Consider the following 67,651-nt stretch of genomic DNA (forward strand, 5'->3'; position numbering starts at 1 on the left):
GAGACAAAGCCTCCCCACGTTTACTTCCAAGGAGCACCTGGCTGTCCTTTTTCCAGGATAAATGTGTTTGCTCTTCTGGCAGTCCACGGTATCTTCGATATTCTGCGCCAGCACCATGATTCAAATGCGTTGATTCTTCTCCAGGCTTACTCATCATCTAGCTTTCACACATATATGAGGTGATTGAAAACATCGTGCCTTGAGTTAGATGCACCTTAGTCTTCAAGGTGCCATCTTTTGCTTTTTCACTTTGAGGAGGCCTTTTGCAGTCGGTTTGCCCAAGGCAATATAGAATTTGATTTCTTGACTGCTGCTTCCATGGGCATTGATTGTGGATCCAAGTTAAATGAAATGCTTGACAGCCTCAGTCTTTTCTCGGCTTATCATGATGTTGCTTATTAGGCTAGCTGTGGGGACTCTTGTTTTCTTCATGTTGAGATGTGATCCATACTGAAGGATGTAGTCTTTGATCTTCGTGAATAAGTGCTGCCAGTCCTGTTCTTTTACAGCAAGCAAGGATATCATTTGTATATGATAACTGAATGTTAACGAGTCTTCCCCCAATCCTGATGCCATGTTCCTTTTCGCATAATCCGGTTTCTTGGATTATTGGAATAGGATGGTGACAGGATATAACCTCGATGTCACCACTCCTGATTTTTAAACCATACAGATCAGCACTTTTAATTAATCATATAATGAAGCCAAGATAATGATGTCCACTTTAACTCAAGGAAGGTATTTTTGTATTTTTTAGTATTATGCACTGAACTCTTATCTGTCTGTGCTTTTAATTGCGATGAATAACTCTAGTTATTATTGTAATTACTGTGGCCACCAATGGTGGCTTTAACAGTAAACCAAAAGAAACAGAGGAAACATTTTGCCAGGAGATTGAAATATTCAAGCATTTTATTTTGATATCTTTGAATTCAATAAACACCTCCAGAGCCAACAAGAGGCCAAATTTATCAATTTTAACAAATGTATAAAGAAACAACTTAGGCCTCCTTAAGTCATTTGCTACACGGACAATCCATTTGTATCGGAAAATCAGAAGCCGTGATGTGTGGCCATAAGAGAAAGGATTGTCAACCTTGACCATGCTTTGGTTTCTCAAAATTAAAACCATGGGTCAATTCTACATTGCTGAACAAGGAGAAGAATTCCCCTATTGTTTCCATGGGTCTCCTCAGCTTGTTTGCATTGCTCACAGTAGCTTCCTGGAAAAGGGCTCATTCTCTTCCTTTCAAAGGTCCATGGAAGTTCTTCATCTCATCTTCACCAACCAGCCATCATTCCTACTACTCCTGCTGCACATCCTCACCGAGAGCCAAAAGTCCCTCGTTCCCAACATAAAACCGGGAGTGTTTGTCTAAATTGTTCCATCTAAATTGTCCAGAATACTTTAAAGGGATAACCTGAATCGTTAAAAAAAAAAAGCAACTATTAAAATATTATCTATGGGCCATTTTTAAAAAGCATTACCTGAATTAAAATAGATGGAAAACAATTGAAAAACCATTTATTCAAACTATGTCTTATGAGATGTCATAAACCACTGTGGAAGGGCCCATCATAATGTGTGTCCCTAAAAATACAGCAGAGGCGTGGCTTCTTTTCCACCTTTGTGAAATAAAAATGGACGGGTTGATGAAAGCTTCTTTTGGTTCTACTATTACATGATTGAATTCTAGTGCAGAAGTGTAATAATTGAGATTTATTCATTCAATCAATAAATGCTGATGTCAATATATGTCTGCTTGGAACCTCAGAATGTGCCCTTATTTGGACTAAGGTCTTTGCAGATATAATTGAGTTACGTGCATCACACCTTCTACATGATCATCATGCCATCTGAGTAAAGACAAGGTACTTGCAGGTAGTAGATGATGAGCCCACACTATATCATGTTACTTAACACCATGTGTGGAAATGAGCAGAGCCCTAATCTCCGCTGACTGCATTGTGACATGTGCCAGTGCGTAGTGGAATATTTGACACACAGCCTTTGCTCCAAACCCATCTGGTGAGTAACAAAAGAGCTCTTCACATGGGAAATTGACTATTCCGGCATGAGAACCGGAATGAGAATTATGAAGCATAATGTCAAAATGCAATAAGATTTCACGGAAACCATCACAGTGGATTCTGCCTTGGGATTTCTGAGTCAACGGTAGCCTGATTGCACCAAATTCAGTCCCAGCTAGTTGAGAATACAAACCTGTGCCTGGAACCTGCTGAGTTTCCAATGTGACAGGTTGAACCCCCTGCACTGGATGTCTCTGGCTGCCTTCTAGATATGCCCTTCACCTCTCCAACCCCCTCACTTGGTGACCCGGGTGGCAGACCAATCAGGACTTGCTCTCGCACGCTCTCCTTGCCCTCTCCCCATTCTATTGCCTTCTCCCTAAAACGGGGCTATTACAGATTGAATCATGACATGCAAAACACTGGCCCACTGGGAACCTCAGAATGTGGCCTCATTTGGAATAAGGTCTTTTCAGACATAATTGAGTTAATGATCTAGCGATCAGTATCCTCAATTTAGTGGATTTAATTTAGTCCACAAATCGAATAGCAAATGGCTTTATAATACAAAAGAAAGGAGAAGGAGATTTGAGACACACTATGCAGAGAAAGAGAAAGGCAGGGGGGAAGGCTGTGTGAAGATAGAGGTAGAGATTGAAGTGATGATGCTACAAATAAGGAATGCCAAGGATTGCCCTCAGCCACCAGAAGATAGGAGAGAGGAATTGAGAGCCTCCCTCTGGAGGTGTGGTGGTATGCTGGGTAACATGTTGAACTGCAAACTACAAGGACAGCAGTTCAAGACCACCAGCTGCTCTGTGAGAGAAAGATGAGGCTTTCTACTCCCATAAAGAATTACAGTGAGGACACCCAGAGGGGCAGTTCTGTCCTGTCGTATAGGGTCACTATGAGCTGGCAATGATAGCAATGAGTGAGTGAGTTCAGAACCTCTAGATGTCACCAACTTTTCCCACACCTTGATTTTGGACTTCTGTCCTACAGAACTGAGAAAATCTATTTCTGTTGTCTTGTGCCCCTGTTGTTGTTCAGTGCTGTTGAGTTGGCTCCAACTCATAGCAACTCTGTTTACAACAGACCGACACACTGCCCCATCCTCACAATGATTATGATGGACCCCATTGTGGCAGCTACTGTCCCAATCAATCTCATCAAGGGGCTTTTTTTCACTGATCTTCCTAGTAGCATCGTGGGTTATGAGTTTGACTGCTAACCACAAGGTCCATAGTTTGAAACCCTGGGCCGTTCCATGGGAAAAAGACAAGACTTTTTACTTCCCTGAAGATTTAAAGTCTTAGAAACACATGGGCAATTCTACTCTGTGCTACAGGGACTATGAGTCATAATCGATTCAATGGCAGTGAGTCTTGTTCACACCATTTAGTTGGTGGTTTGTTTAGGCAGCCCTGGGAGACTACTGAAGGCCTGGGAGTTGTGCCCCACGGTTGATAGGCCCAAAGCACTACATGTTCCCTTTTGGATTTTCTCAAAAACTCATTGTCATCACTCAATGCCAACTGACTTCTTGCCTCTTTGAAATTCTCAAATTATCAATTAGGGTAACCCATAAAGTTCCCACGAGGATCTTTATTGATAATAATGCATATTGTCAATATTATGAATTATACTGTTTAGCAAATATCAGGAAGCTTAAATGATATAGCCCATCACTACCAAGCATAAGAGGGCATTCATAAATGCTAGTTTCTCTCCTTTCCTCTGTTATAATTTTTATATCCTCTTTTGAAGCCACAAAATTGTGCCTTAATTATAATAGCTGTTTAATATATAAATAAATTTTCTAAGATGCTTCTGATCACAGTTTTGGATTCACATGCATGGACATTAAGGTACACTAAGCTAGATTTTAAAGTAAACATAATCTAGATTTTTGGACAAATATTGCCCCCCAGTTGATTCTAACTCAGGCGACTCCACGTTTTACAGAACAGAACAGAGTTCCAGAGCTTTTCCTTGCTGAAATTCTGCTGGAGGTGGATCACCAGGCCTTTCTCCCAAAGCATCCCTGGTGAGGATGAACTGCCAATCTTTGGGTACATAGCTGAGCACAAAGTGTGTGGGCTGCCCAGGGACCATCAGCTGTAAAATTTAGGCAGAGGTTTTGTATCCTATGAATTATCAGCTGTAAAATTTAGGTAGAGGTTTAGTGTCAATAATTTGGAGAGATGTTCTGCTTGAGACAGAAAAAAAAACAAAACTCGCTGTCATGGAGTTGATTCCAACTCATAGTGACCCCATAGAACAGATTAGAACTACCCCTGTGGGTTTTCAAGACTGTAATTCAGTATGGAAACAGAAAGCTTTGTCTTTTTCCTGCACCATTGGCTGATGGTTTTGAACTGCTAACCTTGAGGTTAGAAGCCCAATGCATAACCCAATATGCCACCAGATGACTAAAATGACATAACCTAGCTAGATGGCATGATTGCGTATGACAATGCTAACTCCCTTCTTTGTAGTATTTCCTTTTAGCAGTTCTGGGAGGGAATAGGAGCCAGGGTGGGATAGTTGTTCCGCATTTGGCTGCTAACTGCAAGGTCAGCAATTTGGAAGCACCAGCCACTCAGTGAGGGTGGTGGGCTTTGGGTGGGGTGGACTGGGCTTTCTACTCTCGTAAACAGTTAGTCTCAGAAAACCACAGGGGCAGTTCCACTCTGTCCTACAGGGTCACTATGAGTCTGCATAGACTTGATGGCAGTAAATTTGGTTTGGGTTTTGGAGGTAGCCTATAGGAAGAAAGAAACCAGAGACTGGGGGAGAAAACAGGTTTCAACCAGATCAACCAGCTTGCGAATGCTCTGATGGGGCCAGCTTGTCTTTTTGATGAACAATCCATCACCAACACGAGGGGGAAAGGCAGATGCTGCCATTTTGTCCTCCTGGCAGCCATATTTGGCCCATAAAAATCCTGAGAGCATATGCAGACCAGGAGCGGGGCCCAAATCATCCAATTTGCTGTATCCCAGCAGTTCTCAGCCTGTGGGTCGCGACCCCTTTGGGGATCGAACAACCCTTTCACAGGAGTAACCCAATTCACAACAGTAACAAAATGACAGTGATGAAGTAGCAACGAAAATAATTTTATGGTTCAGGGGGTCACCACAATATGAGGAACTGTATTAAAGGGTCGTGGCATTAGGAATGTTGGGAACCACTGCTTTATCCAATCAGCCCCAGGGTCCTTCACCTGATTAAGACCCTTCTTCAAGTTTCCCAACCCATCTTGGTTGACACAAGTGCCAAGGTGGTCCTTTCCTTGGTCAACCAAATAGAACTTCTTTTGTGGTCAGCCATCTCTGTAAACTATGTCAAGTGTGACCTGAAGGAGTCTAGTGACAGTCTGTGCCCATTGCATGCATGTATTTCCTTCCCTCCCACTCTGACTGATGCAACGATTAGCCTGCTGGGATTGTGGATCAGCCTCAGATGCCAACAGGTGAACTGACATCACAGGAGCACATGAAATTTAGCAGACTAAGATCCGTCTTGGACCTTGGAGGAAATGGTGATTTGGGCTCAAGTCATCTCATTGATGTGAAATTATTGTTTTTCTAGCTATACAATTTGGGGACATGTTATATCTTCTTGAATTAACCCACATTTATAGTAGGCAAAAAGTTGAATCACCAATAAAGCAAAATCGTCACTCACTGTGTAAGTTGATCTCACTGGTGGATTGTGGACACAACTTCCAATTCTGGTATTGGAGCGAGCACCACGTGGACCTGAGCTGAGGGCAGGCTCTGTGTGGTCTCTGCTGCTTTAAGAAAGAAAGTGGCTTTAGTCTATATTTAGTAAATAACCGACAACATACAATGCGTATATAATAAAACTATAATGTCATGGACTAAATGCTGTCCCCTTCCCTAGTAAAAATATGTGTTAGAGTCCTAGCCCCTACACCTATGGATGTAATCTTATTTGGAAATAGGTTTCCTTGGTTGTGTTAAATAGAACATACCAGGTACGATGGGTCCTAAATCTAATCACTTCTCAGTAATAAAAAGAGCACATTAGACACAGAGATATGAATTCACAGGGGAAGAGAGATTCCAGGTGAGGCTCTCAAAGAAATAAAGGAATACCTGTGGCTGCTGGCAAGATCAAAGTGGGGTTCAGAAGACACTCTGAAACTTGCACTTAATCATCAAGTAGCTTAGGCACATGAAAGAAAGGATGAAGTAAAATAGATGAACAGAAAATTTCAAAGGTCAGCTCAAGAAGACAAAGTAAAATATAATGAAACATGCGAAGACCTAGAGTTAGAAACATGAAAAGGAAGAACATGCTCCGCATACCTTAAACTGAAAGAGCTAAAGAAAAAATAACCCAAGCCTCGAGTTGCAATATTGAAAGATTCTGTGAGGAAAATATCAAGGAATGCAAGAAGGATCCAAAGAAGATGGAAGGAAAACAATCACTGTATCAAAAATAACTATAGATATTTAACCATTTTAAGAGGTAGCATATAAGCAAGAACCAATGGTTCTGAAGGAAGAAATCCAAGCTGTACTGAAGGCATTAGTCAAAAAACAAGGCTCCAGGAATTGACAGACTATTGAATGAAATATTTCGACAAGCTGATGAGGAACTGGAAGCACTCCCTCACCTATGCCAAGAGATATAGAACATCCCTGGAATGGGTTCATATTTATACCCAGGCCAAAGAAAGCTGGTCCAACAGAATGCACAAATTATCAAACAATATAATTAATATCATATGTAAGTATTTTTTTCTGAAGATCACTCAACAACAGCTACAGTAATACATCAATAGGGAGCTACCCAAAATTCAAGCTGGATTCAGAAGAGGACATGGAACAAGAGCTATCATTGCTGCTGTGAGATGGACCTTACCCGAAAGCAGAGACTATCAGGGAAAAAATGTTTATTTGTGCTCTCTTGCCTCAGTCAAGACATTAAACTGTGTGGATCATAACCAATTGTGGATAGCATTGAGAAGAATGGGAATACCAGAACACCTTTTTGTGCTCATGCAGAATCTGTACATGAACCAAGAGTCAGTTGTTTGAATAAAATAAGAGCACACTGCATGGTTTAAAATCATGAAAGGTGTGTGTCAGGGTTGTATCCTCTCACCACACTCACTCAGTCTGTACACTCAGAAAACCATCAAAGAAGCTGGCTTACGTGAAGAAGAACACAGCACTGGATGGGGGGAAGGGGCATTAACAACCTAGCCTTGCTGAAAGTGAGGGGGACAGGAAGAGTTTGCTGATGAATATCAAGGGTTGCAGCCCTTAATATGAGTTACAATTTAATATACGGAGAACCAAAATCCTCACAACTTGCCCAAAAGGTAACATCATGATGAGTGGAGAAAAGATTTAAGTTGGCAAGATCAAATGACTCATTGAATTGGGTAAATCTGCTGCATAAGACCTCTTTAAAGTATGGAAGACCAAGGCTGTCACTTGGAGGACTAAGGTGCACCTGACCCAACTCATGGTATTTTCAATCACTTCATATACATTGACCAAGGACCAAAGGAGAAGCAATGCATTTGAATTATGGCACACTGGTGAGAAATACTGTAAGCACCTTGAGCTGCCAAAAGAACAAACCAATCTATTTTAGAAGAGGTGCAGCCAGAATGCTCCTTAGAAGTGAGGGTAGGGGACCTTCAATGTCTCAAGCACTTTGAACATGTTGTCAGGAGAGACCAGTCCCTAGAACAGGACATCAAGCTTGGTAAAGTGGATAAAGGGCAATGGAAAAGAGGAAGACCTACAATGAGATGGATTGACACAGTGGTTGCAACAATGGACTCAAACATAAGAGCGATTGGGAGGACGGCACAGGACTGGGCAGTATTTTGTTTTGTTGGGTCGACATAGCATCTCTGGGAGTCGGAAACAACTGGGTGGCATCTGACAGCAACACCAAACAAGATAGGAATCAACAGGAGACACTTATTTGGGCTTTTAGCCTCCAGAACTGTAAGAAAATAATTTTTTGTTTAGTAAGGTCATCCACTTGAGGTATTTCTGTTACAACAGCACTAGGAATTTAAAGCATGGCCAAGTGTTGTGTTAGGCAGAGTTCTCTAGAGAAACAAAACCAGGACACTGATGATAGATAGATAGATAGATAGATAGATAGATAGATAGATAGATAGATAGATAGATAGATAGATAGATAGATAGATATTTTTATACAGCGAGAAGGAATATAACAGGTAATTAGTCCACACAGCAGTACAGTGGGTTAAGTTCAACTCACTTCCATGGAACAGTTACCCTGTTTCCCCGAAAGTAAGACATTCCCCCAAAATAAGACCTACTTACAGTTTTGCCTCTCGCTGAAATATAAGGCACCCCCTTGAAAATAAGACCTCCCCCAAAATAAGGCCCCCCCATACTACTGTTAACTCTGGACTCTGGACCATAGCGGTGGGTGCCACCGTGCAGCTCACTGTTGGCTACAACGCAGCCGGAGCAGACAGGAAGTGCAAGGTCTCTTTTAATAAAACAATAAACAATAAATGTGTACTGTATTCTTCTTCATGAAAAAATAAGACATCCCCTGAAAATAAGACCTAGCACATCTTTGGGAGCAAAAATTCATATAAGACACTGTCTTATTTTCGGGGAAACAGGGTAATCTATTGGAAGTCCTTCAACTCACATAGGCTGCTGGGTCCAAGGTCAAGGAAGCAGACAGAGGAGTCCTCCCTCTGGCAAGGCAGGCAGAGTCTGCCCCCAGGCAACAAACAGCAGGGTGGGTCAGCAGCAGTCAGTAGCTCAGGAGCTTAGCCAGGCAGGCCCAGATGGGATACCGAGCGCAAGAAATGCAAGGCAACAGGATCCACCAGCCTCAAGCTCAAGCGATGTACACACTAGCAGCATCGCAAAGCAGGTCTCGAAGGAGCCTCAAGCTCTAGCAACATGACCCACAGGTTGGTTTGGCCCACAGGTAGTATAGCTCACAGGTTGGGGCAGAGAACTAGCTAAAGCAGCAGCATGCCCCAGCTTGCTCTGATCGCCAGAGAGCAAGAGAGAGGGGGGAGGGCCTTGAAGAGCCATTTATCCTTTTGACCTCCAATCAAACTGTGACCTGATTAGTCCCACATGTTCTTATTGGCCAGGTCGCCACAATAAACCTACCTATCACAAGTGTCTTCCTCTTTTCCCCTGCCCCTCGACTTTGCCTTTACTTTGGTTAATCCAAGGTCAGCCTGGCTTAGTGAAGTGAATGCCCTTAAAATGGTGACTGGGTCCAAGGGACTCTTGTTGGACTGTAGCAAAGGAACTGCCCTGTTGAGCACTGACTACAGGGAGGACCACGTGGGAGGGAGCTGTAAGTGACCTTTACAACCTGAGCACCAAGGTGAAGCCCAGACACCCGGTTTTCTCCATCAAATATCCAAAGGGGAATGAGCTCAGCCAACGACACAAGTGAGCTTGGAAGCAGCGCCTCCGGGATGAGATAGCAGTCCAGATTCCAGTCCTGCGAAGAAGAGGATCCGGCGAGGCTGCTCCTGGGCTCTTGACCCAGAGAAAATGTGAGATGATAAGTATGTTCAGGCCGAAGCAATCTGTTTCTGGTCATTCATTTCACAGCAACAGAAAACGGAGAGATCAACAGACTCTTGAACTGAAAGTCGTCAGCGGTACTCATGTACACTGCAGGCTCTTGGACTCTGTCCCAGATCTACTGAATTAGAGCCTTCCTTCACAGAGGCCCAGGAGCCTGAATGCTGACATACGTCCAAATTGATTCTCGGGCACATTAAAGCTTGAGAACGAATTTATTTGCAAATGATTGCACAGTCTTTGATGAAGTATATGGTAACTTCCGGAATTTGAGACTTGGAGACAGATTTTTTTAAGGCTAAAAATCACAATATTCATGAAACCAAATCATGATCAAAGAAACAAACCGAGTTCTTTTGCTTGAAAAGCCATGCGGTTGGTCATTCATTCAGTTTCTGATGTTTTGCTGCCTGTTCACATCATAATTCACTATAGGTGTCAGCATGATTGTGAATCCACAGTAACTCTCAGGTGCTGCACGCTCTTTGGGTTTTGCTAGTATCCAAGTCATATAACTTACAGGTGAAGGCAAAGATTCTAAAAGTTGTTAAAAGGCCAAAAGGCAGGATCTATGTCATTTTAATAGCTTCTTCGGAGAAACTAAAGTGAGTGATATTTTTCTCTAGGTCTTCACTGAAAAATAGTTTCTTTCAAATTATATTAATTCACTAGCATTACTTAAGGCAGCAGAAGCAGCCAGAGTATTTTAAAACTTCACAAAAGTCTTTTCATGAATTTGTCAAATCCCTGAACAAAACATTTCTTTGACCTTTTTTTTTCTGGAGGATTTAAAAAAAAAAAAAAAAAAGAATCAAACGGATCTCAGCCTGAATTTTGACCTGGCTGAATTTAGAGAACAAATGGATTTTCAGCAATAGAAACTTTGATTTTTAAAAATAAAACCCCAGGCCTTAAGTATTCAAACAAAATTCCAATGCAAAGTCCCCAGGAACATCCAGGTTGTCCTCCTCTTCTCACTCCTTTCTAGAGATTTCTGTCACCTTTTCAAAAGTGCTTTGTCTCTGGGGCATCCGGCACCTAGGCTCAATTCATCTTTCCAAAGTGAATGTCAAATTCCACTGAGTAACAAAAAGTCACTTTGTTCCTCGTGGCTTCCCTGTCAAATACCAGATACATATTCCACCATCAAAGCAGATCCTAGTCAACCTCTCTTGGCTCCTGCTGTCATTTGCCCCATTAATTTTTTCAGACTTATCTCCAAAACTACTTGCTCAGCTAAAGTTTGCTGGGTTATGAAAGTAGAAAACCAAAACCAGCTCAAAACATAAACAGGAAGTGTAAATAAAGTTAGCTGTCTAAGCGGTATTCAACCCCTGGTGTCCACTACTTCTCTTATCACTGCTTATTTGTCTGCTTCTGTGACTGCAAGAAGTTAAGGGAGCAGCAGCAAATACTAATAAATACACAATCCTGAAACATTGGTGAGCTACGAGTAGATGTTTAGATATATAGGCTGAATAGGTGTGAGAGAGAATGTAGGAGTACATCCATAAGTAAAGATTTTTAAAAAGATAGTTGTATTTGTCTATTTACCTCTGCTGCAAACATATACATAAATGTGGTGGAAGATACAAGAAGCAAATTAGGAATCCTTCTTAGACTTAACCAAACAAGGCAATGAGTTGCTGGGCCTTGGGGATCTGGGCACCATTGTCCTGGAGGACAACAAGTTCTATTGGCATAGCCTAGTGCACAAAGACAGTATTCTACATCCCACTTCCGTGAGTAGCAATTAGGGTTGTAGAAGTTCGTGAGCAGCCATCCAAAGTGCAGACATTGGTCTCTCTCTGTCCAGAGGAAAGAAGAGTAATGAAAATTGAAAGACACATGGAGACAATTAACCCAGTGATTAATGAGACATGCAAAACCCAAGACTAGAATGACTAGATAGTGCCCAACTACCATTACAAACTGCTCTGGAAAGGATCACATTAAAGGTCCTGGATAGAGGAGGGAGTAAAATGTGGAACAAAACTCAAAATCATAAAAGAGACCAGGTTTGCTGGCTGGAAAGAGATAGGTGGGCCCTCCAATATGATGACCCTTACCCTTTGGAACCGAACCTCCCCTAGAGGAGAATAACGACCATTGAAGAGCAAAGGACAGCATTTCCTCAAGGACCAAGTTCAGAGGGTTAGGAAAGAAGGAAGAAAGGAAACAGGCAACATCGAGAGGAAATAGGACACGTGATGGGACACTGAAGAGACTGCCCTTAAGTGCCCATAATTGTATGAATGGTTGGATGTAAAACATGATTTCCTCTGTAAACTTTTACCTAATCCACAATACTTTTTTTACTTAAAAAAAATGGAGTCTCGCATGGGAAAGTGTTAAACACTGAAATACTGTGTGAAGTGAGACCTAAACAAGCTTCTCCTGAAAAAAAAAAAAAGCTACTCCTAAAATGGGGAAGAAGTCGTCAAGTTATCTTGGCTAAGGAATCCAAATTAGAAGACTATCAAATATTCTCGTGTCTGTGATTTGACTTCTATATTGTTTAATTTTATGTGTCACCTTGACTAAGCGAAGGTTCCCAGTTGTCGGGGCAAACACACGCTTATTCATTGTCATGTAGTGGTTACATGTGACTGATCAGTTAGCCTTGGGTAGAGGGGATTACCTTTCATTACATAATAGAATGCATTTACTTTACATCTAATTCTAATGTAATACAAGATAATCACTTTACAAAATGAAATCACTCACGAATCTGCTGAGCTCTGCAAATCCCCCAACTTGCAGAATAAACCAATCCTCACGATATAAGAGATGTTTGTTGTTGTAAGAGATTAAACTATATATGCCTCATGATTTGAATGGTGGTGCTGGAGAACCATATTGAAAACACCTTGAACTACTAAAAGGACAAACCAATCTGTGTTGGAAGACGTGCAGCCCGAATGCTTCGTCTGACACGTTGTCCGGAGAGAGCAATCCCCGGGGCCAGACATCATGCTTGATAAAGTGGAGAGGCCGAGAAAAAGAGGTAGGCCCTCAATGAGACGGAGTGGTGTCGCGGCACCAACAATGGACTCAGGCATCACATTGTGAGGCAGGCATGGGACCAGGCAGTGTCTTGTTCCAGTGTGCATAGGGTTGCTATGAGTCGGAACAGACTCATTGGCACCTACCAACAACAACGGATATCGCACTTAATTAGCCTCGTCTTTCCTTCCTGATAAGCCTGTTTCTTCGGAGCCCTCCCCTTCCAGGAAGGTATCCCACCACAGCAAGCGAGTGTCGGTTTTAACTAGACCTGGCCCATCAAACCTGCACAGAAACAACAGCCAGCACCTACAGGTCACCCCGGAAGGAAAGCACTCTGACCAAGGAACAAAATGTGGCTGGAAGGATGACACCAGACAGACAGGGGCAACATTTGAAATCAAGCTTTCTACAAGCCATTTCCTGATCAAGAATCATAACCCCACCCTCATGTATATTCATGACCATTCCTCGGGAAATCGGTTACATGTTCATCACCCCCTCATTTACTTCCTGCTGTATGCGCATAAACTGCATACCCCCCTTTTTGGGAAGCCTGCTTTGATGACTCGAGTCTGACTTGCTCGTTGCTCCATCAACCTACGTAAAGCCTCTGCCGCTCACTTTCATCCAACCTCAGCCTTCATTTCTCAGCCACGCTGAGTAAGAACTGGGTTGGTAACAATACCAAAAAAAACTCCAAACTCACTGCCATAGAGTTGATTCCAATTCATAGGAGCACTGGTGGTGTACTGGGTTACTCACTGGGCTGCTAACCTCGGCGTCAGCAGTTCAAAACCATCAACCGGTCCATAGGAGAAAGATGAGGCTTTCTACTCCCGCCAAGAACTCAGAAACCCACAGGGGCAATTCTACTATGACTATAGGATTGTTATGAATCAGAATTGACACGATGGTGATACATTTGGTTTGGTCTTGGAATCAGGCTTTTAGTTTTAATTCGTTTCTTCTTATTGCCATGGGAACATAGATCTTCCAGTTAGCTATGCTTCATCCTGACCTTTCTGTCACATCAAAAAACCATGGATGCCCTTTGTCCAAGTCCAAGATCTCTGGGGGCTCACAGAACCAATCATGATAGCTTAAGACAAATTTTCAGTATCCAAGGTAGCAGGTCCCTGCTGTCTTCAAAGCTCCATCTGTTATTATTCTCAGTAGTCCTTAAACTACTCTTCAGCTCCAAATGAGAATGAGAAAATAAATGAGAATTAGGGAAAAATTAAAATTATCTACTAAAATCAACAACCAAAAAGAAAAAGGGGGGGGGGCGGGGAGAGAGAATGAAAGCAAACCTCCTTTAATTTACTCAAAAAACAAACGAAAATCGCCCCCTCATCGCGACCCCATAGGACAGGGTAGAACTGCTCCTGTGGGTTTCCAAGGCTGTCACTGTATGGGAGTACAAAGCCTTGCCTGTCTCCCTCAGGGTGACTGGTGGACTGGTGGTTTTGAACTGCTGATTTTACAGTTAACAGCCAAGGCTTACCCACTACTCCACCAGGGTGCCACTCCTTTAACTGATAGCTGTCAATATTCTGAGCTATTGACTCAGTTCACATTGCAGGTCTTCTTAATACTCCAAGGAATGAAACTGATGAAGTGTTGAATCATTGTCCTGGTATTAGTTTGGATAGGCATTATCAAAAGTTATCATTTGGAAGAAAAACAAATCTTGGAAAGAGCTTTCTAAGGCATCAGTTGCTGTCTTTTCAACATAGTCACTGTAGAGCCATGTTAATTTGTCAAATATGGAACGGGTCTCACCTATGTACCAGGAGGGGTCTCAGTGGCACAACACAACGGGTTAAGCTCTTACCTGCTGATGGTGGTTTGAAACTACCCAGCAGCTTCATGGATGAGAGAGCTGGCCACGGGCTCCCATAAGCGTGTTGTTGTTGCTAGGTGCCATCCAGTCCCCGTTCCAACTCATAGCCACCATATGTACAACAGAACGAAACATCACTTCAGCCTGCGCCAGCCTCACGATCGTTCTCATGTTTGAGCCCATTGCTACAGCCATTGTGCCAACCATCTCCTCAAGAGCCTCCCCATAGAGATTACACCCCGGAACATCCTATGGGACAGTTCTACTCTGTCCCTCTGAGTCAGTGCCAGCTGACTCGACTCTCAGGATGGCACCTGACCACAGCATTGCGCTGGTGTCCCAGAGGCACGAGCAGTTAGCACTGTTTGAAAGAGCCCTGGTGGTGTAAGGGTTAAAGGACTCAGCTTCTAACTTAAAGACTGGGAGTTCAAAACCAGCAGGTGCTCACGTCACTTGATTTCTTGACGGCTGCTTCCACAAGCGGCGAGAAGCACAGAGGGGGATAAACTCCACACTCCCTGCCATCAGGGCAATTCTGACTCATGGGGTCCTTAGAGGACAGGATAGAACTGTCCCCGTGAAACACCAGAGTAGAAAGCTTCAACTTTCCCCCATGGAGCAGCTGGTGGTTTCGAACTGCTGGCCTTGCGGTTAGTAGACCAGTGAATAACCACTAAGCCACCAGGGTTCCTCTCAAAGGGCCTACATGTTAGCTCTAATTCTAGAAACTTGGCTTCTAGGGATACATTTCTGAGTTACATTTTCGGAATTCTGAAAATCGCTTCTTCAAGAAATGTAGTTGTCAGCTGTCCAGCATTTTAACACCCTTACTCAAACTCACTGCTGTTGAGTGGAAGCTGACTTATAATCTCAAATTTATGGAAGCAGATTCTCTGCACCCTGCTTCCTGACCCCTGGAGTACCACTCTGTGGCCTAGTACCACTGACTAACCCAGCTACTCCTCCCTGGGGCTTGAATCCCTGGGCCATTGTACAAAGCTGCATAGCTCTCAACCAATATTCCCGGCCAGGCAACAGCAGCGCCTATGGGTTTGAACACCACAGGAATAGCCTTAGCAGAAGAAGATCTACGTTTCCAAGGCTGTCACTCTTTATGGGAGTACAAAGCCTTGTAGGGCAGCTTTAGCTGGGCTTTTGGCTGCCTGGCTTTGGTGTCCCAGCCTCCTTCATCATTAGTTGATATCTACTTGCTCCACAACCCATGTCCCCCGCATTGTCCACTCCTTCGCCATCCCCATGATGCCCGGCGATCAGACTGTTGTGATCCAGAGGGTTTCCTGGCTTGTTTTTTCAGACATAGGCTGTCAGCCCTTTCTCCCTAGTCTGTCTCAGTCTGGGAGTGCCTGTGAAACCTGCTCGGCATCACCGCAACCAACAAGCCTCTGCTGGCGGGCCGGTGGTGACTGTACATGGAGTGAATTGGCAAGGATTCCAACCCGGGTCTCGTGGAATGAAGGCAAGAATTCCATCACAAAACCACCATTGCCCCTGCCCTCTCTCAGTTCCTCTCTCTTTCTAAGCTCAGAGCCCCTAACCTTGCTGTGGCTCCTAAAGACGATCTACTAGTTTTCCAATGTGTTTTTTCTCTTTCAAGCCAGTCACCTTTGTTTCTAGTGTTTGCGTCCAGTGATTCAGGTCCTAGTTCCCCGTTGCTGCTCCTGGTCCTTTGCATCACCCCAGGAAACATGATTTCTAGGGACACATTTCCAAGTTACATTTTCAGAATTCGGAAAACCGCTTCTCCAAGATGGTCAAGGTTTTCCACTGTTCTTTGACGCCCTTAACGACTCTATAAAAATGCGTGAGATGCTTTTTAACAACGCTAAATTACCTTCCCGCTCCCATGCTTTGTCTCCTCCATCCTTCTCATTTTTTCCCAACCGATCACGTGCCTTTCTGGCTCATCTACTCTTTTTATTCGATCTTCATTTTCCCCTTAGGGCGTGTGTGATTTAATAACCCTTTATTGTAGATGAGCTCCATGCTGGATATGGTACTAAGGACAAGCCTATGACGATGAATAAGATAAAGCCATGTCCTGTGTAAAGGCAATCGCTGGATGAATAAAATGTAGAATAGATGGATGCCAAGACAAGCAACATAAACTGCCACATTTTCAAAGCTTGGAGGAAAATATTACAGGCATAAAAGTTGGGACTTGATTCTGTGCGACAGCTGACATCTCTTTCTGTAGGGATGATAGGCATCCCCTGTCTGGTTTTCTGGTGCTACCAGGACATGCTAGGGTCTCGGGTTCCTCATTTCTCTCTTGTAGGGGGAATAAGCTTCCTTCTGTATCTGTGAGACCATCTCTGTGTGTGTACGCATAGCAGACGCATGAACGACTGTCAGGACATTCTCGAAGGTACAGAGCTAGAGTTGACAGCATGCTGTTCTGCTGAATGTCACCCACAGTCACGGCTTTCTTTGAACCACATTCCTTCCCCCCACACACACACTCCTGTTACTGCTCCCCCAGAGAGCCATGCTGGCACCTTTTCTTCCCTTACAGTCTCACTGCTGCTACAATCCATCATTACAAAGAGAGGCCTTACAAACGGCACTCAGGGGAAATGCTCTTTCCTTTCCATTTCTCTCTCCGAAAGAGCAACTTCTGATGGGCAAGGGACAAATGGCATTTAGGTTAAAGGAATATAAATAACAAGAGAGAGTATATCTGCTTCTTCCTCCTTTAAGATGGGGAGCCCGCAAAACACCCTTGTTTTTTGAGCCGTGGTTTGTTTTGTTTTTGAACGCTGCCACCCTTTTGGCCAGCACTGGCCATAATGCTGTATAGCTAGTAATCAAGCCAGAGGCATTTTAGTGAGAGCAATGGAAGAGGAAGGAGGGCTGAGACAGGCCCTTTGGTGACCGAAAATCACAAGCTCATAAATACAAACTTGCAAGGCTAGTCCTGTGGTTAGCTAGTACTTTAAATTTGTGGCTCCCCTGACTATACGGGGTTGACAGGGGAGCGATTGACTTTTTCTCAGACACGACAGCAGTGCTCAAAATTATGACTATAGAAGAAAGAACCAGAATTTCCAGGGCAACCAAAAAGCCCAGCAGAGCTGGGTTAGAGAGAGAAAAGGAGAGAAGCGTGGCTGCCTCCTTTTGTGTTTTCATTTTGCCGGGTCTGCCGCGGGCTGCTAACTACAGTTCAGGTCAGCAGTTCAAACCCACCATCTGCTCTGCAGGAGACAGAGAAGGCATCCAAGACTGACAATCTCGGACAGTCAAAGGGTCAGTTCTCCTCCGTCCCCCAGGTTCCACGAGTCGGAATCGACTGGACAGCAGTGCGTTTGGTTTCAGGTGTCTTTATTCCCTGAATCAAATAGCATATGCACGGAGCCCACAGAATGGCCACAGCCTCCACACGCTGTGAGCTGCCACCGAGTCACCCCAGCTCCTGGGGACCCCACGTGCAACAGAACAAAGTGCTGCCTGGGTCTGTCGCACGCCGAGATCAGTTGTGGAGTGGACTGTGGTGATCCAAGGGATCCACTGTCTGGTTTTCAGAACTAGACTCCCAGGCCTTCCTTCTTGGGCCGTTGCTTTCTGCTCAGCCACACAGCCGCACACAGGCCTCCATTGACAGATGGGGACTATACAGCAGCGGGTCTCAACCTGTGGCTCGAGACCCCATTGGGAGCCAAACGACCATTTCACAGGGGTCACTCGGTTCATCACAGTAGCAAAATGACAGTGATGAAGTAGCAACGAAAATAATTTTCTGGTTGGGGAACTGTATGAAAGGGGCACAGCATTAGGTTGAGAACCACTGGTATACAGGAAGGAGCCCTAGCTGGGAGTCACACCTGGGTCACCTGCATGGAAGGCGAGAATTCTACCTCGGACCCACCACTCTCCCCGATCGCCCACTTCATGGGTCTCAAGAGACTATGTAGCTGATGCTTAGTGCTCTCCCTGCCGCGATCCTGATTCCAACTCACAACGACCCTACAGGAGCCCCTGTCGGGCAGGTGAGAACTGTTCCTGTGGGTCTCTGAGGCTGGAACACTTTCCCAGAGCAGAGAACCCCATCTTCCTCCGGAGAGTTTCAATCTACTCACCTTGTGGTCAGCAGCCCAAAATGTAACCCACGATGCCACCAGGGCTCCTATCGCTTATTGCTCCTCACACCTTAATGACTTCACTGCTAGGGCTGAGAGCAGATGCTACGTTTTGTTTAAAACTGGGGTTCCTCGAGTTCACCCACTCTCATTCACCCCACCCCACCCCCCTCAGCCAAGCCAAGTCCCTAACTCATAAGCTAGCCAAGGCCTTGCAAGCTCTCCAGGGATGGGTGGTGCCATCCCTATATCACCACAGCTGCAGTTGCAGTGGTACAGCCCAGGGCTTGTTGACTTTCCGGCTCTTCAGTTTTGAAGGCAACCCTGATGCCTCCTTTTCCCATTTCCCACCAAGCTCAAAGGGGCTGCATCTGCGCGGCTTCGGTCAGCTCACGCACCCTCTGTGGTTTTCCGAGAGTCAACAATATTATTTCTCCCCGACACAGAAAAAACTTTTGCCCGTGTCATGTTCATGTTCTCTCTCTCTCTCTCTCTCTCTCTCTCTCTCTCTCTCTCTCTCTCTCTCAACACTTTTCAATGTGATCTGACAGCTTGAGTTCAGAAGGAAGCTTCACAATTAGAAGGAGTTGGAGCCACAGCATCTGTGCTCACAGCCCCCCTGAGCTGCTCTAATTAGGATTCCCTCTTTCCCCGTCTTTTGCTCAGGAGAGGACAAGGGGGCTTTTTAATTGAGGCTATTAGGAGTTCTCTTTACACAGTGACACCCTCCGCTAAGGGAAGACTCCGCCAAAGCCAGGCCCACTCTGCAATTACTCCTCGCAATGCTGAGGAATAATGGTATCTTGTCTCATTTAAAACTAAATCTGAGGCTTATTCCTTATTGCTTTCTCGGCTCTGCCTACTCACATGAATTTCTTCTTGCCAATTAAACACACTTTCCATTATTTAAGGAGCTAGTTTTGATCGTAACTGTCCCCTGATAATAAGACAAAAGAAACTGGATTTCACTTGCCCACAGAGCCTTTCTTCCAGATACAGAGCTCATTTAAATAAGCTCCTGTCTCCGCATCCTGAGGGGACTTCTGGGGCGGAACTGTGAAGCTCAGGAAGTTCCTAAGCCATGTTCTCTCTGCTTGCCCCAGCCACCCACCTAGGAGGACCTGCAAGTTCAACGCTCTCTGCTTCTCAGAGTTGCTCCCTCTTAAGAGGAATGATGTGGAGTCGCATTTATGAGTTTTCCCAAGAAAAGAAATTAAATATTTAGGTGAAAAGCAAGCTGGCTCAAAGGATCATCAAGGAATAGGGGCCATTGACACTTAGGCCTGGATAAACAAGCCATGAAGAGGTTTTCCATATCAAATTTTGTTCCTCTAAAATTACAGGTTCTTCCTAAGATCAGTGGCTTCTCCACTGCCATCAAAGTCATTACGCCATCTCATGTAACGCATGTACTTCCTCCTCTTTATTTTTACCCATCTGTCCTATATTTAATGTTCTTCACCAACACCATGGCTCGAAGGCTTCAATTCTTCTGCAGTCATCCTCTCATTATTGCATATCTATATGAGTTGACGGAACATACCCTGGCTTGGGTCAAGTGCACTTTAATTTTCAAAGTGACAATCTTTGCTTCTTAACCCTTCAAAGAGATCTTTTGCAGCAGATTTGACCAATGAAGCACAATGTTTATTTATTGACCGCAGCCTTGATGGGTGTTGATTGTGGATTCCAGCAAATTACATCCTTAACAACTTCAGTGTTTCTGGTTGACCATATCGTCTATTGATGGTTGGGAGGATGTTTGTCTCCTTTCCGTGAAATCCACCCTGGAAGCTGTAGTCTTTGATCTTCATCAGTAAGTGCTTCAAGTCCTTTTAGCTTTCAGCAGCGAGGCTGTGGCATCGACATAGCCTAGCTTTTTAATAAGCGTCCTCCAATCTGGACGCCATGTTCTTCACGTAGTCCAGGGTCTCAGATGGTTTACACAGTGTACAGGTTAAATGCATATGGTAAAAGTATACCCCGCCGATACATACCTTTCCTGGTGTTGAACCATGCAACAGCCCCCACCCCCACCCCCGGGTTCCATTTGAATGGCTGCCTCTGTGTAAAAAGGATCCGCGTGAATACTTATAAGTGTTTCCGAATACACATTCTTTGCAAGGTTATCAATAATTCACTGTGATCCACAATGCCTCTGCATAGTCAGGAAAAAAACATAGGTAAATATATTTCTGGGATTCTCTGCTTTTAGCCAAGATTCATCTGATATCAATGATAACACTCATTCCATATTCTTTTCTTAATCCAATGTGCATTTCCAGCAGTTCCTGGTTGGTGTACTATTGTCACTGTGTTTTGTTTTTTTAATTATCTTCAGCAAAACTTTTACTTGTATGTGATAGCCATATTGTTAGATAATTTCTGCATTCTTGGGTTCACTTTTATTTGGAGTGGGAAAAAACATAGATCTCTTCCAATTAGTTGGCCAGGTAGCTATCTTTAGAGTGTCTTGACATAGATGCATGAATGCTTGCAGGATTACATCCATTTCTTGGAACATCTCAATTGGTACACCTGGAGCCTGCTTTTGCATCTGTGCCTTCGAGTGCAGCTTTGATGTCTTCCTTCGATACTTTTAGTTCTTCATCAGATGCTACCTCCTGAAATGATTGATCATCAACCAGTTCTTTTTTGGTACCGTGACTCTGTGCATTCTTTCCATCTCTTTTCAATCTTCCCGCATTGTTTAATATTTTGCCACTGGAATCCTTCAATGTTGCAACTCCTGGCTTGAATTTTTCTTTGGTTAATTCAGCTTGTTGTTGTAGGTGTCTCAGGTGCCATCAAGTCATTTCTGAGCCATAGCAACCTATGCACAATCCTGCACTGCCCAATCCTGTGCCATCCTCAATTGCTCCTATGTCTGAGCCCACTGTTGCAATCACTGTATCAATCCATCTCATTGAAGTTCTTCCTCTTTTTTGCTGCCCCTCCACTTTACCAAACATGATGTCCTTCTCCAGGGACTGGTCTCTCCTGACAATATGTCTGAAGTATATAAGACAAAGTCTCACCATCCTTGCCTCTAAGGATCACTCTGGCCTTACTTCTTTTAGCTTAGGAACTGCCAAACCTGTCCAGGTCTTGGCACATTTCATTATAATACTTTGTCTTCTCAAGTTGTCCTTGAAATTTTCTACTCAGCTGTTTTACTTTATCATTTCTTCCACTTGTGTCAGTTACTCTACATTCAAGAGAAATTTCAGCGTCCATTTTGACATCCATTTTGGATTTTGTTTCCTTTCTACCTTTTTAATGCCTCTTTGCTTTCTTCATGTATGATATCCTTCATGTCACCTCACAGTTCACTGGATCTTTTGTCATTACTGCATCAAATCTCGTCTTGAGATGATCTCTAAATCCAGGTGGGATCTAGTCAACATCGAACTTTAGACCCTCTTGACTTGTTTTCGCTTTCTTCAGCTTCTACTTGAACTTGACTCCACATGTGGTAAACCTCATCAATTTCTCCATCCTGGGCATTAGTGGTTGCTGCATAAATTTGAATACTCGTCATGATCATTAGTCTTTCTTGTTGGCATACTTACACTGCCCTTCCCTGAAATTGCTGGACTTCAGGAGAGATCCTGAAGTGTTCTTCTGATGATGAGTAAGACAGCATTCCTCTTAAATTTGTCATTCCCAGCATAATTATAATATGATTTTCTGAATCAAAATGGTTGACACCAATCTATTTCTATTTCATTTTTGATGATTTCCAATTCGCTGAGATTCATAGTATATTCCATCTTCTAATTATTGATAGATGTTTGCAGCTGTTTCCTCTCATTTTGTGTTGTGCCCTTCCCCAGTCTGAGTCTGAATGTCTTCCAACCAGAGGGGCTAATCTTCCAAACCTAGGTCAGACAATGTCCCTATATTCATAAGGTTTCCACTGCCCTGTTTTTGCTAAAGTAGATCACCAGGTCCTTCTTCCTAGTCTGTCTTAATCAAGAAGCTCTACTGAAACCTGTCCACTATGGATGATCCTGCTGGCACTGGAAATACCTATGGCATTATGGCAGGCAACTAAAAGTATTTCCACATTGCAGGCATTTATTTATTTATTTATAATAATATGAAAGGCCCTGGGCCTTGATCTGTCATTTTAATGGCTGTACAACATTTTTTTTGGACAAAATATGTAAACTATTCCAGGGCTTTATTTTTATTCTTTGTTTTTATCTATAAAATTAAAACAATAGTATATACCTAGCTTACTTTAAGAATCTAGTGGAAAGCTTATGAAAGTACTTTGAAAATATTTATTCCACTAATATATAATATTAATGATGTTATTAACCAGTGTCTTAAGAATCTTATATACTAACATATATATGACAAGCCTTGATAGGAAACTACTCTCAGAAATATCTGCACCCTAAGCAAATGTGGTGAAGAAAGCTGATGGTGCCCAGCTATCTAAAGCTATACTGTCTGGGGTCTTAAAGGCTTGGATTTAAACAAGCAGTCATCTAGCAAGGAAGCAACAAAGCCCACATGGAAGAAGCACCAGCCTATGTGATCATGAGGTGTCGACGGGAAGAGGCATCACAAGTTCAAAACACATGCATCCAATCGATACAAAGGGGCATGGATGTAGTGGCGACCCAGAGTCTACCAACAAGACAATAGGACAGTCCCTCTTAGTAGGGCCTCAGGGACTGGAGGATAAATCCAGGGTGCAGTGTGGCAATGATGAACCACATAACTATCCTCTAGTTCTTTCAGATTTCCTCCCCTTACTATTATGGTCCATACATGATATACCTCTTTGGTCATGTTAGACTGGTGTATATTCATTTGGACATTTAAGATCACTTGGTACATGGTAGTCAAGACCCCCTCAGAGACACTGACAGGAATTAGTGGTTCCTGGAGGGTACAGGAAGGAGGGGGGGAGTTGACAACACTGATGATTGTATCGCCCCCACCCAATGAAAAGGGAAGAGATATATTGGAATGAGTAAGATATATCAATAAAAATACTATACTAGAAAAAAATTAAATTAAAAAGAGCATATCTGCAACAAATACTTAACCAAAAGAATTATCGGCACCTTAGCATTGGTCCCTCGAGATATGGGGGAAAGAAGAGTGCTGAAAATGAAGAGACACGTGGAAACAATTAGCCCAGTAGATGACCAGACCACAAAACATCAGTCTCATGAGGACCTAATGTCGGGGGTTTAAATGGAGAGAAAATGTTTTGAGAAATGATGTACAAATACGCTTTACACAATTGATGTGTGTATGGATTGGGATAACAGTTGTATGAACCCCTAATAAAATGTTTAAATAAAAAATAAAAAAAAAGTTGGAAACAGAAAAAACAAAAACAAAAACATCAGTCTCCACAACCTGGAGACGCGAAGAAATAGACGGTGCCTGACTACCACTGCCAACTGCTCTGAAAACGGTCACATTCGAGCAGTGGTTCTCAACCTTCCTAATGCCGTGACCCTTTCAGACAGTTCCTCATGTGGTGGTGACTCCCCAACCATACAACTATTTTCATTGCTACATCATAACTGTAATTTTGCTACTGCTATGAATCGGGTGACCCCTGCAAAAGGGTCATTTGACCCCCAAAGGGGTCGCAACCCACAGGTTGAGAACCGCTGCACTAGATGGTCCTGGATGGAGTGGAAGAAAATGTAGATCAGAACCTAAAAGCATAAAAGAAACCAGGTTTTCCCTTTTCCTTGGTAAGATGGTAGATGACTTGACTACTCACATCATGCAATGTTTGCATCAGCATCTAGTCATTCCACTGCTTGGGTTTATCTCCATGAAAGAGATATATAATGAAAAAGAACTATTGCAAAGGAAATCGGACCTTCTTGGTGACACCAACATGGTAAACTTCGTCATGGATGTATACGAAACCTTTATTCCAATGATATCCACCATGCTTTGCAAGAAATAAGAGCCACAGTTGCTGCACAACTAAAGAAACTCCAGACGTACACAGAACCAATGGTGAAGATGTTTGAAGACCCAGAAACTACCAGGCAAATGCAGTCAACCAGGAATGGCCAGAACTTGATTGACTAGCTGGCGGATAAGCCTGGCTTCAGACCGGAGTAGTCGGACACTCTCGACAGATGTGCAAACTTCCGGTGTGAAGGTGGGGATTACTCAGGAGCAGCAGAATGTATAGATTAGAGTGCTGTTCCAGCAACGGACAGGAGTGCTCTGAGTTCCCTTTCAGGACAACTGGGCTCTGAAATCTTAATGCAGAATCGAAATGGAGCCATGGAAAACTTGACAATGCTGAAAGGGACCATCAATAATCATTCTGTAAGTTCTCGGTTCCAGTCTCTTTGGCAGCAGACGTGGCTCACACACTGGTGTGTTTGTTTTCTTCAACCATCCCAAAGGCCGAGCTAACATAATTGATCTCTTCCTTTACCAACCACTGTACCTTATCGCAATTCAGACAATGTGCCCACATAGTCTCCACAACTTGACTACTGCAGTCACAATGACCAAAGAAGTTCGAAAGCACCGACAGGTGCTAAAAGACCTCGTCAAAGTTATTCAGCAGGAATCTTACACATACAAGGACCCAATTACAGAGCTTGTTGAATGCGTGCCTATAAACTTGGCTTTGATGCGGCACAGAAAAGGCTGAGGCACTGTGCATCGTGCTTGTGAATGACTTCTTCCTGGTGGCTTACCTTGAGGACTTCATTGAAGACGCCCGTCTCTTCGTAGTTGAGACTTTTCGTCATGGCCATCAGTGTATCAGCATTGCTATGCTGGCAGATAAATTGAACATGATCCCAGAAGTAGCTAAAAGGTGGATTGTGAATTTGATTAGAAATGCAAGACTGAAAGCCAAGATTGATCCTAGGTTAGGTCACGTGGTGATGGGGAGCAACAGCGCCTCACCCTATCAGCAAGTGACTGAAAAGACCAAGAGTCTTTCCTCTAGAAGCCAGATGTTGGCCATGAACATTGAGAAGAAACACAATCAGAGTAGTAGATCAGAGGCTCCTAACTGGGTAACTCTGGACTCTGGCTTCTGCGGAAGAGCTGTTTTCAGAAGCTTGAGAAAACTGAAGATGCAACGACAAAACCGTTATGTAAAGTGGGGCCTATATTTTAGAAACAACAAAGTTACATTTTGGAGAATTTGAATAAAATTGTCTGTGTCTCATTTTTAAAAGCACAGAAAAGAAACCAAGCTGATGAGTCATATAGAGACACCGGTGGAACTCTCACGACGGTGACTCCTTCGTCACCTTCCAGTCTGGACTGAATTCACCCCCTACTAGAATGAACAACTGTTTAAGATCAACGTCTGCTCATGACAGAGGATTCGGAAAGAAAAAGAACAGACGCAAGAAACACTGAGAAGAAGTGGACTCAGAGACGGTGCATTGAAGGGATGGAACGGAATGAGCTGAACAAAACATGCATAAAGTATGGAATGTAAAACAGGTGATTTACTCTGTAAACCTTCCTTAAAGCACAATAAAAAAGTGTTTTTCAAAAGAACGGCATCCTTCCCCCAAACCTAGACAACCGCTTATTCTACCTACTGAAAAGACGAACACAGCATTGCCTGATAGAGAACATAAGAGCCTTGGGAAATAAAGCAACAAGCACAGTACTGCTCTGCTTGATTAAGAATAAACTGCGCATCCCACTCCACGTGAAATTTCTTTTATAGTTCAGTTCTGGCCTCAGCCTTGTTAACAGAGGACGACCCTTGGATCCCAGAGGGGGAAAGGACCACTGAGCTATGTAGCTTGCTCAACGTCACATGGCTAATAAGTGGTAGTGCAAGGATTAGCATGAAAGTCCATTTATCTCCCAAGACTATGATTTGTAGTTAGTTTGTTTCCTTTTTAATGTTTCCTCTGTGTTTCTCGTGATCATTCCTCCTTCCTTCCTAATCCTTGATCCTTAGCTAAATGCTGCATTTTTTATCTCAAATGGTTCATTACTCTGAGTAAGTGCATCCCAAGTGTTCCTTTCACCCTCGTGCAAGGGGACTTCAACAAATGAATGGAGAAAATTAACTATGTTTCAACTCCATTTTTCATGACCTCTGTGAAATCCCTTCATAGATTTGTCTCTGATTTGGCTGAAAATAGAGCCATGGGGGTGAGTTCATTTCCAGACCGGTAGAATGACTAACCACCACACGTCTGTCAGTTTGTCAAACAAAACTGTCCTAGACGACACACAGCCAGAATGCTCCTTTGAGGCAAAGATGGTGAAAGTTTGTCTCGTGCTCTTATACATGCTGTCCTTGGAGAAGGACATCATGCTCGGTGAAGTAGAGGGCCAGTGAACAAGAAGAAGGCTGTGGACATGATGGATGGACACAGTGGCTCTGCCATGGGCTCCAACATCAGAATCAGCGTGCGGATGGCGCAGGACCAGGCGGGGTCCTTTTGTGGTCCATGCTTCTTCGTGCCAGATGGGGAGACACCAATAGTTTCACCCTAGATGTCTGCTCATGAGCCCTTAAGATCCCAGTCAATAGGCAGCTAAGTAAGATGTAGAACATTGTCTTTGTGGACTATATGATGCCAGTTGACAATGGTGTTCCCTGAGACGATAGTCCTGAGTCCCAAGACCCTGTGATTCATTCCCACAAGGTGTTCGGTTATGTCAGAAACGTTTTCATAACTTTGCCCCTATAGCTGCTCCCATATTTGTGGATATATCTATCCTCTGCCAAACCTATGTATGTGGGGTGGGGGACGTAAATACCACTCTCTCTCCCATACCCATTCAGCATGCATGTCTACCTAAGCACCCCCTTGTAGATCACCATGACTGCAGGATTGTGTAGAGATCAGTATTTGCCTTTGTTGCCTTTAATCTCTGCACTCCTCCCAGTATCTTCCATTACTTCCATCACTTTTGCTGCCCTCCCTCTTATTATATGTTGCCTTCCCCTTCATCCCAAGCTATCCTTACAATGTTACATTTCAGAGACCAGTTACTCATATAGTGAGCTGTCAACAGACCTGGTATTCAGCCAGCATAGATACACATTAGTAGAGCTGAGCCGATCGTTTGCAGTCAATGTACAATCTATGAGATGGGTACATCCATTGTCCACCTTTTATCCCTACCTTGCCATCAGTCTACAGACACTCCTACAGTTATTAGAGATTGTCCTTAGCTACATTCATCACCTAGCACATCTGCTTCAGATCCCCAACTCTGAAATTCCTGATGAGCACTCCTGTTTTTCTACCTCGCTTCCACTTTACGGTCACTAAGTGTCCGCTTTGCTGCAAGTTTCTCAACCTCCAGTCCATCCTACTCACCTAGCCTGTCTTTTATTCCTAACCCACTTGTCTAGGTATTAAAAACACATGTGAAGGTCTTCGGATGCTGGAACTGTGTGCTGTGTGCATGGATCCTTGGAGTACCTAGAATTGCCACAGTGGTGTTGGCTGCCACCGAGCCAGCCCCTACACATGGCAACCTCATGCACAACAGCCCTGGACTGTGAGGCAGAGTGTTCTCGCAAGCTAAGTTTTCAGAAGCACAGTGCTAGGCTTGTCTTCCTAGCTTTCGTGTACACATTCCACCAACACCTGTTTGTTGTCACAGCAACACACAAGCCAACCGTGGTAGCTGAGAGGAGGTGCTCAAGGGATGTTGAGCTAAACAAAAGAAGGGTTGCACTCATGAATGAAGTTAGTGTGTGCTTGAAACTAAAGAGATGATTCTTAAAGGTGGATTCAGCTCTAAACACTTACTCGGCCACGTCGGCGCTCTCTGATGGCCTTCAAGTATTTTATGAGTAATGAGGATGATCAGTAATACAAAAACCAGCAGGACTAAAACATACCAAGCGATCTTCATGGAGCACGTGAAATCTGTAAAGAAAAAAATAAAACATTAAAAATACAATGAAATGGTGCTACAGCAAAGAGGCAATGTGGTGAAGTATTAAAAAATAAATTTGAAAAGAATAGAGTGAAACATTATCAATGCACCCATTCTAACTCCCAGTGACCCTCCACGGGGTTTCCAAGACTAAATCTTTCTGGGGGCAGACAGCCTCATCTTTCCCCCACGAACCAGCTGCCTAGTCCACAGCACCACCCAGACTCCTTGAGGCGAAATATAGCTACAAAATGTGGGTACTAGAGCATCATCTGCCCTTAGCTCTTAAATTCTTCCCTGGTGTATAAAATAAGGAAAGTTGACCAAGTTCCAGAATTCTAGCATCAATTTCAATTATAGGTTATGTTGGCAGCAATTCCATCGTCATTGTTATTCCTAGGTCAAGACAGCCTAGCCAAATCCAAGCATCAGAGCCATTTGTAACCGATCATTCTGGCCCTGGATAACCGGATCAAAACTATGCCCCTCAAGCCAACAAGACTGGAGTGGGTTACTGAGAATAGAGAAGAAAGAGAGACAGGCAATCGAAGGAGGGGACTAGGCTGATGCATGGAAGTGGCCAGGGAATTTCAGAACCCTCTCCAGCAGGTCAATTCAGGATTCCGTGACTTGCACTCCAGTAATCAGATCAAGTGTATTAAGCAAACAGCAACCCTAGCTTGTTGTTGTTAAGTGCCATTGAATCAGTTCTAACTCATAGCAAGCTTATATACAATACAACCAAACACTTCCTGTCCTGTGCCATCCTCACGTTGTTGCACCCATTGTGTCAATCTCTCTCTTGGAAAGTCATCCTCTTTCCCACTCTTCCTCTACTTTACCAGAGCCCTGGTGGTGCAATGAGTTAAGCTAACCACAAAGTTCAAATACACCAGCAACTCCACAGTTTCAAGAAAGACGAGGCTATTTGCTCCCTGTGGTAGTTACATAGTCTCCTGTCAACTTGTGAAGGGGTAGTTTAGTCTGCCAAGCAGGTCGCAGCTTGATGACCTCATTTGGAGGCACGATGGAGATAAATAGCTCACTGGAGGTCGGACACACAGTGACTCTCCCTGTGGGACATTCCTGTTGACACAGCAGATGGAGCTACATGATGCAGCCAGAGTCTTGGAACTGGAGAAGCCAAGTAGAGAGCCACGCCAGCGCTGAGATGCTTCCACTGCCACTGGATCCATAAGACTTTCCACCCACTGGCCTGTGATCTTCCTGCACTCAGCTTCATTACATGTGTTGCGTGAGTCTGAAGAGGAATTTATAGACTGCTGTCGGACAGATGGGCTAATATCGGACTTAAGGACTTGACCTGGACTGGGTTGGGATGTTTTCTCGATGTTCAATTGCTCTTGTATATAAACCTCTTTCTTATATACATACGGGTGTTTATAAATTTGTTCCACCCAGAATAACACACTCCCGTAAAGGGAATCCTAAGGAGCAGTTCTATTCTGTCTCACAGAGTTGCTGTAAGTCAGAAACGACTCGTGGGCAGTGGGTCCTACTTTAGCAAGCATGTTACTCTTCCTCGAGGACTAGTCCCCCATGACACTATGTGCAGAATACATGAGACAGGGTCTTACCATCCTCACTTCTAAGAAGCATTCTAGCTGTACAAGACAGATTTGTTCTTTTATTCTGGCAGTCCATGGTCTAGTTAATGTTCTTCCCCAACACCATAATTCAAAGAGGTCCATTCTTTTCAGTCTCCCTTTTCATTGTCCGGCTTCCTTATACCTATGGGGCCATTGAAAATAACATGACTTGGGTCAGATGCACCTTCGTCCTCAAAGCAACATCTTTACATCGTGACTTTTGAACACTTTAAAGAAGAATTTTGCAGATATCCCCTGTGCAAGATATTGTTTGTTTCTTGACTGAAGCCAAGAAATGGGTGTTGATTGTGGAGCCAAGTGAATTGTAATCCTGGACCACTTCCATCATAGATATGCACCAGGAGGGCTGACAATAGCTGGCAGTCAGTGTACAATCTGTTAGGTGGACACCTGTGTTGTCCACCTTGTATCACTACCTTGCCCTCAATCTACAAACACTCCTGCCACTATGAAAGATTGTCTTTAGCGCATTCATCACCTAGAAGGTCAGCTCTCAATCTGTGGGTTGCAACCCCTTTGGGGCTCGAATGACCTTTTCACAGGGGTCTTCCGATTCATAACAGTAGCAAAATAATTGTTATAAAGTAGCAAGGAAAATAATTTTATGGTTGGAGGTCACCACCACATGAAGAGTTGTATTAAAGGGTCGTGGCCTTAGGAAGGTTGAGGACCACTGACCTAGAATAATGCCTGCCTAAGATTCCGGACTCGGAAATCCCTTATCACCACTCTGGCTTTGCTACCGCTCTTCCTGTCTTCCTACCTCTCATCCTCAGGATGTTGCTTCTTGGTCCAAGGGTGAGAATTGTTGTTTCCTTTGTGTTAAGCTGTAAACCGTACCAAAGTCTGTAGCCTTGGATTTATATCAGGCAATGCTTTTAGCCCTCTTCACTCTCAGCAAACAGGGTTGTCCCGCGTGCATCTCACAGGTTGTTCACGAGTCTTCCTCCCACCCTGACGGTGTTTCCTTCGTTCGGGGATCCATCTTCTCAGATGATTTGCTCGCACACAGATTGAATAAGTATGGGGAAAGGATATACCCCTGATGCACAACTTTCTCGATTTAAAACCATACAGTACCCCCTTATCTGTTGGAACAACTGACTGGCTCTTGGTCCATGTATGGGTTCAGCATAAATAAAATAAAGTGATTGCAATTCCTATTCTTGGCAATGTTACCTGTAATTTGCTGTGGTCCACACAGTCCAATGTTTTCACACAGTCAATAAAACACAAGTAAGCATCTTCCTGGGATTCTTTCCTTTCATCCAAGATTCATCTGACATCACCAATGATATCCCTCATCCTACGTCCTCTTCTAAACCAGGATTGAATTTCTTTTAGTTCCTTGTCCATGCACTGCTACCGCCATTTAAAAATGATCTTCAGCAAAATGTTACTTAAGGAATCCTAATGGCATTGTCTGCATCCTATAATTTCTACATTCTGCTGGATCCCCTTTCTTCGGAATGGGCACAAATATAGAACTCTTCCAGTCAGTCAGTCAGCCGGGTCACTTTTCCCCAGAGTTCTTGGCATAGATGAGTCTGCAAGTCAAGCATTGTAACCACTTGTTCAAATACCTCGCTTGGTGTTCCATCCACTCCTTGTGCTTCACCAATGCTAGTGGTGCAGCTTGGACATCTTCCTTCAAGACCATCAGTTCTCGGTCATATGCTACCTCCCGAGATAACGGAACATCAGCCAATCCTTTCTGCACAGTGATTCTCTATATTCCTTCTGTCTCCTTTTGATTTTTCTTGCATTGTTCAATATTTTGCCCATCAAATTATTTAATGCTCCAACCCAAGACTTGAATTTTTTTCCCCCTTCAGTCCTATCAGGTTGACAAATGCCACACAGTCTCCTCTTTTGGTTTTCTAAATACAAGTCTTGGCATGTTTCATTATGAAATTTTACATCCCCTTCTCAAGCCACCCTTTGACAGTTTCTGCTCCGCAGTTTTGCTTTATCATTCGCTTCACTGCTCCACATGGAAGAGCAAGGTTCAGACACCTATGTTGGCCTTGTCTTAAGGTCTCCCCTGGCTTCTTGTTTCAGAAGTAGACCAAAATAGAGAAAGTTATCTCTCCTCATCTCTCTTAGCCTGGAAGTTCTGCTGAAACCTGTTCACTATGGAAACCTTACAGATATTTGAAATACCAGTGGCCTAGCTTCCAGGTTCACAGCAACAAGCAAGCCACCACAGTAGGACAAACTGACAGATGAGCGGTGATGGCACCGCAGCAAAGATGAGGATGGCATGGGAGCTGGCACTGCTGAATGTAGGGTCGCTAGGAGCTAGAAGCAACTCAACAGCACCTAACAACCGAGAGGTTTAATAAGGACATAGGGGAGAGACTTATCCATTCAGAAGGCAGTGAGGCACGGGCAGATGTTCAGCATCCAGCAATAGCTGAGCACATTCCCCAGCCTCACTTGTCCCACAGAGATATTCTGGGTACCAGACCTGGACGACAGTGACTTAGACAAGGATGGCCTCATGAAGTCCAAGATACAGCTGTATGACTGTTAACAGTCACCCTACATAGCTCTTTTTGGCACAAGAAAAACATAACTATACCTAGCCAACATAGCATGATAGATAACTTGCTTATGCCCTTAGGGAACTATCTCCATGGGGCTTATGATCAGGGTGCTTCCTACACAGAAATGAATGTATTGGGCAGATGCACACAAAATCCCCATTCAACATTTGTTTAACGAAAAAGCTGGATGGAGGAAGGGTAGGGGTTGACCAGAATGGCAGCACCCAGTCTCCCCAGTATCATATTCCACACTATTTTTCTCTGGCCCAAACTTGCGTTCTTCACTTCGCAAAATACAGCATGAAATTCACTGCCTTAAAAGATTGGCAGTCTCAGCAAAATGATCCCATTGGCTGTTGATCAAGCTATGACGAGCAGACCTTCGGCTAACTTTAGTTTGCGGTCGCACACTATGTTAAACTTGGACCCGACTGGTCAGCGCACGCAGCAGGCTTCAGGACAGCCCGAGTTCCAGTGTGTGTCCCCAGCCTCCCAAACTGCTTCCCCCCTTCCTCAGCCAACGGCGCCCAGACCACCCCCTGTCCTGCAGTCATCCGTAGGAGCTAGGGGAAAGAGGCAGAAATCTGAGGGGAAAATCTAAAGGGATGATTTAAATTATTGTTTCAGAATAAAGCTACTATATTGAGCTAAATTTCATTTTACCTACCTGGTGGATAGAGCTTTTAAGAGAGCTCAAGCTAGTCTTTGCACAGCAGAGTACAATAAAATGCGAATAAGTTTTAACCTTCGACATATGGTAAGAGGAGCCCTGGTGGCCCAGCGGTTAAGTGCCGGGCTGCTCACAGAAAGGATGATAGCTGGAAGGCCCCACTGCTCCACAAGAGACAGACGGGGCAGTCTACATTCACCAAGACCACCGTCTCGGAATCCCTCTGTCCCAGAAGACACAGCGTTGGAAGGGACTCACTGGGAATGGGTACACATGCCAAAACAGGCTTATTTTCCCCCAGAACACAAAAGTATCTATTGCTGTACCACAGTTATGTTTGAATTATCAGTCAAACAGCTGATAATTATCATCTTACATAGGACCCCTGGTGGCATAGTGGTTACATTTGGGGTGCCAACTGAAAGGTCAGCAGTTCAAAGCCATCAGCAGCTCTGACAGAGCAAGACCAGGCTTTCTCTTCTGGAAACCCACAATTTCAGTGCTACCCAGACTAGGGTCCCTGTGAGTCGGAATTGACTCAATGGGCGTGAGATCATTGCACTGTGAATAAAACCTAGAATTGATGCATCTTTATCAACACAAAAATAAACTCAATCTTATTTACAGACATACTTGTTTTTCCTGGATATTTTAGAAAAGTATTAAAAATTAGTTAGATGAACCCCTACCTTCCTTTAAACCAGAGAAAATAGATCTTCTCTGTTCAGGTCTTCTCAGATCCCCAACCCCAACCCCAGATACACATACACTCACAAATACACATCGAAATATCCCTAACCTGTCTCCAGGCAAAATAACTCACAAGGGAGATTTCTTTGAAGTCTTACATTTTCTCTTAGAAGTGCAAATGCACTACATATTTATGTTTACTTGCAAATAAAAGTGATGTTTTAAAATGAATTCCCATCAGAAGAATTAAAGCTCCAGAGCAACATTCCAAAGCAGTCGAAAGGCTTCCATGCGGCTGGCCCATCCAGCAGCACAGCAAGCGCTGGATCAATGACCGGTGTTTGTGTGGCATCTCCCTCCCCCACACTGTTTCCAGACATCTGCCTCTGAGTCCCCGGTGCCTGGAACAGTGCCTGGCGTACAGCAGGAACTCATGACATGCTTATTGTCATAAGATGCTCTCCTGGAGTGGGATTTACAGATGGAAAGATAGTAAACTGCTTAGTCAATGGAAGCAATAAATTGTAATAAGTCAGAAGAGAGTGATTAGGAAGTTAATCAGCCTTAAACAGAATTACTATATATATCTATATAGATGATATATAGATATGTGTCTGCTTCAATCCCCCTCTCCCTTCCTATATACATTATAGCTATGTAAATCTATAGAGATATTAAAATTATATTTATATGTTATGTGTAGATATATATAGCTTTATATTATATATAGTGTATATATAATATTATATATGCATTATGTATTATGTATATTGAATCATACATAATATATCTTTTGGACTCTAACCTTTCCCTTTATATATAGCATATATAATATTACATATGTATTATGTATATTGAATCATATATAATATATCTTTTGGACGCTAACCTTTCCCTTAGGGTCATTCAAAAACCTCAAGTACCTTATCTCCAGGAAACTACATAAAAAATCCCACTTCGTCCAGGCCTGTTTCTCAGTTGTAAGGATTAAAAGTCAAACCACGGCGACGGAGTTGGTTACACCTCACGAGGACCCTACAGAACAGGGCAGAACTGCCTTATAGAGCTTCTAAGGCTGTAAGTGATATGGACGCAAACCACCACATCCTTCTTCCAAGGAGCAGCTGGTGCATCGGAAGCACCTACTTCTGGTTAGCACATGCCACCACCTCTCTTTAGCTGGAAAGGATCCGCCGGAAACAAAGCCTACTGCCATCACGTCTATTCTAGCTCATAGCAACCCAAATGGGGTTTCTAAGATTGTAAATTTTTATGGGACCAGACAGACTCAGCTTCCTCCCACAAACGGCTGGTGGTTTTGAACTGCTGACCTTGAGGCGAGCAGCCTAATGCCTAACGCTCTAAGGGAGGCTTTATTAAACCAAAGTAAGATTTTAACGGTGTGTCACAATTTGTGTGGATATCTACATTTGCGATAAAATCGAATCCTTTCATGCTCGTGAAGCTCAGCCTGGTACCACTCACTTCAAGCGCAGCTAAAACGGTGTGTTGGGATTTACGCCGAAGCAGGTCTTTCCGGGGCTAGCCAAATCACATGCCATCATGGGTTTTCTGTCTCAACCACAGCTGGGTTGCATGGGAAGACCACTTTGAAAGATAAATAAGTAGATAAAAGGAGTAACACACTTTTAAGCTGGATTACTCCATCAACAGATATTTTTACCTCTTTGGCTTTCAGTGAAGGCAATGCAGTAGGACGCATGGCGTCCTCTATGTCTGCGCCCATCTCCTTCCCCTTCCCACAGATTCCCTGTAAAACTTACATTTTATATCCATGTCTAGGTGCAGAGAAACATGTATGTAGCTATGCAGGCCTCCCGCAGTTCTACAGGAATCGTTTATAGACTTTTCCTCGGTTGGCTCTTCCACTGTGGGCTTGGGCGTCCTCGTGTGCGGCTGTAGGTTACAGGTGGTGGTGTAGGCCTCCGCGTGGCCGACCACAGGCGCTACGGTGAAGTTCAAATGTTGATGCTGTAAACGAAAAGCACTAGCTTTCGAATGCATTGATCCTCTCATGACAAGAACTGGAAGGAGATTATAAGAGCATTATTTGCAAAATAGTAACAGGTACTAAGAAAGCACCATGCTCAAAACTAAACCTTACCCTTTCTCATCAAAGGAAGTTGTTGTTGTCATGGTTGATGTTAGGTGTCATCGAACTGGTTCTGACTCATGGCGACCTTCTGCACAGCAGAATGAAATCCCGCCCGGTCCAGCACCACTCTCCCAATGGCTCCGATTCCTGAGCCCACGGTTGCAGCCCCAGTGTCAACCCAACTCTCCCCCATTGCCCCTCTCGTTTACCAAACATAATGTCTTTCTCCAAGGACTCGTTTCTACTGACAGCATGTCCTAAGTTTCTAAGAGGAAATCTTGCCATCCTTGCCTCTCCGGAGCAGTCAGGCTGCACTTCTTCCGACACGGGTTTGTCTTTTTAGCAGGCCACGATACTTCCAGTATTCGTCTCCAGCACCACAATTCAAAGGCATGGTCTTCTTTATTCAATGGCCAACTTTCATTTGCATGATGAGGCAATGGAAAATGTCATGGCCTGGGTCAGGCACACCTTAGTCCTCAAAATTATATCCGTGCTTTTCAATACTCTAAAGAGATCTTATGCAGCAGATTCACCTAATGTCTTTTGATCTCTTGACTATTGCTTCCATGAGCACTGGCTGACTGTCAAGACAAAATCCTTGACAACTTTAACCTTTTCTTCATTTACCATGAGGTTACCTATTGGTCCAGGTGTGCGGGTTTTGATCTTCTTTATAGGGAGCTGTCATCCACACTGAGGCTGCAATCCTTGATCTTCATCAGAAAATGCTTCAAATCCTCCTCACTTTCAGCAGCAAAGTTATGTCATCTGCAGACCACAGAGAGTTGATAAACCTTCCTCCAATGCTGATGCCATATTCTTTTTCATATTAGCCAGCTTCTCGGATGATCTGCTCAGCATACAGATGGTGAGAGGCTACAACCCTGCTGCACACCTTTCCTGGTGTTAAACTATGCAATATTCCCTTGTTCTGTTCACACAACTGACTCTTGAGCCATGGGAAAGTTCCAAATGAGCACAATGAAGTCTTCTGGAATTCCTATTCTTCTCAGGGTTATTATGATCCACACAGTCAAATGCTTTGGCATAGTCAGTATACCACAAGTAAACATCTGTCTGGTAGTCTCTGCTTTCAGGCAAGATCCATCGGACATCAGGAATGATAACCCTTGTTCGATGACCTCTTCTGAATCTGACCTTGAATTTCTGGCAGCTCCCTGTTAATGGACTGCTACAACCACTGTTGGATGCTCTTCAGCAAAACTTTACTGGCATGCTATCAGTGATATTTTCCTATAGTTTGAGCATTCTGTTGGGTCACCTTTCTTTGGAATGGGTTCAAATATGGATCTCTTCCAGTCAGTTTGCCAAGTATCTCCCTTCCAAATTTCCCAGCATAGACAAATGAATGCTTCTAGTGCTTCATCAGCATGCTGAAACTTTTCAAATTGGTATTTCATCAATTTCTAGAACCTTGATTTTGACTAATGCTTCCAATGCAGCTCAAACTTCTTCCTTCAGCACTATTGGTTCTTGTTCATATACTACCTCCTGAAATGATGGAATGTCAACGATTTCTTTTTGGTACAGTGACTCTGTGTATTCTTTCCATCTTCTCGTGATGCATTCTTTAAAATATATTTTTATTATAAATACATCCTTTTATTGGGGGCTCTTACATCTCTTATAACAATCCATACATCAATTGTATCAAGCACATTTGTACATATTTGCCATCATCATTTTCAAAATATTTTCTTTCTGTTTGAACCCTTAGTATCAGCTCCTCTTTTTTTGCCTCCCTCTCCCTCTTGATGCTTTTTGCATCATTCAAATTTTGCCTGTAGAATCTTCCAAGATTGCAACTCGAGTCTTGAATTTGTTTCTTGAGTTCTTTCAGTGTAAGACATGCTGAGTGCGCTCTTCCCTTTAGTTTCTTGTAATTCTAGGTCTTTGCACATTGCATTATAATATTTGACTCGGTTTTTTCAAGCTGCCTTTTGAGATTTTCTACTCGGCTCTTTGACTTCCTCTTTCCTTTCATTTACTTTAGCTATTCTATGATTAAGGGCAATTTCAGAGTCGCTTCTTGTGGAGGAAAGGCCAGCCCCCCACAACTAATCGTGGGTTCGATAGGTGCAATTGTATGGTTGAAATATATATATAATAAAGTCATGGAGAGCATGATAGATAGACAAGAGATTGAAATAATGGAGTCAGACACATTTCATGGTAGCATGCTCACCTCAGCCCCGCTTGGTGGTCCACATAGAGATGGGAGATGGGAGGCCAGGAGAGAGGGGGAGGAGAAGGAGGACAAGAGAAATGGGACCAGGGGAGCAAGAATGGGGACAGGAAGGGGGAGCAGATGAGAGACCAAGGGGAATCTTTATTGCTAACCAAGGCTTATATATCTTTGGGGGGCATGCAAGTCCACTAATTACAGGTAAATACGTACGTCTCAGGAAGGGGTTGCACTATAGGCTATACAGTAATGAGAGGGGGACAATCTAGGGATATACACACAATAGGAAGGGGAGGGATTGGGGGCACACATGTGACAAGATGGGCAGGTTTGACCTGTTCTCTGGCTCACTATAGAAACCATTATCAGTAGGGTGTAAACCCCACCTGCAGGGACCAGACTATTGCTTGCAAGCCTTTAGGGAGAAGTAGCCCCTTGTCTTTAAAAGCAGGGAGGGGTGCCACCTGTAGTGGGCCCAGACAGTAGTCTGGCAACTGACTGCCTTCAGGGAGGTCACTTGACAGTCATTTACCTTTAGCTGCAAGCTGTGTCCTAAATCTAACATCTAATTGGGGGAGACACTTGGGAGAAATCTTTGTTTCCCACATCTTCTGACATCAACTGTGCTTTCTTTCCTGTCTTTTCACTGACCTTTGGCTTTCTTCATGAATGATGGTCTTGATGTCCTTCGCAGCTCACCAGGTCATTAGTGTTCAGTGTGTCACATCCGTTCTTGAGATGCTCTCGAAATTCGTGTGGGATAGACTCCAGGCCATATCTTGGCTCCCTTGGATTTGTTTCAATTTTCTTCGGCTGTATCCTGAACTACACATGAGTAATGACATCTGAGTAATGTCTGTTCCACAGTCAGCCCTAGGCTGGTGTTAGCTGCTGATACTGAGCATCTCCATCGTCTCTTCCCACAGATGTAGTCAGTTTGATTTCTGTGTGTCCCATCTAGAGACGTCCTTTCGTGTTGTTGGAGAAAGGTATTTACTATGAACAAGTCACTTGCTTTTCAAAATTCTCTTATGTGAGCTCCAGCTTCATTTCTATCACCAAGTCCCTATTTTCTAATGACTTCCTTTTTGTCTCCAACTTTTGCATTCCAATTGCCAATCCTTATCAATGTATCTTGATAGCATGTTTCAGCAATTTTTGACTGAAGTCACTGGTAGACTTCTTCTATTTCTTCCTCATTAGCTTTAGTGGTCGGTGCATCATTTTTCATTACAGTTGTATTGATTGAATGTCCTTGAAAGCAGATCCTGTCACTGACTGTACTTCATGATGGATTTTACAATGTCCTCTTTGACAATGCCACTCTATTTCTATTCCCGGAATAGTTAATGATAAGATTTTTCTGATTCAAAATGGCCAACACTAGTCCATTTCAGATCAGTAGTGTCTACGATATCAATCTTTATGTGTTCCATTTATGTCAGCGGTTCTCAACCTGTGGGTTGAGGCTCTTTGGGGGTCTAGTGAGCCTTTCCCAAGGGTCACCGATTCATAGCAGTAGCAAAATGACAGTGATGAAGTAACAATGAAAATAATTTACGGTTGGGGGGGTCACCACAACATGAGGAACTGTATGAAAGGGTTGTGCCATTGGGAAGGTCGAGAACCACTGAGGTATGTGTTCATTTTTGAACACTTCCAATTGTTCTCGATCCATTCTTCACACATCCACATTCTGAGCTGTGCAGCTGCTTCTCCTTGCCGTGGGTGGTGCCCCAGCAGCACATGAAAATTCCAAATGCTCCCCTCCCCCAGGCTTTACCCCACTCTTGTCAACATGGTCGACCCCACTCTGACAAAGCAGCTCCTCCTCAGTCACCTTTCAAGTGCTGTCTGATCTGAGGGGCCCATCCACCCACCCATCCTTCAGCAGTACCGCTGACAATGTCCGGCTTCCAGTCTTTAGGCCGTTAGGATCTGACAATGTTTCAAAGTTACGCATAAGACGTTCGACAGCTTCTTTCTCCGAAGTGGGGCGCCGAGTCCTTCTTTGCATGTTCTTAGTCTGGGAGCTCCTGTTCCCTTTGGATGACCCTGGCATTTGAAGTACCAGTGATATGGCTGCCAGCATCACATCCCCACACATAAGCCACCACAGGACGACAAACCCACAGGCAAGTGGTGGAAAATTAAGTTAGCTTCACTAAGAATAATGACCAGGGAAGTAACTTGGGTTTTTGTCTTTTTTTTTTTTTTAAGTTAAAGCCAGGGGATAATAGATTAACATAGGGCTGGAATAACCCAAAGATAATACATAGGCATCCTCTTGATGAGTTGTTGGACAGATTTAGGCTTCCAAAGGTTAAGACGTGCTATCTTAAAATTTGCCTCCTCTCTTCCTGCCCCCAGTAGATGGCTTTTAATGTTTTCCCGTTGACTCTGGAAGGATTTGTGACTTGGCTTGTAACCAAAGAATGCACAGAAAGTGACGCTGCATGACTATGTCAGAAAAGGCAAAGTCATTTCCACCCAGTCCATTGAACCCTTACAGGGGAGCTCGAGCCACGACGGCATCATTTACTAGGCCACCAGGTAAGCCGTCCATGCTGTGAGGAAGCTCAAGGTAACGCAGGTGGAAAGGGCACCTAGGAAAATTGATATGTGAGCACCTAGAAAAATAACTGCTACGCACATCCTGAACTCCTAACCCACTGAAAATAAGGGATCATAAAATAGTGCTATTGCTTTAGGGAGCGAGTTTTGGGTGACAGCCCTAGCAACGGTGACAACTTGTCAATGCAGTGCTTTCCTTTTTGAAGAAAGCAGAGAAGTATCACTCATGAGCCACCAAGCCTTAAAACACTTCCCAACTCCATAGCATCCTAGGGGATGTCCTGACTTCCAGCCTGGAATACTTAAAGTTCTACATAAGAACTCAGCTAAAGACAAGTGATACTTCATCCAAAGTCCATGCAAAGAAATCTTGTGCTCATTTTCAAACAATACGTGTCCATGTGGAATGATACCAGAAGCAACCTGGGGGGGGGGGGGCAACAACTGGGACCGGAGGATGTGGGAGGGGGGATGGAGCACGAGAGCTGATGTTGGTGATGTGTACAACTCTTTTTAGAAACGGTTTGACTATGGAGCTGTATGATATGTGAACATTATATGAAGAAAACTAATAAAAAGAAGGAGGAGGAGGAGGAGAAAGAAGACGGAGAAGAAGAAGACACCAAACTTGGTCTATGGTTACCCTGGGTGGAGGAGGAAGAGTTTTGACTTAGGGAGCATTGAGTTCATTTTAATGGCAGTGGAACAATTTGGAGAGGGAGGACAACAATGGTCATACAATAATGGTCATACGACAATGGTCATACGACAATGGTCATACAACAAAAAAAGTATGATCGGTGGCACTGGATTATACATAGAGAAGTTGTTGAATTAGCGAATGTTTGGTCGTATATATTTTTTGCCAAAATTGAAATAGATACATGAATAACAATGAGTACAGAGAAAAGGGAAACATTCTAAAATTGATTGTGGCAAAGATTGTACAACTCTTCTTTTTTTTTTAAATCACGTTGAGGGATGAACTTACAGCTATTATAATAATCCACACATCAATTGTATCAAGTACATTTGTACATATGTTGCCATCATCATTTTCAAAGCATTTTCTTTCTACTTGAGCCCTTGGTATCCGCTCCTCTTTTTTCCATCCCTCCACTACCCTCCACTACCCTTGTGAACCCTTGATAAATTATAAATAATTATGGTTTTTATCTCTTACAACTCCTCTTGATATGGTTGAACTATTGAATTGTATAATATGTGGATGAAGTGCTAATAAACCTATTTTTTAAAAACTTGGTTGAGAATGGAGAAGCAATAGATGTGATACTTCGTTTTGAGGTCACCACTGTATTATATCACCCAAAAAACTCAGTGCCACCGAAGGCCCATGAAGAGGGCATGCGTGAAGATGGCAACAGGCCGGGCAAAGCCTCCTCGCCATCCCAGAGAGGCCCTATGCGTCCAAGGTCAGCGAATACCCACCATCAGGTGAGCTGCCTGCGCATTAGGGCTTGAGAAGTGCTCTGCTAGAATATAGTCATTGAAAGCCAAGCCACTGCCACTGAGTCACAACCAACTCAAAACCACCACCCCCACCACCACCACCAGAAAACCCTCAGACTCACTGCGTCTGAGGCAATGCTCACTGGTGGCAGCCCTAAGGACAGAGTAGACTTGCTTCTCCAGGATCCACGACTGACTCCTTCTGGGAGTCCAAAGCCTCATCTTTCTCCCGAGGAGCAGCGGGGGGGTGGGGTGGGGGGGTTCTAATTGCTGGCTTTGCAGTTGGCACCAGAGCTCGTGGTATTATTCTAAATAAAATATCTGATTTCTCACAGATCCAAATAGACTCAATTTAGTGACATAGTCTGTGTTGATCACATAATGATACAAATTTGAGCAAGGCACCGCGGGTCATAGTTATGTTTTAGTTGATAAATGTTTATTGAGTGCATAGTACGTATCAGACATTATGCTGTGAACTAGAAACAGAATAACGAGTTAAGATGAAGTCTTTGATTAAAAAACTTTCGTAGAGAACCAGCCATGTGAAAACATAACTCCGATGAAAAATCAAAACAAAAAACTCACTCTAACAGGTCAATTCTGACTCACAGTGACCCTATAGGACAGGGTAAAACTGCCCCTGTGGGTTTCCAAGGCTGTAATTCATTTTTTAAATCATTTTATTGGGAGCTCTTATAACATTCCATACATCAATTGTATCAAACCTATTTGTACATATGTTTCCATCATCATTTTCTAAACATTTACTTTCTATTTGAGCCCTTGGTATCAGCTTCTCTTTTTTCCCTCCCTCTCCCACTCTCCCACCCTCATGAGCCCTTGATAAATTATAAATTATTATTGTTTTCATATCTTACACTGATCACTGTCTCTCTTCACCCACATTTCTGTTGTTCGTCCTGGGGGAGGGGTGGCAGAATTATGTGTCTATCATTGTAATCAGTCCCCCTTTCCTCCCCTCCTCCCCTCACCTTTCTCCTACCCTCCTGATATTGCTACTCCCATTTCTGCTCTGACCTGGATTCTGTGTGTCATGAGCTCTTATTTGTACTAGTGTACATGCTCCGGTCTATCCAGAACTGAAAGACAGGACTGGGGTCATGAAAGTGGGGGGTGAGGAAGCCTCAAAGGACCAGAGCAATATTGTGTGTTTCATTGGTGCTATGCTATGCCTGCTTGACTCATTCCTTCCTTGTGACCCTTCTATGAGGGAATGGCCTATTGTCTACAAATGGGTTTAGGGTCTCTGCTCTGACCCCCCTCGTTCTCAACAATATTTCTGTTTGTTTGTTTGTTTGTTTGTTTGTTTGTGGTCTTCTGGTGCCAGTTACCTGATTCTGTTGACACTTCATGATCACACAGGCCAGTGAGTTTCTTTCATATGAGCTTGTAGCTTCTCTGCTAAATGGTCCCTTGTTTAACTTCAAGTCTTTAAGACCCCAGACACTGTACCTTTTGATAGCCAGGCACCATCAGCTTTCTTCACCACATTTGCTTATGCACCCATTTTGTCTTCAGCAATCGTGTCAGGAGGGTGAGCATCACAGAATGCCAGTTTTTTTAAAACAAAGTATTTTTATGTTGAGGAAGGGCTTGAGTAGAGGCTGCAATACTGTAACTTTTTATGGGGGTAGACAGCCTCCTCTTTCTCCCTGTAAAGTGTGATAAATGTTAGGCAGGAGGAGGCAAACATGCATCAAGGATTCAATGACTCCTTAGAGAACCAAAGCTTCATTTTCCATAAGACCCTACAGCTTAACTTAGAAATATTTTAGGGAGAAAATGTGTACCTTCAGAGACAGCATGCTAAATATTTCTTTCACCATTAAACATATCTGAATTATTGTGATATTTTGATGTATTTCAAGAACAGGCACTTTGTTTCCAATAAGCCAAAATAGCAAAGAAGAATAATGCCCCAAGACCCTGCAAGTTACCTATCAAGGGCCACACCAGGGAACATCCAGTGCTTTGGGTTTAAAATTCAATGTATTATTAATACTTTCTTGAAAGAATCATTATCCATGATAAAATTCCTTCTCACTTTCACTTTTTTTTACCTTTTGGTGATTGTTCCTGAGAATTAAAATCCATGTCTTCTTTGGACTGGCAAATCAAACATGAGGAGCACACTTCGAACTTGCTTGGGATCTCTTGGCAAATCCTGGTGATGTTTTGAAAATCGGAGTGATTTAGAAAGATTCCTCTAAAAACCTGAGTTTCTCTTACTGGCCGCAGGAGAGTCATGAAAGAATAATTTAACAGGGACTGTGAATAGGTCAAATTAGGCTGCAGACACATTTCTAGACATGATAGTTCCAACATGTTGTCTGAAAGGAAAAAGCAAAACATTGTTTTACTATGAAATCTTGAACACTTGATATTCAAACAAAACAACAGAGTCCAAGTTTTTCTTGGACAGATTCAGTAACTTTTTTTACATGAATTTGACAAGACCTATTACATTTAGGTACACCTGGATCAATATGCATGATCACCCAAAATGGAGAAAAGATGGAAGTTTTCCAGGATTTAATTTCACTTGGATTCATAATCAATAATCATAGAAGCAGTGGTGAAGAAATCAAATGACATATTGCATTGGGCAAGTCTGCTGCAAAAATTTCTTGAAGTTGTTAAAAAGCAAAGAGGTCACTTTGAGGACTAAGGTACATTTGAGCCAAGTTATGTTATTTTCCATTGTCCCAAATGCAGGTAAAAACTGGACAATGAATATAGAAGACCAAAGAAAAATTGATGCATTTGTCTGGGTTGTTGGGAAGAATGTTGAATATACTACGAAGTTCCAGAAAAGTACAATCAGGATGCGACTTAGAGAAGAGGAGAGTGCATTTTCATTTCAAGTATTTCAGACATGTTATCAAGAGGAGCTGATCCCTGGGTAAGGATGCCAGGTTTGGTAAGCTAAAGAGAGGAAGACCCTCAAGAGATGGATTGGCACAGTGACGGCAACAATGGGCTCAAATATAGCAATGATTGCGAGATTGGCATCAACCCAAACCCAAACTCACCGCCCTGAAGGCAAGCCCATCTCGCAATCGTATAGGACAGGGTGGAACTACCCCTGTGGGTTACTGAGGCTGGAAGTCTTCACGGGAGTAGAAAGCCTCCTCTTTCTCACACAGACCAGCTAGTGGTTTCAAACTGCTGATCTTACAGCTAGCAAGCCAATGAGTAACCACTACACCACCAGTGCTCCCAGATGAGCTCAGCACAGAACCAGGCAAATGTTTATTTCAATTGTGCATGGGTCCTTATCAGTCAGGACCCAGTCAATGGCATCTAACATTATACTTTTATTATTTAATGATAAATTACCGGTCCGCTATCTTTGAAATTACTTCTGTAATAATTTCTATTTAATTTCCAGCTATAAAAGATGTCATACTTGAATTGCTATAAAGGCTTGGGGGGAAGGGATGCATGGAATTTTATTCACATACACAATTTTATAATATAATAAATGTATAATCAAAGTTGTAATCAAATTGTAAGTGTAATAAAAAAATGTAATGATGTCTCAGGGAACAGATGAAAATGTACCGTCTGATGGAACTGTATGATCGATAGCTTCTTTATGTGACAAAGCACACGGAAAGCTTATTTTTGCCATCCTTCCATTTCCTTGCTGACACTTGTTATCTTATAAAATTCTCGACTTCTTGAATTTATATTGCAAACGATAGAACTTCGAAGGGAGATAGAAATTTATACCATCAATCTTGCAGTTTTCTTATCCAATAAATGACCAACTGGGCTTTTGAGAATTGATGACTATCTTTTATATTTGACTAGAAGGACATTTTATGGTGGTTTTTAAAGTACAGTTTTAAATAATTCAATTGAAAAAGAAATAAATAGAGGGCACATCCTCTCCTGATATCATTCTTAGAAATAAATAAATCCTACTCAATCATTTTGTCACCAGGTAGGCAATATTCGCATCTCCATAGACAAGGATTTATGAATTTAACTACAGCCATTAATTTTGCTGGGAGCCAGACATCCAAATGCTCACTCCCCAACTTAGAAATGCAGTCCATAATTGCTCCAGCCCTAAGACTGACACCTCTCCGAGGAAGTTTATGGAATACTAAATAGAATTAGAAAAATGCATCACGGTGCAGGACCAATGCCCTCTCAGGTTATTTTCTCATTTTAAGGAACAAAAAAGAGTAAGCGTAAAGAAATATCAACTATCACTATTTTCTTTTAAATATTTTATTGCAATAATATGCCAAACATAAACATATAAAAATGCTTCCGGGCTAGTTAAAGAATAGTAAACATGAAACAAGCACCCACATGGCTAACAGCTCTGAAGCATCCTGTGCCTTCCTCTCCCTAGACTTGCCTCTTTCCCAAAGAGTCACCACGACTGGGGATGGGGTGTTGACCAGCCCTTTCTCTCATAAGCTTACCAGCACATATGCATTCCTGAACAACACTCTCGTTTTCCATACTTTGTTAGTATATAACATACACTGGGCTATTCACTTGTAATTTGGGTGTGTTTGGTTTTGTTTTATTTTGCTGGTGGCTTTTTGTTGTTATGGATGTTGTTGCTTAATATATTTTAGTCACGTTGATGCATGTAACTCTGATTAATTATTGTTATATGCTTTTTATTGAATATATGAAAATGTATTCATTCTACAGTTAGCATTTGTTCCTAATCTTGCTGTTATGAATAATGCCGCCATGACCTGGACCTCTTACCCTGTACATTACTGGTAGGCATGTAAAAGTCTACTTTAACTGATGGTTTTTAAACCCTCTGTATCTTTCATGTTCTACGGAATCTCTGTTTATTTATCCTCTTCGGTTTTCTGAGTCTGAGAAATTCTTTCACTGAGCCTGTAAAATGCACATCCAATCTCATTTTAAATATTGCTTCTCCTCACTTCTGTTTCTATCTTTTTATCTCTTTGAATCTCTGTGCTGCAGTCTGGGTAATGTCTTCAGATCAATATTCCAATTAATTTATCCTTCAGTTGTGTCTAATCTGTTTACTTCATTCTTTGTGCTTCTAAATTATTAGTGCTTCACAATTAAAAGTTCGAATTGGTTCTTTCCCAAACCTGCCTGGTTCTTTAGTAAATATATTGTCTTTGTTCCTGTTGTTGAAATATACATTGTAACATATATGCCATTCTAAAGGGGCAACGCAATGACCTTGGTTACATTCTTCAATCTGGCACCCATTCTCACCCTCCTGTGGACCCATATTGAATATGCTTATTTTATATTCCATATCCTATCGTTCTAATATCTGAATCCTTTGAAGGTCTGATTTTTGTTTTCTGTTTCTAGTGACCCTTCCTGGTTGAGTCGTCACGTGTTTCGGGATGTTTGGCAGTGGCTCGTTTTTCTGGGGGAATTTAATTGGGGAAATTACTTGAGACCGGATCTGAAGGTGCGTTCCTCCAGGAGTATTGGTGTTTGTTTGTCCTTCCTTGGTGTCTGTTGATACGATCAAACCGAAAAGGCTTTAATTAAATTCTTGACTCGGGCTTTTCATTTTCACAGCAATGACTCCCAGAATCCAAAGTATGACCACTTTAGACAATTAAACCTTACAGAGGAATTGAGCCCTGTCGTTGCTGCTGCTGCTGCTATTAGGTGCCATCGAGTCCACTCGGACCCATTGTGTCCTTGCCCACAAGAGAACTAAACACTGCCCTGTCCTGTGCCATCCTCATTGTCCCCATACTTGAGCCCACGGTTGCAGCCACCGAGTCGATCCGTCTCATGAGGGGCCTTCCTCCTTTTGTGCTGCCCCTCTACTTTACCAAGAATGATGTCCTTCTTCAGGGACTGGTCTCTCCTGACAACATGTCCAAAGTACGTAAGACACGTCTCACCATCCTTGCCTCTACGGAGTACTCGGGCCATTCTTCTTCCTGGGCAGATTTGCTGAGCCGTTTGGCAGTCATGGTACGTTCAATCTTCTTTACCAGCACCACCGTCCAAACGCATCAGTTCTCCTCTTCCTTACTCAAGGCCCAACTTTCACATGCTTATAAGCCAATGGAAAGTGCCGTGGCGTGGGTCAGGCCCACTTTAGTCCTCAAAGTAACCTCTCTGCTTTTCCACGCTCTAAAGGGATCTTGTGCAGCAGATTTGCCCAGTGTGTCATTTGATCTCCGCTGCTTCCATGAACATCGATTGTGGAGCCAAGCAAAACAGAATCCTTCACAACTTCAAACGTTTCTCCATTTAACATGATGTTCCCTGTTAGTCCAGCTGTGCAGATTTTGGTCTTCTTTGCTTTGAATCATAGCCCACGCTAAAGGCTGCAATCTTCATCAGCAAGGGCCTCATGTCCTCCTCGCTTTCAGCAAGCAAGGTGTGCCATCTGCAGATCGCAGGCTGTTAATGAGCCTTCCTCCACTCCGGATGCCTCACTCTTCTTCACGTCATCCAGCTTCTCTGGTGATTTCCTCAGCATCCGATTGAAAAGGTACGGGGAGAGGATACAACTCTTTGCACACCTTTCCTGATCTGAAGCCATGCACTGTGGCCTTGTTCTATCAGCACAACTGCTCTTGATCCAGGCACAGGTTCAGCACGAGCCTAATGAAGTGTCATGGGATCCCCATTCTTCTCAAGGCTAGCCATAGATTTAGCATCACAGTACAACAAACGGACAGACAACTGGTGGGTCTACAGGGTGTCACATGGGACCTATGGAATTGACTCCATGGTGCTGAGGTTTTTTCCGTTTGCAAGCTCTCAAGAAAGACTTCTCTCTGTCCCACGCACAGCTCAGACGAAGGCAGGTGAATTTCTTCACAGCCAGGCAGGATTGTTTCTGAGAGTTCCTTTTCATGAAACCTGTCACCTTTCAGAGGGTTTCTCTCCTCTGTTGTGTTACATATGGCCCAGTGAGAGTGAGATGGTAGTCCACCAGGAATTGCTTAATCCTCCTGAGGTAACCAATTCTTGCCTGTTTGCTTATGCACCCGAATCTGCAAGTTCTAGTTATTTTTGACCTCTGAGAAGGTTTCTTTTTTTTTTTATTGAAGGTTTCTTATTTCTTCAGCAGCTCACCTATGTGTGTTTTAAAGTTTCACATTGTTTTATCTTGCATTTTTAGATGGTTTGTATCGGGAGTATTTTTCAGGATGTGACTGGCAGAAATAGAAATCTCAAGTCCCTGCTGACCTTTAAAAAGAAGTGAGAATTTATAATAAAATCTTCATGGTTTGGCACATAACAGGAGCTCCAGAAACTTCTCTGTGTCAAGTCAGACTTTCCTAATACCTAGGCTACTCCCCTGCTCATTAGTTGTCAGGCACCTTTGGGGAAAGCGTGAGTTATTTCAGACTGCATGAGGCAACATATAACCGCTTCAGTCTATTCAATGTAAACTCGAGAAAACAAGAAAATATTGCCACCAGTCTGGAGAAGTGTTTGGCAGACCCCTAGAAAATTAGATATACCCAGCTATGCACCCCTCAAAAAAGAAAAGAAAATATCTCCTGCTGCCAAGCTCATTCTGGCTCATAGTGACAGTCGAGAATAGAGCTGAGCTGTCCCATGTGATTTCCAAAGGCGTCAACCTTACAACAGGGCTGGCTGGTGGGTTAACATTACAGCAGTCAAGTGCTTAACCACTGCACCGCCAAGGCTCTTCCACTACTAAATAGTCCCCGAGTCACTGTGATGGTGAGGTTTTATGTAAACGTGGGAGGGTCATGAGTCTCTCATGGGATGAGCTAACGCAGTGCAGTCAACTCCATGATGGTATCTCCTGTGAAGCGTCAATCAGTTGATCTGGTCGTGGTATTGGTGGAGGGTGGTTTCCTTTGAGGTGTGAGCTACTTGCGTCTAGATTGAGAGTGTGGGAAAGCCAACTCACTTCTACTACTGGACCTAGATCCTGCCTCTGCTCCATCGACCTCCTGCCATTACCTCCTGCCCAGCCTCCCCCCAGAGCCACAGTGAAACGTCCCCTTTGGATCCATTCGGCCAATCTCCAATTCATTCAGCTCAGCATCCACCAGCCTGTGTTCTTCTCGCTTCGTCTTCCTGTTTCCTGTTCCTCGGCCCCTGCAGCTACCGTAGTCAGGAGGAGCCTTCAGCTTACTTCTAGCTCACAGACTTAAACTGGGCTTACCCACTTTTACAGCTGTGTGCAGGCATTTTTCATGGAAATTGCTTTCTATCCATGTACACATCCAAGCAGCACTGGTTCTGATTCTCTAGAAAACCAGCCTAGCACAGTTATCCAATGAACATAGACGTATATGTTCACACAAAGACCTGTGAAAGAATGTTCATCGCTGCATTATTTATATATGTGTATATATATAAATTTTAGCTGTAAATGAAATTCAAAATGTGGCATATATTTCATACAAGAAACTACCACTTAGTAAATTGTTAAAATCCTTTTTAAGACAGTATTGGTACAAGCAATAACAGGAATGAAGCCCAAAAGTCTTATGTTAAACTAGCAAACCGGCACAGATGATTCAATTTACGTAGTGAGTTCCAGTCTAGCTGCTACACTCAAGGTCGGCAGTTCAAACCCACCATCAGCTTTGTGGGAGAAGGACAAGGTGATCTGCTAAAGATTTGCAGACTCAGAAACCCTAGGGAGCAGTTCTATTGTCATCTAGGATCGCTTTAAGTGAGTATCAGTTGATGGCAGTGGGTATTAGTGAAGATGAGGTATGTAGCAGTTACGTAATCTGTTTGTCAATTTGAGATGATTACGAGTGAAGGGATGGAGTTTAGCCTGTCAACCAGGTCGCAGCTTGATGACCTCATTTGGAGGCGCTAAGGAGCTAAATAGCTCACTGGAGAGGGGACACACGCTCACTCCCCGTGAGACATTCCTTCTGACAAGGCACATAGAGCCACACTAGAGCCCTGGAGTTGGAGAAGCCACATGGAGATCCCTGTCAGCGTTGAGATGTTTCCACTGGATCCACGAGACTTTCCCCCCACTGTCCTGTGATCTTCCTGCATGTGGTGTCACTGCATGTGTTCTGTGAGTCGGAAGAGGACTTTATGGACTGCTATTGACATATGGGCTAATATTGGACTGGAGGACTGGAACTGGACTGGGCTGGAATGCTTTCTTAATATACAATTACTCTTTTATATAAAACTCTTTCTTATGCACAGACGAGTGTCTGTGACTTTGTTTCTCTAGTCTACCCAGACTAACACAAAGTGTAAGTGTGCGCAGAGACAACACTAATCAGAAAGTTGCTTTGGGGCTGGGGGAGCTTGACAGCAGAGGGCAAAAGGAATCTGCCTGGGTGATGCCAACCTTCTAGATCTTGAACACATACAATTGTTAGAATTCATGAGACTAAACGCTTAGAAGATCTTTCAATTGTATGAAAAATATACCTAAAAAAATAACCAATTGAGTCTAAAGATCTGTCATCATGACTGAATATTCTGTAGCATAATCCAGCACTTGTTAAATGCCAGCTGCCAGACCAGGAAATGGTTGGGCTGCCGGATTTATGGAGACATCGAGGAGGATATTGAGGTAGTTAGTTGATTGTGCCAGCCTGGCTGATACACACATGGGATTCATTGAAGGACGGAGAGAGAAATGGCTCCGTGAGCCTCGCCTTTCTTGTCTCTCGCTCTTTGATCATCGGACCAGTGTGTGGCTGCCTTGCTTGTTTTGTGCCTCAATTTGCAAGCTACACTACCTGTGGAACCACTAACCCGTGGACTGTGTCACTGTTATTTGAGGTTCCTTCAAGACCTGCTTCACCACACAATTGGAATTTGCATCTCTTGAGCTGGGGACTGACTGTTAGTGACCTGGCTGACTGTTGGTGACCTGCCTTGCTGTTTGCTGCCTGTGCCGGGAGAATCTGACTCTCTCTACAGAGGACTACCTGGCAGCCCTCAAGACTTGAAGGACTGCCAGTGTCTCACAACTCTCTAACACGTTTGAATTATACTGAGCCATTTGTACTGCTTTATAATTTAAAACTGTTTATTTCTTGTGTTATATATCTATCTATCTGTATAACTGCTTTATAATTTAACTGTTTATTTCTTGTGTTATATATCTATCTTTATAAATATATATAGATAATTATTAGCAATCTGGTTTTGTCTCTCTAAAGATCCCTGTCTAACACAGATAGGCTGTTTGCCTCAGGTCACAGCTCTCTCGCTCTCTCTCTCTCTCTCTCTCTCTCTAAGAGTGGGCACAGAGTCAGAAATAGTATTCCAATAGCAAGACTCAAGCAATTGCATTTCTATTTTGAGTCCAGAAACTCCTCTGAGGGGAAAGGCCAACAACCGTATCGTGTGGCCTGTAAGTGGTACTCTGTGGTGTTCACCAGATTGGGAGCAAGGGCGTCTAGAGAAGACCCCGATCTACTCGCATAATGAGTGGGGAAGGTGGGTGTTTGGTGGTGAGGTGGTGGGCGGGTTTGGTGAAAGGGAACGGCTTGGGGTGACCTTTACCTTATTGCAGCTGTATTTGAAAGGCAGGTTTGGTACATAAGAAAAAGACTGCTCATCTCACTTGTCAAAGCAAGGGAAGTACGGGCACATGATAAAATTCCCCCTGGATAAAGCAAATGGGAGGAAAATGACTCAAGATCATGAGACATCTGTCTTTCAAGGGAAAGATTCTGAGAGATAAATTGCACAGGCTGCGCAGCCTAATTGTGGTAGCTTTATGATGAGATTTTATGCTTCAAAACTGTAAGAGGAAGAGGAGGGTGCTGTCACCTGGCCTGCCCAGATCACAGGAGGGCTGTGAGATCAGATGACAACGGTTTGCTTCCTGAATGCTCTCTTCGGTTGCACCATGACTTAATGGTGCAGTGGTTAAGCAATTGACTGCTAGCCCAAAAGGTTGGTGCTTCAGACCCTCGCAGAGGCTCGCATCGCAGGGGGACGACCCAGGGATTGACCTTTAAGGAGGACAGGCCATGGGGCAGTTCTACTCTGCACCTGACACCAACAACCCAGCATGACTCCGAATATGCTTTCCACCTTCAAATACTCATTGAATTCTTTCTAAAGTGACAAGTCCTATTCTACATGCTCAGAATACATCAGTGAACAAAACAGAGAACCTTCATTTTCATGGAGTTTTGTTCAACTTGAGGATATCAGGCAATTACAAATGTACATAATAAGGAAATTATACAGGTAAGAAGGGCTGTGGAGGAAAAAAAAGATGGAGTAACAGGAAGATAAAACAACTTAGTAATGTCCTAAAGGAAGTCATTTTTTTTCATAAAATTAAAAAAAAAAACAGAAAAGATATACTGAAAGAGCATTTACCCATTTACCCACCAAAGTAATGAGAGCAGTAATTAAAAGAAATTCCAAACCAGTGGTTGGAATTGTAACATAGTTGATGAGAGCGTGCTATCAGTTCAGCCAAAGGTATGTAAAAGTATCATATTCAGTGGTCTTGTTCTCAGTACATCTTGTCTAATGCATATATACATACATATAACTAAAGACATTGTGTCAGTGTATGGTATGTGAAGTAAATGCCAATAAAACTGTTACCAAAATAAACAAAAAGATCTTCAAGAGAAGCAGAGATATTGTGTCAAGTCATTAGGAGCCCTGGTGGTGCAGAGGTTCTGTGTGGGGCTGGGATCTGCAAGGTCTGCAGATCGAAACTGCCAGCAGTCTGTTGGAGAAAGACTGGACTTTCTACTCCACGAACAGTTACCATCTCTGAAACTCACCAGGGAGGTCGCTATGAGTCAGCACTGATTTGATGGCAGAAAGGGTCAAATCATTAGCCATGTTTTAAACATAATGAGTCCAAAATTTCAATAAGAAGAAAACTTATGACAAATTGGAATGGTCTCTCTTAAGAAAGGATGCTAGACCAAGATGAAAAGACTTCATATGCATTAAAATGTGCTATTACTTGTTTAAAAGCCACTTGACATTGCACCTGGCTCATGTAAAGATGCGTAAAACTTGTCAAATTCTAAACATTGTAACAAGTCATAAAAAGAGAACCATCCAGACCTGGCTGGTTATATCACAAATGAGCCGGTTATACAAAGGAAAGAAAGTGACCGCTTTTGGCAAGCAAGGCCAACCCTGGAGGTGAATTCCGTGCCCCACACTTGATGCTCTGGTCTGTGTGACACGCATCAGGAAGGGGACAGCTTTCCGAGTCTGTCCCACCGTGCGAATGGGCCTGGCATGACTTTCCTTTATCGGTCACTTCCTTTCGGTTCACTGCTCAGGATGCACCGCCATTTCCATCAGGAAGTGTGAGCCGAAAGGGGAAATGGAAGCCGGTAAACATCGCTTCTGTTCATTTGGCTCTAACAGTGCCAAGTCAGAACAGCTGGTTTGAGGTGTTTCCATCAGTGCTAGTCCCGTCCCGCATGGCTGCCATGGCAGTCAGCTTCACAGGCCACCAGCCTCGCTGGGTCTCTAACCTCAGGAAGACTTGCAGCCCAGTGTGTGGGGAAGGCAGAGCAGGTGCAAGAAAAGGCCCAATGCCTCTTCAGTGACTTAAAAGCTGCTTGGGCAGGAAACAACAATTAGATAGGTAAAATTACTTTGTCATGAACGTTTTCTTCTTCTTTACTTTACTGAATCATTATGACGAATTTATCGGTAGGAGCTGGGTCAGCCTCTTCCATGGGGGACAAGTTTACAGAGCGTTAAAGGGCCAGCGGGAGTTGTCCAGAGGAAGCAGGGAGTAGTGAGTCACAAGGTCCGCGCAGCTCAGGAGATTAGATGGGGCTTTACACGGAGGAGGCAGTTCTACCTGTCCTAGAGAGACACTCTGAGTCCGCTGGATAGCAGTGAGTTTGGTTTGGAGTTTGAGGAATCGCCCACCAAAAAATGGGGCCTCCTGAACCCCAATTGCCTGTACCCTTGTGGAACTAACTTGCTACAATTTCTGGTTTCTGAAAATCTTAAGATATTCATATGAGGAACTTTTATTTGAAAATCAATAGTAATTGCTCCTCTGAGACAGAGCTTGCACCAGCAGGCAAGGAGTGCTATGAAGTGATCTTTCCAACGCGAACAGCTGTTAGTTCTCTTTGCAAACTCAAAGAAGAGGAGCAGCTTCCCCCAGACAGGCCCAGAGCAGCTCTTCCGTTCCCATCGCACCTTTGCACTTAGCTATTTCCGTTACTCAAGTCCCTGGGTGCTTACATCGCCAGTGGCTAGCCAAACAGTAGGAGGTTCATGCCTACTCAGAGGTACCGTGAAAGAAAGGCCTGGTGACCCCAGCCACTGAAAACACTGCAGAACGCTGTTTTGTTCTGAAATGTCTAAGGTCGCCATGGGTCAAAGTCCACTTGAAGGCATCTGGTGATTTATTTTGAAAATGACCATAAACTCACTGCCATCGAGTGGATTTTGACTCATTTCAACTCATCATAACCCTCTGGGACAGAGTAGAACTGCCCCTGTGTGAGTCTGAGACTGGAAATCTTAGCCTTCAGGGTAGAAAGCCTTGTCTTTCTCCTGCAGAGCAGTTATGGTCTAGAACCACAAACCTTGTGATAGCACCCAGGCTCCTGTTATAATGGCCTCATTGCTCTTTATTTGTCACTTAGTCCTCCCCTTGGACTGAAGGCTCCTCCTTAAAGCGGGAATTGCCTTTTTTATCTTTGCATCTTGTTATCTTTGCATCCCCATGGTTAGGCATATGGTTGGCGCAATGGATGGGTGAAATAATAAGTCATAATAATAAGTAAGTGATCACTGAGATTAATAGAACAAACCAGTTCTCCCGTATAGTTTAGGTCCAACAAAAACAGATGATCCACACAGCACAGCTCCATCAGTGCAAGATGCTCTGATTCAAAATATATCCAGTCCCCTTTATAGCTTCAGCATCTGCACATAGAATTAGTGTACCCAGCCATCATCCTGTCCGAGAATAAAGTCCAATCGGTTGAAAGGCTGAAAACACTGCTATAGACTCGGATACCTTGCCTAGAACGTACCTGGTGCAAACTCATTAAAAGCCTCAAGCACTGCTGAAGAATGTGTTAACGTCCCTCTTCTTTGGCAAAGTTGGCTTACACTGTGTAATTGTGATATTTGAATATTCCTTCTAATGTTTATTCAGAGACCCAGATACATTCTTGATGAAAAAATGATCAAACACGGTGCTCTATTTTTACCCTAGGCCTTCAGAGGGTTTATTATTTTAAAATAAAATCTATTAAATCTCGTGAATACATTATTCCTCATTAAGGTTCTTTTAGAAATTCATTTGACATATTAAAGATGGGCACAGTGAATAATTTATAAGCAAAATCACTTTATAGTATTTATCTTAGAAATTAGAGTGAATAGAACACAAGAGAAAGATGATTATTTTAAAAAGATATAATTGTGTGATAGGGAAAAAATAGGCAGGGGGAATCTCTAGGTTATTTTTAGCATTGTTTTTTAGCATTTCCCAAACACTCTTAGCTTATCACTTAAGTCAGTGGTTCTCAACCTTCCGAATGTCACTACCCTTTCATACAGTTCTTCATGTTGGGGTGACCCCCCAATCATAAAATTATTTTTGTTGCTACTTCATAACTGTCATTTTGCTACTGTGATGAATAGGGTGACCCCTGTGAAAGGGTCATTCGACCCCCAAAGGGGTCACAACCTATAGGTTGAGAACCGCTGATCTAAGTAAATTTTTCAGGTATTAATTTCATGAAATACAGAAGATGACAAGTCAATTTATTGACTACACTAACAGTAGTCATGATTTTAAAAACTACTAACAAAAAAGCACAGATAAAAAAATAAAAGGAAATAAAAATAAATTTAATTTAAAAAGCACATCTACATTGTCAAATCTCTGTAGTTGGCTCAGATAGGAGTTCAAAAATGATATTCAATAAAAATGCTCCTGGGGACCCAAAATCATTAGACAGTGCACGTGCAAAACATTTTGTCTAACAATTAGCTTTGCAGCAGGGGTTTGTTTTGTTTTGTGTATGATTCCTTCTATGACTAAATAACATTCCGTTTTCGAGCAAACTGGTTTGTTGGCTCCAAGCTGGATTTCTTTTAAGCAAAATCCTCAAATAAACCTCAAGAGCGTTTGAGGAAATATCTCCTCTGTTCTTTGACCAGGAAAAGAGAAATAAACTGCTCTTTTACGTTTGAGGGAGGGAGGACAGGGAGAGCCGGAGCTGATGTAAGCAGTATGAAACGAAGAGTACAAAACTCACTATGAGGGTTCATCATGGAAAAGCTCAAGGACAAATGACATGCGACTTTAGACCAGCGAGATCTGACTCAGGAGGACTTTATATAAGCTTTTGCTTGTATAAATAGAAGAGACACTCGAACTCCCAAGTGTGTCTCTTTATAACTTTATAAATGTATTTCAATGTCTTCTTTCTGCCCACAACTCCCCCAGAGGCCTTGCTCAACTGGGAGAAACCTCAGCCCGCCCCAAAGAAAAACTGTAATATGCTCTTATAACCAAATGTTATCATAAAGCACTAACCGATCCTTAGCAAAAAGTTTATTCAATCTTTTTATCTTTAGCAAATAGCTTATTAATTCTCCTGGGCAGCCATGAGGTGAGGGTCGGGCTGCACACTGTCAGAGTGGCTGCCAGCTGCGCTGTAGGAGAAAGATGAGGGAGGCTGGCTGTCTGCTTCTGTGATGATTTAAGCCTTGGAAACTCGAAAGGGAGCAGTTCGACTCTGTTTTCACCCTCCCCGGGAGGGGCTGTGACCTGGTTTTTTCAGTAAATCCGGGCTGAATTGTTGGAGATGCTCTCGTCAGTGATAGCAGTGGTGGTCACATTTTGGTGCATCTCGTTCTGAGGCCTGCTGCTAAGGGAACCAGTATGTGAGCGTACGGCCCTTTATCTTATGAACAACTGCTTCAACACTGAAAGAGACGGGCTTGAGTCTAACTCTTTCTAACATTTCTACCCAAGGAAGTCACGCCTTCAGAATGTAGAGTTGCTTAATCGAAGCACCATAATGCCAGCAAATCAAGAGGACCTTGGAAAATGTGGCAGAGTCACAGGATTTACTAAAAAGCAAACCTTTATAGCTGGCTGCTTAGCATCATGCATATGCAACATTCAGCAATCCTTGCAATGTGTCATTAGCAAAAATATTTTCACCTATCGACTTAGCCTGATGTATTTACAGCGTTAAACAATCAAGGGAGCCAAGTACCCAATATCACCTTTCTGGGTTTTAATCAAATGCATATGATAACTTTTCAATGAAAAGGCATGCCATTTTCTTTTGTACATTTAAAAACAATTTGTTACATGCTAGAAAGCACAATTCCCAATCAATCATCTTCACACATTCTCAAACATTTTATGGACCATAGAAACAATACCAGTGTATGTCCACTGGCTTTCATACTCTAGACCTCCATAATCATCCCTCAGTTCTCTGGGCCTGTTCAGAAGTGATTTTGTCCCATTTTCCTCTCATCAAAACACACACACAGCCACAGCCACAGCCACTTACAGTGGCACCCATGGATTTTTCACTGTCTTTTGAAGATATCTAAAGGCAGCCTTAAACTATTTCCCCAAAATAGTGGTGATGGAGAGAATCCAAGCACATTTTAATACCAAAAAAAGTCCCCTTCCTGATCAAATTACAGAATATGAAAAAATACAGAACTCTTGAAGGAAATGGTTGTAACGTGCAAAATCGTGTAATGAGATGATTGTGCACTCGATGTTTCAAAGTGCAGCTACACATTTCCAATATTGGCTTTTCATTTGCTTTTAAGTAAACTACCCTAGTTCAGTGATACTGCGTACTACGGGGTTACTAAACTCGGTAACAGCCAGCTCAAATGAGTCTTCTTTTAATTTTTAAGACTTTTGGAAGACCCCTTAGCAGCCTTTTTTTTTTTTAAGAAAGAAATAGAGATTATGTACTCACCTCCTGGTGTCTTGAAATAGTCTGGCAAAATCAAAATGATTGTGATAACTATTGCCAAAATTAGTTTAAGGAGGGCTGTTTTTGTCATGTCTTCTCACATGACACCAATGTGCTCCTACCCAGGACATTGAAGATGGGTTTCTTCCGGCTTTATATTTCATCTCTGTGGTGCATGTGAAGTTAACATGACTGACCGCATAGTCACTTCCTTTGGGTAAGACTTTACAAAAAAACACGCGAGGCCTTCTGCTTAGACTTCTGCATTCTGAGTCACTCTGCATGACGAGAGCTACCCTCTAAGAAGCACTTTCAAACTAGCTCCTACATCAGGAAGACAAATACAAAGGATCACAAGAGGCAACGGGTTCTTGTTCGATTTAATCTAGCAGCTATTTGCTATTGGCTCAGCAATCTGTGAGCAAATCTGAACCCACAATATTGTTGTTGTTGTTGTTGTTGTTGTTAGGTGCTCTCAAGTCAGTTCCGGCTCATAGGGGCCCTAGAGACACAACAGAACGAAACCCTGCCCAGTCCTGTGCCATCCACACAATTGTTCTTAGGTTGGGCTATGCTGTGACAGGCACCGTGTCAATCCATTTCCTGGGTGGGCTTCCTCTTTTTTGTTGCCCTTCTGCTTTGCCAAGCACAATGCCCTTGGGCAGGCTCTGGTCTCTTCTGACAACCTGGGCAAAACACGTGAGACAGTCTGGCCAGCCTCGCTTCTAAGGAGCATTGGCTGTTTTTCTTCTGAGATAGATGCGCTTGTCCACCTGATCGTTCATAGCACTTTCCTTATGTTTGCAGGCACCATAATGCAGCCCCATTACTTCTTCTTCAGTCCTCTTTCTTCATTGTCCAACTTTCATATGCTTATGATGCAACTGAAAATACCATGGCCTGGGTCAGGCACATCTTAGTCCTCCAAGGGACATCCTTGCTCTTCAACACTGTAAAGAAGTCTTGTACAGCAATAGACTTACTAAAATGATAAGGATGGCTGAGAGTCATAGCCAGGTTGTATGAACACCATCCATTCACTTAGTCACTAAACGAGAAATCCCAACACGTGCCATGTTTACGTGGCAGGTGCTATGCCGGAGTCTCGGGTTAAGAAATAATATGTCCGGGACAACAACAGAAAATCTAATACTACACTAGATACCTGCAACATCTTGTGCCTTTTTACTTCACTGCGTACAAGCAGGAGGGTGGAGCTCATTATCTGGATGCCTAAACACATTGTGATTATCATGACCAAATCTACATTTAAGTTACCATGAAAACAAAATCAACACCCCACTCCCCCAAAAAAAACCCTTTCATGATGCTAATTTCAGAGAAATAAAATACTTTATCTTTGCACAGAGATGAAAGGTAGGGAAATGTTCTTCAGGGTGAATAGAACAGATGTCAGGAGAGTCCCGGTGGCCTGGTAGATTGTGAGTGGGGCTGCTGACCTCAAGGTCAGCGGTTGGAAACGACCAGCCGCTCCTCACGAGAAAGAGGAGGCTGCGGCTCCTGTAAAGAGTTGCCCTCTTGGAAATCCACAGAGGCAGTGCTGCTTTGTCCACTCAGGTCTCCATGAGTCAGAAGTGGCTCTGTGGCAGTGAATGAGTGAAAATATACGTGCAAATAAATATTTTTACTTCGTCCTGTTATCTAGGACTTTGATGGCTCTTGTTTTCTGGCTGTTGGCAGAATGATAGCTCCTAAAATTGTCTCTGTTCCCTCCCTCCTGTACCTCCATCACCATTCATTTCCACTCATTCTGTTTCTCTTTCTGACCCATCCCACGCGGGTGTTACAGAACAATGGGTGAGTGGGGGGAAAGAGCAAAGGGTACTTGCTGTACTGGAATATGCTGTGACTGTGGATTAACTTTTTTTGTCTCCTAATAGGGAGTGGGAATTTGATAAGCATGATTTGGGAATCATGGCTAAGAGGACTTAGACTCTGAGGTGAAGACATGTCCAAATGGAAATAGAACATCAGATATGATCAATTCTTAATATTCCAACAGCTTGAAGGATGATTCTGAGAAAGAGAAGGTGGGAAGGTGTCTTGGTCTGCATTCCAGACTGGGAAATATTGGAGCCCAGGTCAGGCAGCCGTCCGCAAGACAGAGAGGCTCCTGGGGAATGAGGAAGAAGGGAACCCTATCCCCTAAGTCTCAACAACAACCAAAAATGCCAAACCCACTACTCTTGAGTTGATTCTGCCTCAGCCACCCCTGTATAACATTTCTGAGACAATAACTTCTCACTAGAACAGAGAGCTTCCTCTTTCTCCTATGAACCTGCTGGTGTGTTTGAACTGTTGACCTTTAGTTAGCAGCCCAAGGCTTAGCCCACAGCACCACCAGGGTGCCTTTCTCCCTCTCACAGGTTTCTTTAGTTGGTCAGCAGAAGCGGTCCTCCCCACTTTTATTCTTAGTTATAAATATAAGTATGTCAACCATAAATCTTTGATTTATTACACCTTTTTCCTGCTGTTAATTTTTTAAAATATGTATATTTTATTGTGTTTTGGTGAGAGTTTGCATAGCAAATTAGCTCCCCATGAAACAATTTCTATACATATTGCTCTATGACATTGGCTATATTTTTCACATATCAGCATTCTTTTTTCAGTTGTTTTCTTAATATAGTATCCACAAATCACACACCGCCATGGTTAAAACGCTTTTGAAATGAGTTGGATATAGATAATCACAAGCCGTTCCAGAGCTCCCCCTTCCCAGATTCCATGTTGTTCCCCACATCCCCTCACCCTCCCTGTCCCTACCACCCCCCACCCCCCACACACATCCACAGTAAACCACTCTATATATCTACTCCTTTTGTGTGTCAAACACAGGGAATGCCAGCAGCAACAATAAAAGACAAAAACAAGATAAAATAGCACTAGACCTTTTTTTTTTTTTTTTTTTAAGAAGACCTCTTTGTCTATTGGGAATATATGTCTTTTCTCAGAAGAAAGGCCTGGCGATCTACTTTGGAAAAATCCGCTGCTCCACATCCTACGGAGCACAACTCTACCGTGACACACCTGGAGTCACCATGAGTCAAAATAAGCTGGATGGCATTGTCCTATCTGGCGTCCCTAGGTTGTCTTTGCGTCTCTTTGTGCAAGTGCTGTGGGGGTTTTCTCCAGCTAGTTTGTGACAGAACAGAAGATATGGTAGATTATGCTCCTAAAATTTTGAAGTTGAGGAGCAGTTTTTCCCCATTGCATTTATAATGTTAGACCAAATAATGTATAGGTTTTCAAAAATCAGCACCAATACACCCACTGTCATCCAGTCAATTCAGACTCATAGCCACCCTGCACAGGGCTGCCGAGACTCAATCCTTATGGGAGCAGAAGCCTCATCTTCGGCTGCAGAGTGGCTAGTGCATTTTTGGTGCCAACCTTTAAGTTAGTGGGCCAACACCTAACCCACAATGCTACCAGGGCTCCTAAAAGTTGATCAAGCAATAGTTTATCCTTAAACACCAGTGACCTGGAATGAAAACAACGCATTTAAAAAGCCTGGTCCCCTTTGTTGTAATGGAACCACCTACCTTTCCAATCACATGTAACATGTTAGAGTTGACAATGACCTACAAGTCCATAGTTTTATTTAACGATTTCCCAAATACTTTCACAGATATTAAGATGATCAGAAAGAGAATCTAGGGACTTCTGGGGGCTCCAAGTCTGTAGTTACCCGCTGTGGGCCTCTCCGTCCTGCCTCGGTGAAGGAGTGAAATATCGATACATGGAAGGCATACGGGGTTCTGCATGGCATTCGTGTTTAATGTTCCTGAGTCTGATATTTCCTATCCCAGTCTCAAGTCCTCGATTTACTGAATGTCTGAATCAAACAATGGCACATTATAGACTGGATAATGTGTGTTTTTGAAAGAGAGAGAAAGCTCTAATTCTAGGGGCTGTTCTCCACAGAAGGAGCCCTGGTGGCATAGTGGGTTACATGCTGGGCTGCGAACCACAAGGTCAGCAGTTTGAGAGTACCAGCGGGGCTGCAGGAAAGACATTGGCTAGATTTTGTGCGCCCCGGAAAAGATTCACAGCTTCACAAGCCCACAAGGGCAGCTGTACACTGCCCTATAGGGTCATATGAGTTGGAATCAACTCAAAGGTCATGGCTCTGGTTTTAAGTTTGGGGTTCTATTTAGAAAGCATGATTTAAACAATAATCATGATGATCTAATTTAATTGTATATCCTTCTATGCTGTTATTTAAATATACACATATTGTATAAATTTTATATGGGCAGTCTATTTTCTTCTCTCCCTCCCCCTCCTCCCTAAACTGTCCTTGATGCCTTTACTTTATTCTATAAAAAGATCATTTGGCAACCAAATAAAAACAAAACAACAAAAGATGTAAACATTTATTGAGCATTGACTATGTGCCAATATAGTCTCAAACTTTGCACCCGGATTCTTTCACGCTAATTCCCCTCAACCCAGAAACTTCTTGAGGGATTTACTACAGTGAATCCAATTTTAGAAACAAAGAAAATGATGAATAGAGAAGTCAAGCAACTTGCTCAAAGTCATATAGAGGGTCTGGCTGTAGAGTGACCGTCCCCAATCAGCCTGCTGGACTGCCGCCTTGCTGTGTCTGTCACACCTCAGGCTGTGGGACATTGATCTGGAAGGGCCACTCAGGCAGTACAAGGAGAATGGTGCTGGCGGCTGATTTTCGTTAGCTGCGTAGAGTCCATTTCGATTCAAGGCCAACCAATGTTGTTCGAGCAGAACTGTGCTGAGATTTTTTAAGGCTGAGGCTTTTCAGAAGCAGCTAATTATGTCTGTCCTCCAAGGTGCCTTTGGGTGGGTTCCAAATGCCAGCCTTCCAGCTACTAGTCAAGCACTTAACCATTGGCACCATCACCCAGCGACTCCTAAGAGTAATAATGGCAAAGAAAACTGAAGCTCTATGTATGGTCTTGCAGACAGACGTGATAGGACAGGGTAGAACTATCCTGTTTGGGTTTCTGAAGCTTTACGTTTTTATGGGAGCAGACAGCTTCAGTTTTCTACCATGGAGCAATTGGCGGGCTTGAACCACTGACCTTGAAGTTAATAGATTAGTATGCAATGCCACTATGCCAGTTGGAATCAACTGGATGGCACTGGGTTTGGTTTGGGGGTTATATAGAGATGGATTACACCAGTGTATGCAGAAAACAAAGGGCTCACAGCTGGACTGATAGAGGAAAGTTTGAAGTTGTCAGGTATTTCATTTTGCTTGGATCCCCAATGAACACCCATGGGAGCAGTAGTCCCATGGCATAGAGCACTGAGCAAAAAATCTGCTTTAACACGTTGAAAAGCCAAGCTTTCACTTTCAAGACTCAGGTGTGCCTGACCCAAGACATGGTATCCCCCCCCAAAAAAAAACAGTTTTATTGACATCTAATTCACATATTATACTATTCAATAGTTCAATACTATCAAGAAGAATTGTATAATCATCACCACAATAAGTTTTGGAACATTTTCTTCATTCTTGTACTCGTCTCTATTAACTCCCCATTTCCCCTCAACCTCCCCGGCCATATCCCTAAGGAGCCATGTATCCAGTTACTGCTTCTATAGATTTACCTATCCTGGATTTCAAATACAGAGAAACATTTCAAACAACAAACTAACTCACTGATAAGAATAACAAACTAAAACAGACAAAAACCTCAATCGAAAAAAGGGCAGAAAATATTTTTGAAAACTAGAATAAATTTAAATGAATCATGATGAGATCAAATGATAGGGTGCTAATGTTGACCCTAACTGCATCAGCCCCAATCCATTTCCCAGTGCGCTCTGCATGTGAGCAAGGCCTGGGAGACCCTGTGGGCAGTTCTTCTCGAGCATGTTGAGCCAGAATCGTCTGGATGGCTCCAGGTGTGTCCAGACAATGTTCTAGGGTTATTCGGACAGTTATCCGGTTGATTTTAGGCCAGGTCATTCTTTATTTCAGGGAGACTGTCATGTACATTATAGGCTGTTTAGCAGCATGCCAGTATCACCTCCACCCCTCCGCGGCCCCAGTTGTGACAACGCAGAAGGTCTCTAGACATTGCCAGATGTCCCCTAGGGAGGCAAATCACCCTGGCAACTCCTCCTGAGAAGCGCCAAGCTAAGCACTCCACTTACATTAAGTCGTATCATTCTCACGATCGCCCTGTGAACTTACTATCATTAGTTCCATTTCACTCACTTCATACCACTTCTAGCCTATAATCGAATCATCCAGAAAGTGTATTAAGAAGGGCGGGGTGGGGGTGGGTGGGGGGGTGGGGTGGGGAATCCTAATCTGGATCAGCCTAATTACTTTTAATTGTCTTACTTGCAGATTGGCCATCTCCTTTGGAGACACAGCAATACTTGGACTGGCCTGCTGGTGGGGGGAGAAGAGGTCCTTTATGAAGGAGTTCTGCTTGAGTCTTGGGAGGAAGTTCTAGTCTCCTCACTCATTTTGTGGTTCATCTGACAAGTTATTTCCTGAACGCTGATAAAATGCCAGGCAGCATTCGGAGCCCTGGAGACACAGTGGCCATGAAGACAAAGTCCTCCCCCTCCCATTCTCCTGGCAAGGTCCACCGGAATTCAAAACAATGATCCAGGAAATGAGGCTGCTCATTTATCTTCAGACCACGAGAAGTGTCCTGAAAATAATAATCATCATCAGGCAGCAGCACAGAGGGGGAACTGTGTGAGGAGAGAGTCGAGGCTGGAAGGCACAGCAGGGCTTAAATGAGGATGTTAATGAAGGGCTCCTTTGATTCCTTTCAGGTGACCTTTGGGAAAAGGCAATAGACAGGGACTCAGACACATCAGTGGTTGCCAGAGGCAGGAGGGGGAGGGGGACCTGACTCAGAGGGGCACGGGGAATTTTTAGAGCCATGAGACTGTATCTTAATTACAGTGGGGATTGTACAACTGGTTTGCTCGTCGAAACTCATAAAACGGTACACTAAAAAGGGGAAGAGCCAGCTATACGGAGGGGCTTCCAAAAAGTCTATGGGAAAATGGAATGAAACGTCAATAGCTTTTTTCCCACAAACTTTTTTAGCCTTCCCCCCCCACCACCACCACCCCATAAATTACAACTGAAACCCCTCTCGTTCTGTGGGCTTCCCCTTGCCCAGCCCCATTACAGACACACAGGTAGTCTTTGTTTGTTTTTTAAATGGAGGTTATTTAGGCTGTTGAGAAAGGGGGCTGCCCCGCTGTTTGGGAGGCTGGCAGCTCTCCCCTGGGCCAAAGCCTGGAATTAATGGAAGAGAAACCAGAGAAAGCCTTGGGGCGGAAAAGCCCCTGAGGCCTGCTGGGGCCACGTTGATGCCACTGCTAGTCTCGGTCCCTCTGGTGGTGGCCGTGAGATCATAGCAAATCTGTTTTGCTATGCCAGGGCAGGAGGGCACACCATCCGGCCAGGCCTGGGTCAGGCCGCAACTCCTCTGGGCTCACTTGGCCGATGGCTTCCCCAGAGGGTTTGCCACCATGGTTAGCATGCCTGGGACTGTGCAGAGTTTGCCCCAGATGCCAATCCACACCCAGGCCTCCCCAGAGGTGACACACTCTCATGCCCTGTGCCCAGGGCCCCTGCTGCTCGCCAGGCACTAACACCCCACCTCCCCCGCCCCCCAATCATAGGGGGCAGAAAAGGCAGCTTGTTTTCACTAAGGAAACCGACAGCACCGAGAGCAGTCAGGGCCAAGGCCAAGGCAGGAAAGAATCTGCTGCGGCTGCTTTCCTTTCCAGGGGTGCGAGGCAGGTGAGTCTGCACAACCAGGACATGCAAGGTGCGGGCAGAGAGAAGGGAAACCCTGCCCAGGGCGCATTCCCAGCCCTCGGGGGTTTTCAGTATCGGGGAACAGCGTTTTTAGCAGCGAAATCTATTCTCTTATACATTATACACCCGCACATACATCTTCTATGCCGACGCAGGAAACCACCGTCAAAGCATTCTTCTGCTAACCTTGAGCAAACTTTGTCTCTATAGGAAAACAAGGAACCCATCAGCTCAGAGTAGGTGCAGCCACCAGCAACCGCTTCCGAAGGTGGGGAAGGCATTTCCTGATTTTTCTGAGGTTGGAGGGGAGGACAGGCGAGGAGGCGGGTCAAGAAGGGCTGGTGTTCGTCCTGTTCCAGTTGTCTGGCTCAGACCGTCTGTCCTGCAAGTGTCTCTGCGTGCGAACGGTGCGCGCCACCTCCTCTTGCCCACTGTGTTGGTCTCTCAGTCAGCCCCAGTTACTCAGCTGGATCTGTTCCCCAAGAATTCTGTGCTAATGATAGCCCCTGACTGAAGAATGCAGGTGATCGCAGGGGGGGTT

General features: G+C 43.5%; 1 protein-coding gene and 1 pseudogene across 1 annotated transcript; one reads left to right on the forward strand and one right to left on the reverse strand.

Annotated features, from left to right (window-relative positions):
* Window positions 1-1,010: 1,010 nt before the first annotated feature.
* TMEM156 (transmembrane protein 156) lies at window positions 1,011-59,391 on the reverse strand. Its single transcript, XM_030888600.2, has 7 exons — window positions 59,304-59,391; window positions 44,457-44,726; window positions 35,788-36,048; window positions 28,337-28,453; window positions 19,684-19,770; window positions 5,722-5,827; window positions 1,011-1,421 (listed from the first exon to the last, which is right to left on the reverse strand). The coding sequence occupies exons 1-6, from the start codon at window positions 59,389-59,391 to the stop codon at window positions 5,736-5,738; spliced, it is 915 nt and encodes a 304-aa protein (XP_030744460.1). The 3' UTR covers window positions 1,011-1,421; window positions 5,722-5,735.
* On the forward strand, window positions 24,298-25,741 carry LOC115873322 (annotated as a pseudogene).
* Window positions 59,392-67,651: the final 8,260 nt, after the last annotated feature.

The sequence above is a fragment of the Echinops telfairi genome, unplaced genomic scaffold, assembly GCF_000313985.2.
Source record: "Echinops telfairi isolate 266 unplaced genomic scaffold, ASM31398v2 ScPeMD7_7468;HRSCAF=8506_0, whole genome shotgun sequence".
NCBI classification, from domain to species: Eukaryota; Metazoa; Chordata; class Mammalia; order Afrosoricida; family Tenrecidae; genus Echinops; species Echinops telfairi.

Coding starts and splice junctions, on each gene's coding strand:
- TMEM156 (XM_030888600.2), bottom strand. CDS start 59,391: ATGACAAAAACAGCCCTCCTTAAACTAATTTTGGCAATAGTTATCACA. Junction 19,771..28,336: donor TCAGAGAGCGCCGACGTGGC/CGAGTAAGTGTT, acceptor CTTTTCTTGGGA/AAACTCATAAATGCGACTCC. Junction 5,828..19,683: donor GAACTTGCAGGTCCTCCTAG/GTGGGTGGCTGG, acceptor TTCTTAAAGCAG/CAGAGACCACACAGAGCCTG.